The following is a 72,089-nucleotide window of genomic DNA, read 5'->3' as shown; positions in this document are numbered from 1 at the left end:
GCTTCCGCCACTATCAAGAAGGAAACAGATGCACTGTCTGCACTCTTCCAGTGGATGAAGTTAACGACATTCCTAATTCCCCTACAGAAAACCATTATTTGAGCACAATGACGGAGAAAGCGGTTCACACGAGTCCGTGTGAAAGATCCCCCAACACAAAAGGGAGGGGAGGAGGAAATGCTCAGCACCTTTGTCCTACGGCATCTCCCTGCAGCTCATCAATTATCTCCGTTCAGATTCACACGAGACTCGACAAAGTAATACAATCGACTAGACCCGAGAAGGGGGATTATTTCGTCATTTACATTCATGTTTATCTGTCGACAGTATCATCTTAAAGCGACAAATTAAAGCTCCGAGCGACCCACGCTGTTTACTCTCCGTAAACAGCGCTGTCTGTGAAGATTCAAAAGGCAATTTTTGGCGATGCATTTTTCCTTCTGTTTGGTTACAGGCGCTGCTGATAACACGGAAGGGGGTACTAATGGCGATAAAGCGGGTAATTACAGTGGCCATCCGCTGTGGGTGCGGAAATGCACGCTCGTGCGCCCTAAAAACTAAATGACACGCGCAGTTCTAATTCATTCTGTCGTGTTTAATGATTAACTATAAGCTGGCATGAAAATAGAAAGATTGGTTTCTCCTTTCACCCACCTGCAAAAAAAGGTCAAAGTTCAATTTACTTCATGACATTGTCTCGGATTCCTTCTAATATCGTTCGGTATAAAGCTTTTAGAACGGCTGGGTCAGTATTCCTGGCTGTAATCCGTGTGTCCTCGGACCGGTTTGAAAACCCAAGGATAAACTGATGGAAAAAACGCCGCTGTCCACCCCAAGACCGGCTAACCTGGCTATGGCTGAGGAAGATCCTTGAGCTCCTCACGTCTTCGACAGAAATCGAACCTAGGACACTCCTTCCCCAAGGCATATGATTGCGAAGCCCAAAGCCGCTAGGCTGACCGCGCGAACACATTCGTTATATATACACACACACACTGGTATCTCGCTAATCCGAATCTCTTTAGTCCAAACCCTCCAGTAATCCGAACTGCTGTTTGAAAGAGAAAAAAGACCCATTTATTACGTCCTATTATTTTGTCTCCAAACTGTACTCCATCGTTGCAACCAATGGATCAGAACATAATACAATCCATTAAATTAAAAGATCGTAAAGACCTGCTTTTAAATGCAAATTTCCCAAAATTATGACGTTACCACATCAATAAAAAATATAAATTTGAAGGATGTAGCATTCTCAATTGATGTTGCTTGGGAATCCTCAAACCTGAAGCAATTCGAGCGTCATGGAAAAAACTGGGGCCTTCTAGAATTTACGAAGATAATTACGGTGATAGACAAAAAGAGGTAATTCAAAACGTGCATAATTTGGTTAAAAATATAAATCCAGATGTTGAAATTTCACAAGCAGATGTTACAAATGGATTACATGTAAAACCGGAAGAAGTGAATTCGAAATCAAATCAGCTGCTGAAGTTATAAATAACGCTACAGAATAAATCAGAACTCGAAGAAAAATAAGTGAAACATGAAGAGGCAGTTGACAGTTTTAATGTGTGTATAGAATGGGCTAAGCAGAATGATACGCCATTCCACAAAATTTTATTGCTAATGCAGCTCCGAGAAGAAGCATTCGAAAAAGTTTAGCTTCCAAGAAGCAAAAGAAAATCGGCAACTTTTTTTTTTTTTTTTTTTTTTTTTTACAAAAAACTTTTGTTAACTTGTGTTGTGTACAAGAAAGTGGCTTTTTTTTTTTACGCAAATTAAAGTTATGTACTGAACTGTGCAGTTTTATTAAATCAGAATCCTCAACAATACAGATAATACAAACTACATTTTTTACTAAAATAAACTTTTATTATTTTTTTAAGTTTTACATTACAGTACGGTAGCTTTTTTCTATCAGTTACTTGATTTATTTACAGAATTAAATTGATTTTCCATTAGAATCTGATTATTTTTGTCTTAAACGCTAGTTGTCTCTTGGGGAAAATTCGCTAATCCGAACGATCACGGATTTTATTAGTTCGGATTAGCCAGATACTACTGTGTGTATATACACACTATTATTATTATTTAACAGGATATGTTACTGTCTGAAATAATCTGGGTTCTACGGTCGATTTTCTTCAGTTTATTTACGGGAGAGAAAATCCGCTTGCCCATGCCAGAGTTCGCTAACTGGTTAGGTTAGTCTAACTCACTCGATAGAGAAACTATATACAGGAGAGAGATCTGCTGTAAGCTCTGAGGCTTTTTGTGTATGGTAGAAGGTGACAAAAATAATTAACTACTTAAGTAACATTTGTTATATAACAAACTTAGCGCCCATATGTGCATGTATGACTAATGCTTGATAGCCGCATCAGTAAGGTCTAATGAACTAGACATTAAAATCATAAATACTCGATGATAAATCATCAGCAAATATTTTTAAAAAATTGAAATAATTTAACTATGTCAGTAATTTTTTAGTTTTTAAATTACATTTAATTATATAAAACTAAGATATTAAAATAAAATCCCCGCGAATATGCGTATAGAGTCCAGACCCACTGTGACGTCTCAACAAAATCGGACCTGGACGAGTGGAGACTAAATTTTTTTTTATTTCGGTTCTTGCAGGTCTGTAAAGCAGACCCTTTTTTTATTGGAAACTTCAATCCAATTTCACTACAGAAATTAACTCCTCACCATTTTCCATTTGTTTTTTTACGTTAATGTCGCAGTTTTCTTAAAACTCCTCCAGCATTCCTACTAATATTAGAAGTTTTTTTTCCTTTATTTCGTTCGTATACCAATCAAGTTTACGTGAACCACAAAAGCCTTCCAATACCTTCTTAAAACCTTTGGAGTATGGCCTATAGGTTAGGATTCGGATTAAGAAATTCATTTGCAACAAAGCTTTTGTTTCGTTTACGTATTGATAGCTAAACAGCCTTGAAGCAAATGCATTGTACGAGTTAAACAGTAAATCTATTCTCTGCATAGATGGCCTATTTCGCGAGAATTCATTTGAAATTGTGGCTAATAATGTCGCGAGCCAAATGCATATCTTTTAAATGCGACTGTGTGTTAAACTCAATATGAAAAGTCTGAATTTTCGGGAGGATATAAACTCGATTTTTAAGATATTGACTATCCCTCTGTCATTTTTGTTGGAACTTCACGCTGTTTGCGCTAAATAAAGCCACGGCAACATATGCACACAGCAAAGCAACTGGCGTTCCTTTGATAATCAAGAAACTTTTTAAGTAGGAGTACATGCGGTGAGTGTTTTGAAAAAAGTACGAAGCCAGAAAAAATATTTCTGCCGATTTATTGCGATATGCTTGCGAGAAACTGGTCTTAGATGGGCAAATCCGGTTAATGCATAATGCAGTGGCATCCTCAGTAGAGTTCGATGGGAAACCTTTTCGAAGAAATCATCACAAAAAAAAAACGCAGTTGTAAAAAGAAACTCAAATAGAAAATTATTGGTAGAAATTGAGCTGCCATTCATGGCAGGATTTGAAAATCAGAAATATTGTTGTGGAAGTACAGCAGCAGACTTCTCAACAATGAAAATTAACGTAACAAGAACGAAGAGGAAGATTAAATGACATAAAATTGAAAAGGAAAAACTGCTCTTATTTGAAGACCAACACCAAAAGTCAACGCAAAAGACTACTAAACGATCTGCAAGCAAAATAGACCGTGAATCTCCAACAGAAATATGAAACATATTCGGAAAATGGGCAAGCAATGGGAGATTATAACCGGGCTGAAACTCAAAATTCGAGGTTTTTTTTTTTTATTGGCAACGCACCAATGGAAACGAGGTTTTTTTTTTTTTTTTTTTAAAGTTTTATTAATTAATTGCTTCGACTGTCTTTACAATAACCATTCGCAAACTGACAAAATAAAATAATACCCGTTACTGGAAACATTCAAACTTGAAAAATCATATTCCAAGTATCGTTAATGGTTAATCTATTAAGTCATGGGCCACTGTTATATCGATGATACTATGATTTATATACTTAATTGTTTACTTAAATCTATCCTTTTGCTTACTTAAAACCTTATTCAATCAAAATCCTACCGGCTGCTCGATTGTTATAGATTTACCTTTCATTTATTCTTTCTTCTCTTACTTCAATCTTATATCTAGGATTGTTTCCTCTTCGGATACTGGCGAATTTATATTTTGCTGCGCCAGCCAGTATCCTATAGTAGGAAAAGATCCTTACTCAGGGAGACAATACTAGATTCTTAGCTTTCTAACACAATCTTATTTAAACTGCCGTATAGATTTAGATTATTGCACTCGTGACCTAAATCTATATTCACTCTCTAAATCCTTCCCGCCAAAATAGGTTCTAATTTTATAAGTGGAATTTTAATCGGACATGAGTCAGGTTCAGGGAAATATGACATGTTTATTGGAATATCTAGAGCACAATACAAAATTCATACACTCAATACTAAATAAAACTCGAATTAAGAGTTTAACACTTTCTAAATTAATTAAATCTTATAAAGTATGCTAAACACAGCAACTGCATATCCGGATAGATAGCAAATGATATGAAGTTAAGCTAAATACCTTAACTTCATATTCAGTAGTATTACTCGCAAGAGAAAACTAACAAACATTCTAATGTCACTGAAGATACTAAAAATTCTACTATTCTTATTGCATCAAGTTAATCCTATCACATACAAATTTACAAAAGATCTCTTCCAAAGAATTCTTACTCTCAAAAGGATGTAACTTTCTAAATAGAGACTGTCCACAGAGTTCTTTAGAATAGTTCTTAATTTCACATTCGTAAACAATCTTCTCACTTCTAATGAAATTTCACACAAAATTTGAGTAATTGCACCTTGCCGAGTTTTTTCCGCGTCGTCCTGCACCACGTGTATATCTGGATACTTCTCATCTATTGGTTGTCCATACGCCAATAGATGAGAATACCTAGGGGTTACTATCTTCATTCCTTCTGCCGAAAACGGACTCAAATCTTTGAGTTTCAGGAACAACTCGATGGGACTTCTCAGCGACGGCTTGATTCTGCTAGGACTGGAATTTTTACATTCAGCTTTGCATAGAATCCTACTTCATTTTAAGAACGCTCGCAGTCCGACATCTTATCACAGACTCCCCCCCCCTTACGCGAAACTTCCGAACCACCAAAACAGGAAAACGTTACGACCCGAGAGTCTTCCGATACTGGCTCAACCCTTTATATTCTTCTATAGAGGGTCCTCTTTTCTCAGAGGACCCTTATCTTTTCACTCCTTTGGGTTCATCCTTGGTTTTTTTACGACGGTGTTATACTTGTATTCACAGAATACATGGCAACATAATTTTCCAAGTAAGCTATAGCTGCTAGCGTTACGCTGTACACGTGTAGCTTTATGCCTTCCAGGAATTATTACTCTTATTATTATTATTAACTTATAGAGGGTCCTCTTTTCTCAGAGGACCCTTATCTTTTCACTCCTTTGGGTTCATCCTTGGTTTTTTACGACGGTGTTATACTTGTATTCACAGAATACATGGCAACATAATTTTCCAAGTAAGCTATAGCTGCTAGCGTTACGCTGTACACGTGTAGCTTTATGCCTTCCAGGAATTATTACTCTTATTATTATTATTAACTTAGCAACTTTTTAGATGTAAATTTTGCATAGCGTAAGTGAGGCTTAAATTTAAGTCAGATTATCTCTCTTTTTCGACATACTTAAAAATGAAATCTTAATAAGACACTTGAAATAAAAAATACAAATTTTACATTAAGTGAAGAAGTTTCACTTTTAATTACAGCTGATGTGCAGGTATTTCTCTTTGTCAGCAAGTTTTATATGTTAGATTCCAAATGAATGATTTCTCTCCAAGATTCCTTCATTTAGGATCTAACACCACTCCCTGAGCACGAGTTTAAAATGGCACGTATGGGTTCTGAATAGCGAATCAGATTGCTGATGGAACAAGAAGGAAAATCAATACTCTTTTGAATATCTTCATAAAGCCAGTAACCAAAAACAGGACAGCGCTTTTAAAGCTGTAGATGTTTTCAATCACCGTGTGATTAATATAATTATAGTCGGCACTTCGGAGAGAGCAAAAATTAAATTTATATAGATTTGAGCTTGCCAATCAGATTCCCATCTAAATTAGCGCGCGCAGATAATTAAAAAAAAAAGCCTCCACAGAGAGAAAAATTCCCCGGAGTAAACATGGTGCTCCATTTCGATGTAGGTGTGTCCATCGAACAGAAGACGAAGATCGCTAGAAGCAAGATTTTGTAGAGAAGCACATTAGATAAAAATATTGGCTTACAAAAGTCAAAGGATGAGATTGCCGGGGGTGGGGGATAAATGAATGCGTGTGGCCGAGATGTGCTGAAATTTAAAGAAACAAAAGAATTGAAGGAATAAAAATAAAAAGAAACTGAAATCCGATTCGAGCATCACTAGCGTTGATGGGCTTTGCAGATTTCAATATTTAGGGAAAGAAAGGGAAAAAAAAAATACTGCCATTCAACGCACTGCAATAGAAATTATGCTGATCGCTCTTTGTAGTGGGAAGGGATGTCGCGACACAAAATCGGCGCGATCATTTAATGAAAGAAGAAAGCTTTCAAATTTGGATGGAATATCTCCGCGGATTTCCGTAATTCTCTGTCGGGTATCGAATGCCGTGTTTCGGCAAAATAATGAGAAAGGGGTTTTTTTGTTGTTGTTCATTTCTGCTTCTCCACCGACTGTAATTTGATTTTAGATTCGGAAGAAGTAGACGTGCAGCCACCCCAGAGAAGCGTGTTCGGATAAATATTGAAAATCAACAACCTAAAAAGACTCTTTCAATTAGTTTAGAAACACATCACTCATAATGAAGCAATGTTACTGACGTGCTTTCGGATTCGTATGGAAAAGAACCATTTAAAGAGTAAATCGGTAGAACTGCTTGAAAGTGCTAGCACGGATTGGCTTTTGATTGATGCGCTTCGTCTCGCTTCAGGTTCCGTCGCTCTTACTCCGTACCGTCATCACTCGATCCTCTACGGTTTCACATCTACAGAGAAGGTGTATTTAATCTTTTTGGGTGAAAATTGAAACGTATCCACTAAGAGTATTATTGCTGTGTTTAAAATACGCGTATCTTTGTATGCAAATTGAACATCGCGCACCCTACCGATAGTTTCATGAATTAAAGATCCGTGATCTTTATACTATGAAATATTTATTGAAAAATGCCTTCTAACTTAGATCACAACATTTTCCGGCAGTGTTCAAAGTAGTTAAGTCGTAACATCGTTTCCTTCAGGTTCCAAGCACCAAAACCTCTCTCGATATGTAAATAACATTATTTTTTTTTTTTTTTATTTACGTAAATCCATGATGCAGTGAAGAAGTCGAACTTCGGTGTTAAGATTAGTTGCGAATGCAAAGTCTACATGACTACGAACCCTGCTCTTCTGCTGCGTGTGTTTGTCAGAAATCAAAACGTTTTTGGATGCGTTTTATTTCAATGACAAAACGCATGATCGAACAACAAAATTTTTATGCAGTTTATTGAAGAACTGAATAGATAAAATTATGTAATAGATATACAACAGTACGCAAAATATGTTGCGACTGTTTTACCCTTTCGCAACAGTTTGCTGCAAACTGGTCTACACGCTTATTCCACATCGAAACTTTCAAAATTATCTTCTGAACCGCTGAAACATGCTGGATTCAAGTAAACCCTTTTTAAACTGCTGTCGTTATTATACAGACTTGCTGCTTAGTGGTAAAAGTTGGGATACAATTCTCGTGGATGTTGTAAACACTTGGAGCTCTCCAAGTGGTCGAAGTTTTATTTCTATACGGCATTTTTTTTCTCCTAATAAATGTTTCAGAGTGTAGCATCGTTTACAATAGCCTATACTCATCGCTAGAAACAGTACATGTTGTCCTATGATTGTGTCTGGCCATTTCAAAGACTGAGATTTCTGTTTTGGAAAAATGTACAAGTGCACTAACTACAGATAGGTCGCAGCAGGAGATGAAAGATTACTGGAACTCCCTGCTGCAAAATAAGAAACATTCACTTCATGTCCCAGCCATTGGAAGTATCGTCCGCTGTACAATGAGCTTTCAGTAACTGAGCTCACTTTCTTTTTTTTGGGTTCATTTATCTCATAAGCTCAGCTCTTCAAATCGAAACAACTTTCAAAGCAAAAACAAGCAGACAATTTTTGTGGGAGTTTGGCCTCACTGAACAGCGGTTAGGCAAACGACTCGTTTTATTCCACTAGGGTGGATAATGCAGCATAAAATTGCTATTTTGGTAATTTCTCCATTCTCGAAGAATAAAAGTATGTCTATTCGAAAAAGAAAAAAATACAGTTACTGTAATCCCACGAAAGAAGTCAAACCTCCAACAATAACAACACACGATTAATAAAGAATACTCGGACCTTGCAGCCAGTATGTCTGTTAACTGCATATATTTCCGATAATTATCGGAATTAGGGCCTCGCCAAAATGATCCCAAATGGCCACTGCATTTGATATGCCCCAGACTACACTGTCTTGTCGGGTATGTCACCAAATATCACCCCACGCAATATTCTGGAACAGTGCAAAATTCAGGAATCGTGTCGAAATTGCAAAACTCTTCGCTTTCACGGCAAAATTGGAAAGATGTTTGAAGCCATTTTATCTTTCATTAGTATATTAAAAATCTTCATAGTACGAAGCTGACTAAATAAATATAGGAGAACTATATTTTTATTTAGTTCTAATAGGAGGAAAATACGAGAAAAAATAGGAGTTAAATAAAAATATAGGAGAACTGGGATTTATTCTTTTTTTTTTCCTGCATGCGTGTAGAAGACAACCCCTCAGTGGTCAAAGTTTTTGCATATATCTAAAGAATGGTATGTGATCATCTCACATCCTAGGTTTCGGGGCTACGATCGTAAGAAAAACAATCAGCACGAAGGTGTTTTCTTCGTATTTCTCAAGAAAAACCAGCCTATGAACACATAAAAAAGGCATGCATAATACATCTGCCTCATACTCGGCAATCTCTTAATTTTTTAAAGAACCTAATATCCTTTAATAAGGAATGTTTTTCTACGTAGAATACTTTAAAAAGACCTGAATTAACACACTTCATTTTAAAAATGATAGGATTTTTTTTTAAATTTAAGTTTTTATTGTTTTCGGATAAGTTCAGCTCTCTGCAACAAAGTAAACGCCTTTTTGAAGGCCCGACCTCGTATATTTGAATAGAAATCAATATCTACAAATAGAGAGAGAGAGAGAGAGAAAAATGAAAATGTAGAATGAACAAGCAATATGAATGTAAATAGATACAGATAAAGAAAGGCAAGTTTTAGCAAACGAATTTCCCTCGGGGGTCTCCACCTGAATTCGTTAACAATCAACCGTGTAGCTCAGTGGATGTGGCGTTTGCCAACCACGGCGCTTGGCCGCACGAAGGAAGACTTGGTTTCGAGTCTAGTCGGCGACTAGAGGAAATTTTTCTAAGCCTTTTTTCGACCGGTTCCCGAGTTAGTCGATCTCTGGCACGGGCAAGCAGGTTTTTCCTCCCAGAAACTCGGGGTTTCGTCCTGTAAACTCAAGAAAATCGACCGTAGAACCCACATTATTTCAGACATTAAATATATTGTGTTAGGGACCACGAGATGGCGGCACATTTGAGCCGTCTCTCTTCACTGAGTACCGCTTAATTAGTCATAGCCTTGTACCATCTATCTCTGATTGGGTACCAGTGGAGATTGAACTGCCCACTCAGTCTCCAAAAGTTAGATAGGGCTAAATGGCCTCGCCTACTCCCTGTATACGGGAATAAAAAAGGCGTTAGCTGATTTAGCTCAACCAATGATTGATGACGTAACAAACGTTAGTAACGAGCGTGGCGGTGGAAGCCAAACAGACAGGAAACGTGCAAGTCACGTTCAAGCGGGTGACAATTCATTAGAAAAATATGACAACATAAAAAATTATGGCGTGTTTGAGGATTAAAGGGATTTAATACGATTTGTTCATTAGTTTAATGGCTCAAGTGAATTAAGTCGCGGGAAGATCGAAATTCAAATAAATATGCGACGGGGAGAGTTTTAAACGATCCCTCGCAATGCTTTTGTGTCTCAATGCGAGAAACAATGAAAATTAACAGCGGGCATCAAATAAAAGTGCACAGCGGCATTCTTTCGGACTTTATCATATTTTGAACGGAATGATTTATTGCCCCTTCTTCCGATAATGAATCCACTTGTTTAACGGTTCTTAATTAAGAAAGCTCGACATTAATTGTATTAACGTGTGGCTTCGATGATGGAGCGGACGGCGCTTCCACACTCTGCCCGGAACTGTCTGTGGTTTCGAATCCGACTACGGCACGGAAAGCTGCCTTTTTACATGGCAGATGATTTTCATTGCCCGGTGTGGCGCAATGTTGCTTCTGCGGAAACAAAAGCTTACAAAACGACGACTTTTCGGTCATCTTTACGACACTCCCTTGACCTCCAATTCCATGCTTAGAAATCAAGGAAGTGATTTAATGCAATATAATGATTAGTATCCTCCGGCTTTGAAGCGAACCCTCGATTGGTAAGAGTAGAAAACTGTCGCGAGCGGAGATATAGCCATTTAAGAGTAGTGGTATCCCTTGAGGTCAAATGCAGATCGACCTCATTATAAACGTGTTTTCAATTTTGTTAGAAATGAGTACAGACTTTTTTCCCCGCCCGGAAACGCAGGTTATGTCCCCCAGGATAGGCAAACCGGCCCCGTGAACACACATTGATTAAAATCATGAATATATTCCACCCATATGCCATCCCGGGCCTAGAAAAAGTTGTCGGGGGAAGGAGTAATGGTGAGCCTGTAAAAAATGTTACCAAGAACACTTTGTGGACAATCCCTACAAAGTCACCTACGGTCGGAAACGACTCAAAAAGGAAAACCCACCACCACATATGCATTTTTGCCATTTTCTTCCGATGTGTTGTTGCATTCCAAACATGGCGTCGATGGTGACCGTCACTACAAGGAGAATCCACTTTTTTAAAGACCCTTTTGTATTTATCAGAAACGTCTGTCGTGGTAGTTCATGCAACTTGTGCACAAGGCTGTAATTAAAGTACAGCACTTGGTAAGGAATCAAGTGATTTCTCAAACTGTATTTAAGTATTTTAGTTCATACCAAGACAACATTGGAACAAAGTTTCTTCTTCAGTGAGAATTACTCCACTTCCCCGCTCTCCACGATCTAATGGTGTTCTGCTAGCCAAGGTTTAAAAAAGTGTGGCAACCGTTTTGCTTTAGTGGCTGCCAATAAAAAATCTTGATGGCGTGAAAACAAGCCAGCCACTCGAGATGTCATGATGCTGGCCACAAACGAAACTACTTACAAGAGAACTTAAGTTCACACTTGAAGACAATGAAGCCTCTGAAATAAGGACGGATTATTAGCTAAAATAAATCTTGCGGAAACGAGATTTGTTTCCGTAAGTGATCTTTCTATATCAACTAAGTGTTTCATCGAGGTGGTCTATTAACTCACGTGATCTTGCAGATTTATTCGGAAAAGAAGGAAATGCACAAAGCATGGTGGATGGGTGGGGGAGATAAGCAGTTGCAATTTTTCTTTCCATTCGGGCTCCTTCAATGACCGATGGCCTTCACGTATAAGTTTCTTGTCGAAGGAGGAGCAGCCTCCAATTGCTCAGATGGTTTCATCTGTTCTTTGCACCAAGTACACGAGGCTGCAACCCGAAATTTCAAAGGTCTCTCACAAGCAGACTGTTTTATGATTTACCGGGGGGGGGGGATGAATCAAGTAAAACGATCTCATGGGTAAATGAACGAGCCGAGTGGAATTTTCTAATTCCTGACTATTGACGATTTTAACTTTCACAAAGACGTTTAATTGCCAAAGTAAAGCTACGACTTGAGCTTCTTAATCTTAAAAAAAAATAAATTAACGATTGAACTGCAGTGGTCTTTGTTTTCTTAGATATTTCAATAAAAAATTTTTAGACGGCATTCCAGGTGTGTCATAAGATTCCTGGCTGTAAAGAAATAGTAACGACGATATTACGAGAAAAAAAATACATCAGAACGAATAAATTACTGAGAGATGACAAGTAAAATATATCTGTCTATTGTATTGTACTGTACGAGGAATATAATGGTTAAAAAACAAACTTTGTTGCTAGGCAACCAGGAAGGAGTAGAAACATCCAGTTACAGCTTCATCATATTTATGTCGAATTTAACAAGATTTACTAGCAGATCCCTTTTGTCGAATATCGTTACCTAGCAACTGAGAACTGTGGATTTCATTAAGTATTCAAGGCCGTAGACGAAAGAAACTGAAGAAGAAAACGAAATAAATCCTCTAAGTACATCTTTTCTTCACATAAAAAAAAAATTAGATTCTCTTATCGTGGGATAAATCACGCAATACGACAAGAAAACGTACATACGGTCAGCAGGATAAAAAGCCGCGGGCTCACTATGCAAAGTACTTTATAATAATGGCAACATGCATGCGGAGAAATGTTCTCTTATAGTCGGAGAGAAATCCTCAAGTTGTAAGATGCCAATCGGTTCATAGCCCTAATCTGACGTTACGCAAAAATTATGATGCTCGGAGATACTCCATTACCTGGGTGATTATGTTCTGCGGAAGATTCTGTGTACTCCCAATTCATGCAAAGAAATATGCAAAACACATTTGGCAGTATCGTCTTACGGACCAAATGTTAAGATTGCAGGGATTCGAGCCTTCTACAATGCAAAAAGTTTTTTTATTTGAGATAAGCTATGCATAAATGATTATGCATGCATTGTTTATTATCATTATACGCGAGTAGTGTCTCCCCAATAGGGCACCTGGTCCTTCGGCAACAATTCACCTTTAATTGAGAGGAAGAAAGTATTAAAACACCCGTGTAACAGCAGCGAAGTGAATTTCAAAATGCCATTCGCTGTCCATGAACGTGCAAACGTCGAATAGGAATTGTAAAGTAAAGGAAGCCGAAAAGGCATTCTATCCCTTAGTAAAGCTTCATTCAATCTATTTCTTAGTCTTCGTACTCAAGGAAGGTCATGTTTTAGCAATTTGCTCATATTTTATAAGAATGTTACGGCCGCGTTGGATAAAGGATACACTATGATAATGTTGGATTTTTTTAAGGCATTTGATAGGATACCACACGAAAGCCTTTTACATAAACTGCAGAATATGGGATTGGAATATAAATGTTTTACTTGAATCAGTGGATGGTTGACAGTCAGGTATCAGAAAGTGGTATACGGTGGTTGTGAATCTGTCTGATTTAAGGTAACCAGTGGTGTATCTCAGGGTTCAGTCCTTAGGCCATTGTTTAATCTATACATTAATGACATGAGGCATGGTCTAACAGGAGATGTGCAATTGTTTGCCGAACAATTCGCATCATTCCAAAGATAGGCAGGGTAATCAGGGATGCTATTGATATCCAGCACTCCCAAAATGATTTAAATAGCCTAGAAAGTTGAGTAAAACAAAATGGCTATCAGTTATGTTAGTAAGTGTAAAGTTATGCACGATTATAGTTCCAGTGGCATATTATATTATGCCGCTGGAACTGTAAGCATTGCGTAATCATAACGGGGGTTATGCTACAAAAAACTAATAACTAGGGATCTTGGCATAATAGTGGAATTTGATGTTCAAAGGTCACACAAAAGTGGCAACTACAACTCATAGGATAACTGCGATGTTGAAGCGAACCTTGACATTAAGGCAATCATTTTAACTCTATAATGCCTTGATAAGACCGCATCTGGATTATCATGCGAATTTGGTCTCCTGGGTTCCAAGGGGATAAAGAAGTTTTGGAAAGGGTACAAAGAAGAGGTACAAAGAGTATATCTGAATTTATAGGATTTAGATTATGAGGACAGATTGCGAGTATGTGGATATAAAAACCCATATCTCCCCTCTTTCTCCTGTTAAACTCCGGTTAACAGGAGAAAGAGGGGAGATATGATAGAGGTCTATGAACTTTTGAATAGGTGATATAGGATTCCCGTGCATGATGCAGTGAAGATATCCACCAATACAATTTTGCTTCACGCCACAGAAATAGGGGAGCAAAATTATGTTTACTTGAACACAAAAACTGCCAGAAACGACGAGGTTTTTTTGCTTACTTTCTTGGTTACCGAAAGAAACAATTTCTTTACTTTCTGAATCCATTGTCATGTGAATACATTTAATAATACAATCCCCACATAAAGTGATGATTCTATTATTAAAATAGAATTGACTGCATTTCAAAACGAGCTGTTCTTATTTAACCCCAAAATCATCGCCAATTAGGATATTTTGAACTCCTGCCATTTTTTTTTATCGAGACAAAGACAGAAGAATCTTAAATTTTATTCAAAATTTAAGATCCTTCCTTGTCTCAATAAAAAGACGAATTCTACTTTGAATTCTAAGGTTTCTTCAGTCTAAACGTCCCTTTTCAAATTTATATTAAAAAGTTATTCCTCGTATAATTTTAATTCACCATGGATAAACTATTTCTGGAAAATATTTTACTAGTTAATAAACATGTGATTCTTAAGTAGTGTTGAGGGGCTATAAAGTTAAAAACCCGAAAAATTTTAAGCACTTTCAGTTTAAGGAGGATGGTAATTTTCCATTGGGTAATGATATCATTTACCATCTGAAGGCATTCGCAAACATTCAGGTCCACCCTAGGATTCGAACCGACAACGTGTTGGCGAGTGGACATACCTGTCTGACCAGGTCAGCCTTATTAGCATGCAAAAAAGTGCACTGGATAATTTTTCTCAACTACATTTCAACTATTGCTTACGACATTAATTCGATATCGCTGACCTCAGCAAATTCTCCCCCCCCACACACACACTTTAAAAACCCAAATAATCAAAAATCCAGATTAGTTTGGACAAAATTCCTTCTAGCCAAATTTTAACACTTCACTGGAGACAAATTTCGAATTGGGCCCACTTTTCTCTCTTTTTCGAACTGGTCGAAAGTCAGCCGATACCGAACCTGTTTCTGAAATGCAAACAAATTATCATAAAGCACCTCCAGCATGCGATGAATCCCAGGCCTCTCACTGCAGAAGGCCACTGCATCACTCCACTCATCTACCACCCTAACGTATTTTTGTCTGACAATTTGCGCGCATGCGTTCTCTAGTCAATTTTTTTTGTGGAAAGCAAAACCCGAGTTTACAGGAGGGAAGGTATCCTGCAACCATCGCATGAGGTGGGCTAACTCACCTTCAACTGAAGTCCCCACAAAGATACGAACCAGTCTTTCCAACCAAAGAGCGCCGTTGTTAATGAGATACAGGGGTTAAAATTATCATCCAACCAAGCTTTATTCTTAACTGCTTTTCCCACCGCACAAGTTTGTTTTCAAATTTCTGCATCAGATTGCAAAGTATCAGTAACATTAAAGCCCTCAAAGAAGCTGACAAGAAAGAAAGCTAACGACGAAAGTACGATAAATTTATTATTGTACTTATTCGTTTATAAGTGTGTACAAAAATGCTGGATGGTGGTCTCGTGCAAAAATTCATATACCACTGAAAGACGATCAAAAACACCCTTGTCCGTCACAGATTAACATTTTCAATGGTTCTTCGGAATGTGCAAGCACTATTTGCTTGGATAACCAGGTCGCCTGGATTTCGGACAGCCCGTTAATATCTGTGTACCCAGTTTCGGTCGTAGGCTGGCCATTTTATTAGTAAAATTAGACGACACAAAATTTATATTTTTATGTTTGATTTTGCCAATTGCGCCTAAATATTTTTTTCTAATTCTACCGTTTATAATCCAAAAATTGGATCCCAGTTCCGCCGTTGTTCTAATGAAAAAAATTGCATGGATTTTGGATTATCGTGGAAGCAAACATCGATGATATTATGGCATCGATAGAAATGCACTGGGTTCTCCTGGCACGTACACCTCTTTTTCCAGGAGAAAAACTGCTCCGAGGCATTTATTTTACAATTAGCTTTTTCCTTAATGTTTTTCTAGTTACATGTTCACGCTAATCGCCATTTTATCGTCAGATGCCCGTTCAGTTCTTTCACTGCAAGATTTGAAAAAGGAAAAAATATATAAAATCTTCATCTTTCAACAGATGCTGTCAGTAGCATCTCCAGCTTTGATATCTCAATGACATATCAAGAAAAAAGAAACGAAAGACATGACAGCAAGTAGGATTGTAAAACCCACCTCAGACAAAGTTATGCTACCCTCTCTCTCACACACAATGTTATAAACAGCGATGTCGGTGAGCCGCCGAAATATTTGGAATTGGACTCAATTTGCATGTCGCCATTTAAATATTTCAGCAAAAGGCCCTTTCTCAAAGCAAGGGCCATCTTCTATTTATTGTGAGCTGGTGTTTCATCTTTGGAATTCCCGTTTTTTTTTTTTGTTTGTTTTTAATTATGCACGTGTATCGATGACTATTTTGTGTAATGCAATGTCAGTGCAAAAAAAAAAAAAAAAAGTTTAATTTCGAATCAATCCCAGGATTTCCTTTTAACGTGCGTTTACGCATTTCACTCCCACTTTTCTTTGGCACCCCCCCGCCATTTTCCCCTCATTTCAGGATACACATTCTTTTGACTGGATTTTAAATCCAGTCCTTAACCCACAAATGTTGCGCGCGCGCACACACACACACACACCACTGTCTTAAACGCTGTTCTTTCCAACATTTGGAATGACGAGGAAATCGATGTAAGCATCACTTTCCTTGACTTTGTTTAGATGAGACGGGGGCATTCGTATTGTCTCTCATTTTATCACAGATGATTTATTTCTTTCCCTAATCCTTACTAAACCGATCAAATATTTTTTTTACTACGTCATTGAAGGGGGAAACTGTCCACGGTTCTCGAATCCAGGATGAAGTAGGAGTAACTGCTTGTAATCCGTATCCATTCAATTCAAGTTCACCGAACGAGCGTTCTTCTCGTTTCTTCTCCTCTTTGGAGTAGCCTTCTCATACAACTTGAGATCCAATACTTTCTTACCCTCAACCAACGGCGAAATAAATTAAAAAAAAGGTAATTTAAAAATAATAATACAAAAAAGCTTTCATTTCCAGTTTGTTTTAGAAAATGGATGAGATTGGTCAGTAAATGCTTTAAGATTATAATCAGAAACCTTTCCTGTTTGCAAGGAGTCATTTTTCTTAAAAATAAAACCCACACCTCTTCAATACACTATACATTAGCTTTCATAATCTTTAGAAAAGCGATGCCAAACACTAAGCGGAAATTCGTGGAATCAAAGAATAAAAAATCGATGAAGTAATTCAGCTGGATATTCAGGAAATTAAAAGTGACAGAAGGATGAGTTCGCATGAACTCATGCGGAAGTGGTTGTCGAACAGAAGCGAGTCAAAGTCCACGTGTACTTAAGATAAGTGCGGGTAATTCTTTAACTTGGCAGCCCATAATTTACGGTGTATTGCGCCCTTAGATTGGCAAAGACCCGAGTTCGGTTCTCATCGTAAGGAAAGGAATTTTTATATGGGCTCTTTCCAATTGGAGGTGGGTTAGCCAATCTCATACAGAGATTGTAAGGTTTTTTCCCTCCCGGAAAATGGGGTTTTTCTTTACGCGTACAAATAAATCGGCAATGAGAACACACGCAATTTACAGACCAAAAATACTGTTGGTGATGGACGGTAGAAGTGTTCGTGGGGTGTAGTTAAATAATTTAATAGTAGGGAAGACGGCGAGATTTCTGCAGTGGGGCAGAGTAGAGTGTCTCCCCTCACGATGAGCCCTTGGGCTGCTTGGAGGTGTCACGTTGTAATAATAAGACATTATATAAGTACTTGGTCAACGCATCATTTCCGGTAAAGAAAATATAATACATCTTCTAATATAAAAAGAATTAGTAAAATAAACTTGAATTTTTGACTTTTCTGTTTAAATGAGCACTTACTGCAAGGTGAAACTCAAATATTTTGAACTGAACTGTGGCTGTTCTGCAAACTTCCTTCGTGCTAAATCTTTCCACCACTCGAGCGAAAAAATCGGTATCATCAAAACTGCATCGGACTTGGCTTCCTAAATCAATTTTTCAATCGTGCTTTAACTGTTTGCAAATAATGATGCACAGAAATCATCATGCCGGAACAAAAATAAAACGAGTTTCTTTTTTGTCTTTATCAAACAATGATGTTCACTAGCGACACCTTTTGTTAAAAGAATTAACAATAAGCCTGCACATTAACCAGATTAACGAAATTATTCATTGAACAAATATATCTGCGATCCATTTCAACGCAATAGAAGAAAAATATTCACAGGGATAAAATTAATCTTATTCAGTTTAATAATAATGCAGTATTCTTTGTTCCATGAGAAAAATCAAAGAAATAAGCGCACTTCTTTCAATCTGTTATCCGAGATAAATCCTCAAGCAGGTTTCATTTCCAAATAACCCTGTTTCGAAAGTTGTTCCGAAGAAATTCCTTCTTTCTGATGAGTCATCTGCGATTTTGGTGTTGAACGTTCTATTTGAAGAAACTCACGAACGCATCTACAATTACGTTGGGGGGGGGGGATCTCTTCCTCCCGCAAATGAAGCCAAGCATTTAGTCCGATTTGGACATTTATTCCTAGACGGTTTCACCTAAAAAGTAAGCGACATCTCAAAAAAAAAATAAATAAAGCAATTTAAGTATTAAGCGAAGTCGCAGTTTAGCTGCAATTTAGTGGAAGCAGCTGCTTAACTTGTCGATGCTTGTTTAATTCTATGGCTGTTCGACTTTCAGAGAGGAATTTTCATTCTCGGCAATTAAAACAATCTTAGAAAAACAAAATCTTTCAAAACTGCATCCAACGATTTAGTGCTTATCTCATTTTTTTATTTACATATCAATCTGTTTAAATAAGATTGATATTTGCACTTTCAATCCGAAATCGCGTGTTCTGTATCTCCATTTCTCTTCCCACAGTTTTCGGTGGGAAGTACTTTGTTTTCAATTACATGGAGCACTTTGAAAACAAAGTACTTACCACAGCTACATACAAGCCACAAGTGTGGTTGCGCTATGTAGATGATGTGTTTGCCATCTGGCCCCATGGACAGGACACTTTGGATGCTTTTGTCACCTACCTAAACAGCCAACACCCCAAAATTCACTTCACAGTAGAAAAAGAATCAAATAACTATTTAACATTTCTTGACACATTAGTCACCCGCCTTTCAGATGGATCACTATCTTTTTCTATTTACAGAAAGCCTACACACACAGGAAGATACCTACATAAACAAATCACATCATCATCCAGTCCAACAGTACGGCATTTTAAAAACACTTTCACACAGAGCCTAGCCATTTGTTCTAACGATACAGCTCTGACCACTGAACTCCAATACCTGCGCCATACGTTCTTAGCCAACGGCTACAATCCCTACAAAACAGATAAAATACTACATAGGCCCATTACTCTGCCCTCCCCTAATACACAAGAATACATCGGAAAAGATAACCAAAGTATTGTTGAAACATGGGCTTCGCACCACTTTCAAACCTCATGTCAAGCTGGCAACTCTGATCCGCTCGCCTAAGGTTAAACTTCACCCTTTGGCAGGAGTGTATGAAGTTCCGTGCGACTGACTTGGCCTATTATGGGCAAACAGGAAGATCAGTGAACATCCGCCTGGAAGAACATGAAAGATACATTCGCTACTATTACTATGGCAAGTCGGGACTGGCAGACCACGCTTTGGACACTCCTTCGCACAGGATTAGATGGAAAACGAATGTGCTATTTAGGAGTCGTTATAGTTCTGAAAGATTATTTTTTGAGGCAGCAATGGCTTTGAAGAATTCTCCCAACCTTAACAAATATGGTTGCATTTTGCCAAAAATTTGGAGACGGTTATCCTAAGAAAAACTCTTGGATAACTGCTGTTTTTTTTCTCGTTAGAGGGCGCCAAAAATGGGACTTTAGATCTTTTGCAATTATATTGTTTCACTCATTCACTGTTGCGTTTACATGTGTGTTATGCTCTCTGATGATGCTGAGTTGAAAATCAGCAAAATATAAGCGTTAATAAAACATCTTTGTTGTTAAAAGTGTGTGGTGTTGTTAATACCGTGAAAAGTAAGTCATGAATAACCATCAACACCTAAGCTTATCTGTTAGATTCAAAGCCAGTCTGTTTATAAAACTTCGCTTTGGATCAATCAGTTCAGTTTATAACAATAGGAAAGGTATCAACTAAACCAGAGAATCTTATAAATACACCTATCGATAGGGGAGCGCTCAGTTTAATTCATTCAAAATATTAAATGATTTCTAAACCAGCGAATTTCACCACACTAAAATCAAACCACATCCGTACAGGATTTCAGTTGGATGGCAAGAAACAGTCGAGTGTCGATCTGCTAACCTTGTCGCAAATGACCTCTGAATGAAAAATCAGACACGGACAGGAACATACGTTTTTCCTTAACATGCCCTGCACACCTCTTCTGCTGAATGTAAGAAATACTTCAGACAATCGTTCTGTCAAATGCCTCGTGCACTCATTTTTGTGTCACTAATTAAACATAATGATTGAAGCATTATGCTATTTCGATGCATTCTTCAGCCCAACTCACCACTTAAAACGAACAGAAAATAAGCTACCCCACAAAACTGACACATGCAGGGGGGGGGGGATACGAATTTCCTCGTCCAGCGTAAGACTGTTGGAGGCCTGAAGTGCCATCTTTTGTCTTTAAAGGATAGTTTCCGAATTATGTAAGTAGAAGATTATACAACCCTTATCTTATCCGACAAGTTCATGGCCTCCGGCCATAAGCTTGTCGGATAAGATAAGGAAATGCTGATCATAAGTCGGATCCAATTAGCTGAATGGAAACAAGTTTATTCCGGATTAAAAATGAGATTGAGATATTGCAATTAACATTCCAGATTTCCATGCGAATCTGCCATTTATTCCCATTTTTATTCCTCTTAAGGGAATAGCCGACTCCTGTTTTAGGCCTGGCGTATAGGGAATGGGTCGCCAATTCTCTACTTTCACTGCCAAAGTGCATTCCCACATTCTAAGATGAAATCCGATATTCGCAGTTGAATGCATTGGAATTATTTGAATTTATTTGAATGCATTGGCTTGCCGTCCAGGCTTGATTTTGTTGCGGGATTAAAAATGCTGTTCTCTGAAAGAAAAAAAAATCACTTGCGTGCATTGAAGAATTCATTTTACACGTGGATGACTCATTAATACAGCAAATTATTTGCCGCTGTTTTCTAAGTTCTAATTAAAGAGATTTTTCTTGCTGTTTATTAATTTTCTTTGACTCGATAAACATCTTGGGAACAAAAAACTAAATTTACCTAAAAAATTTAACTAAAAAAACATTACGACCCTTTATGCCGACGACACCGCTATTCTACCAAGATCTCTCAGCCCTCGCCTGGCAATCTCTGGACTCCAAGGAAGTATCAACGCGCTGGAAAACTGGTTCACCAACTGGGGGATTCAAGTAACCACCTCAAAAGCTCAGCCATGCTGTTTTCTAGAAAAAATGTCTGCATCAAAGAGGACATCTTGTTTTCTGGTCAAGGTGATGTACACCATCACCTTGCCTCCATATAAGAAAATTAAAATCCTCGCCGTCATCCTTCAAACTTTTCCTAATCAAGAATCGAAAATGTTTGGTAAAATGACAAGGAACATTGCAAACTTATCGGATCGATATTAATTTGAAGGATTTCAATTTTACATCCACGTTTTAAATTGATGTGGAATGAACCGGAAACTGTTTTCTCCATCGAAGTCAGGAAGATGAAACAGTTTCATGGCGGATTACAAATCTCATACTTTGTTAATATCACATCTTGTACGAATACTGTTCTCCATCACAGAACATGCAGATTGTTTAAGAAAATCGATTTATGAAAAAAACTAGAAACTTAATAAAAATGTTCATTAACCACAAAGTATGGATTATTACGCAATGAGCTGTGAACGTCACGACCAGTTTCGTTCTTCTGCAGTCATTGCAAGAAGAAATTCCATCATACATGACTTACATTGAAATTTTTATTACCACCAGTTTCTTAATTTAAGAAGAGTTCGACATAACGAATTCAAACTTCAATCATTTAAGGAAAATACACCGTTCTCTCATCAAAATCGTTTATGTACTTTGGTGTTATAGTGGATCCAGCAAAATACATTTCCCTCTTAACTCAAGAACCATTACGACCCTTTATGCCGACGACACCACTATTCTACCAAGATCTCTCGGCCCTCGCCTGGCAATCTCTGGACTCCAAGGAAGTATCAACGCGCTGGAAAACTGGTTCACCAACTGGGGGATTCAAGTAACCACCTCAAAAGCTCAGCCATGCTGTTTTCTAGAAAAAATGTCTGCATCAAAGAGGACATCTTGTTTTCTGGTCAAACGATCCCATGGCAACGAGAGACCAAATATCTCGAGGTAATACTGGACAAGAGACTTTTTTTTAATAAGCACAATCTCATTTGCTCCAAGACATCTAAAGTAACAGCTCAGCTCTACCCAGTGATCAACGGTAAGAGCAAACCGAACTTACAAAATAAATTACTTTACCGGATGGTCATACGTCCAGTTATAACTTACGCCTCACCAACATGGAGTCACACGTCACGATCAAACATTTTAAAATTACACAGAATCCAAAATAAATGCCTAAGGATGATCCTGGATGCACCGTGGTTCATCAGAAATTCACAGATTCATCGAGAAACCGGCATTCCATACATCTCCTTTCTTTGTGATCTCGGAGAAAAATTCTTCGGCAATCAAGTTCGCATTCAAACCCACTGATCGTACAAGCTGTCAATTACAATGAAACAGACTACTACAAGTACAAAAGCCCGAAGGCTATTCTACTCCAAATGTTCATAGCTAACACAATTGCCCCAGTGGACGAGCTTAATTGCTCACAAAACTCCCTTTCCCAAACAACTTCCAGCACAGACAAAGGGGAATATGAAAAGCACATTCGCTTCACCCATCCTGACAGTAGCGTTACGTTATAGCGAAATACGTTAAATCTTTGTGCTGTTAGCGTAGTTGCTTGACATACAAATGCCACATATTTACTTATTTCATTACATGGTAAAATACCTCCGTTTGCATAGGGCATGTTTCACATATCCACGCAACTAAATACGCGTGTTTCTCTGTATGAAAAATGCACATAAACACGGTTACGTTGGCTGCATGTTCTTGGCGCGTGCAACAAATGGCATATGACAGGAATTCAGAAGTTCCACAGCTAGCTTGTTTTCAATTTCTCCGAATGTTTCGCCAAGACATTCTATGGTTGACGATCCAAGATATAAAACGGAATGTCAGAAATTCTGCCTATCGGTAAACAAGCAACTATCAGACCTGTTAACTTGGTCTATGTGTTTGATAGCAAAGAAATCGTATCCAAATTCTGCCTTACTCGATCGATACTTGTGTGATCGGCTTGTCAGCAGTTTTTTTTTTTTTTTTTTGCCGGTGAAAGAAGTTGCCTACAGCACACACAAACAAATATCCAGGCTCGACATAACAGCCGATGCTGACGCGAGTTCCAAGAACATTCAAGGCATGTTATATTCTCCAAGCACAACACACAAGTTTTGAATTCCTGCATAGTGAAATAAAAAAGGGAGAAACGTATTTCGAGGAAATCAATATTCAACAGCGTTCAAAAGGACATATTTAGTTTTATTATACATGTACTTTACGCAATATATTAATATTATATTTCATTAAATTCACTCAGTTGACTTTAAAAAGAAAACATTTTTAATTTCTGTTCCCTTTAATATTAAACAGGTTCAGGTTTTGAATGAAAAACGCATTTGCTAAATGAAAAACGCATTTCGACACTTAATCTCGTGCACAAAAGGGAAAAAAATTGCTATTATGAGCAAGTATGAAAGAATCAACTCTCGTCATGTTCCTTTCCTACATTTCAAAGAACACTCAAACGATCACAACGCCACCTAAAGGACTTTATTCTTTCATCAGAAAAATGTTTTTCACGGTTTTCAGAAACCCCTCAGTTGCTTTAAGGCATACACAATCCGTTTTGTTTTGTTTTTCATAAACCAGAGGATATTTATATGAAAAAGTGAGACTCCTGTCAACGAAATCAAAAAAGGATGAGAAAATGTTAATGGTGTACATCGTTTCTTAAGGTCAAATACTAATGTATTTCAATATTTCTTCCTGCAAAGAGAACGGCGTTCAAAAGAAATGCGGAATTTAATTCGTTGCTTCGGTAGCTCTCCTGACATCAAAGCAAACAAATAAACAAAACGCAATAACCACACTAAGGAGAGGGAAAGTATGCAAATTCTATTCCATGTGAAAGACTCGTATAGCGATGATCGATGCTTCTAATGAAAGAATTAAATACCTTTCGCAATTTCTTCTTTTCAAGAGTCCTCATCGTTTCCGTCCTGTTCCCAATCAGCTTGCGCAGTGGAAAATCAGCGAAATTCAAAACGCGTAAGCTCTTTGGTCTTCATTATTATATTTTTTATTGCACGTTCATAATTCTGAGTAAAAATAAAAATGAATAGATATGGCGATCCGAACACGAAGTCAAAAGTAGAGGATGTGCTCTGGTTAACCCCTATTTTACTTACACCCACGTGACCAGAATTTCTATAGCATTTAAGAAAATAATTAACCTTTTTTTCTGAATTAGGCTTTCAATTTTGAATCCTGAAGATATTTTAAATGACGTCTTAGACAGTCACGAGGTGTATACCAAGAGCGGTTTGGGCAGGTTCTATCTCCCGTAGATTTTTCAATAAATTGGATCCCTAATCGTATCGAAATAAACAAATATAATTTCGACGAATGCAGGAATGGATTCCAGTGGTATAGAATCACTAGAAGAATATCATATATTTCCCATCAATTATCAACTTCATTTTCGTTTTTCATTTCAACTATTTTCCATCATCGTACTGAATTCTTGATCATAGTTGACAAAATCAGTAAATAGCAGAAAGGAACTAGTTAAAGAAAGTTAAATCCCCGTTAAGAAAAATCAAAGCCAGTTTGCAGTCCTTAGGAAAACGAAATTCAGAGCTTTGTTAACAGGCAAAAAAGGAGAAAATAACCAAACTGAGACCACTAATTTTTCACTTAGAAAGAACACGCTCCTTTGAGATTAAGTTATTAATGCCAAAACGGAACCGTCGACCCAAGAAACCATCAGTGGATGGCTGATTATACTTAGTTGTGGCTAAGTTGTAAAATCTTGGCCACTCGGATCCTTCTACAACGGCCTAAACGGATGGACGTCGCTGGAAGCGAGCTAATAAAGTATAGAAAACAGTGTTAGTTGGACCAGATTAGCCATTCATGCCAGGCTGTTCGTAAAGGAGAACCTAAGAACACATCAAATATTGCATTCTAAGTGAACTCTTCACAGTGCTTTCAGTTGCCTTTATTTACGCTACTTGAGTCCTATACAGCGCATTCCAAGACTCTTATTTATTAATTATTGACATAAGCCCTCTGATAAATTTTAAGTTTCTTACTAGATCTGCCTATAAAATACGGCTGTACTCATGATATTATCCATTTTAATATCTCATCTACCTTCAATTGAAGCCTTTTGGCTCTATAGTTTAATAGCACTGTGCGTCGCATTTCTTCCTTACAATTTGGCTTTGACAGTGCAGTCTGCAATTTCGCGATGACAGGCTTGTGAGGAAATTATACACTGAGTATACGCGGGAGGGGGGGGGGGGAAAGAGATTCCCACGCGCCTCTGAATATTCCTTTCCTGAGTATAATGGCAGCTCAGCATTCATCTTTACTGGCGGGGCAATGTAAAATTCATCCTTATCACAGGATGTTCCAGACGAAATGCAGCAAGCAATAACTACTTTACTCTCAGTGAGACTATCCAACATCCACCGAGCCGCAACCTTTTTCCAGTGCAGCCATTCCCATGAATAATACCGCAAACATCACAAAAAGTGACGGTGACTAACAATTTTTTTTTTTATTCTCATAATGCTTTTGACTGGTACTTACTGCAGCAACAATGTTTGTCCGGAGTGGTTTAAGTTCACCGTCGAGCAGAACTTGAAACATCGATGATGCCGATATACTTTCTATTTTTAGCAATACAAATCGTTTATGTATTCATCGTCGATTGGAATAAGGGAAGATTATTTTAAAAAAAAATAACAATTACCTTTTAGTTAGTGAGACTAGGAAATTTTAAACCTCAGCGTGAGAATAGAGAGTGGTTTCCAGTTCGTAATCTCCATCTTTCGGCGAAATAAGCATTTATTCCTACACATTATTTTCTGCCCAAAATACATTCATAAGGGGTAATAACCTTTTTAAAACTTTCTTTTAGAAATAAAAAGAGGTAGAAGATTTAATTGGTTCAAAGTGCACTTCTTTACCCACATATTAAATAATAAAATTTTAAAACAAACCACAGGAAGTACTGGACTGTACGATAAAAGAGAACACTCTTAATCATCTTCACCCAAATATGGAAAAGGAACCATTTACGGAAGATGACGATCTCCCCGCTCACTGTTAATCAATTTCCTTAGTCCTTCCTTTTTTTAATTCCAGTTTAAGCTTTCTCTTTTAGTTTTCTCTGCAGTGCGAGTGAATTCTGAAGGTCATTTCTAAGAATCTCCTCCACTTCGATAACCATTCGCATCGCAAACGGAGTGCATTCAAATATTAATGAACACCAAATGCGTTTTCTTTTTCTTCATTTTGCTCACATTAGTACAGTAATTTAAAAAATTTTTTTAGTTCGTTCTTGCTAGATTTAATAGTCAGTAAAGCTTGCAGATCTAGTTGAAGAATATTTCCGCTTCCACTGCAGTTCTACAGAACTATCTAATGCATTCATTACCATAACTGCAGCTTAATATTTAATGTTTTTCTCAGATTCCATTAACGACAGGATTTTTGTCATTTCTGAATAGTTCAGTTTGGTTCCGAAATGCCTCTCCCATAATAATGCTTACTATAAAAGGGAGACTTCAACAAGCATGCTGCATTCTCAATTCTTTAAACTAATGAAGTTATGGTTTAGGATCATAATATAATATTTCTCTGCTGTAAATTTTTTTCGAGGACGTCCAAAGTCATCGTGGCCATTAATTCGACTACACCCTCTATCCAAAAAGAAACCGAAATTTTCGAAAAATAGAAACCAGTGGTGCCACCTGTTGTATCTTTTTGTTGTCAAAAGCGGACCTTCATTAGTGTTGTGTCAACTGTTTATGTCATTTGTTTCATTAGAAGTCGAGTTAGTGCCAAGAGTGACTGTTTTGACGAACGGTCGGTCGTCACGATATTCATGCCGTACGCGACGAATTCTCGCTATCAATCGCTTCAAAAGTTTGAGATAAAACTCGCCATTGACGGTTTGGCCAGGTGGAACGAAGTCTTTGTGGATAATGCCCTTGGAATCGTAGAAACAAATCAGCATTGTCTTTACTTTTGACCTCCAAGCGACTTTTCGGATGCCCCTCTTCTGTTGGTCTCCACTTAGCACTCTGGCGCTTGGTTTCGGGTTCATACTCAAAATACCACGTTTCATCACCAGTAACGATCGTTTCAAGGAAATTTCAGTCCTTACGAGCGGTTTTAATGAGGTCCTTCTAGTATTCAATTCGATACATTTTTTGGTTGTCGGTCAACTTGCGGGGAACAAATCGCGAATTCAATTTACGAAAGCCCAAACTCTCGGTCAAAATGTTGTGCGTAGTTCATTTTGGAATCCCCACTTCATCTTCAATCCCACGTACGATTTCGGGTTTTCTTTGATGAAATCACGTATTATTTGGTTTCTAACTTCGCTCAGTCCAGTTTTTGGACGGCCCGGCTTTTTCTTGTCCTCAAGCGTCCCACGACCACTTTGAAATCGCTTAAACGACTCGTAAACTTGAGCATGGGATAAGCATTCATGACCGTATGCTTTTTGAAGCATTTGATGCGTTTCGGTTAAACTTTTACCAAGTTTAACACAAAAGTCATTCGCAGCTCTGTTTGAAACTTATTTTCCGACCGCTCGTCAAAACACACTCACTCTTGGCGCTAACTCGGCTTCTAATGAAACAAATGCCATAAACAGTTGACGCCATACTAATGAAGGTTGCCGCTGTCGACAACAAAAATACAACAGGTGGCGCCACTAGTTTCTTCTATGTTCGAAAAGTTCGGTTTCTTTTTGGACAAAGGGTGTATTAGTGATGACCAAGACTGGGCTCCAACTGTCTAACAACATCTCACCCCCACCTTAAAGGTTACGACCAAAAAAGATCTGTCTACTCCTTTAAGAAATAAAAGGCGTTAAGATTTATTTTTGGTATAAAATACATTCAAACTAAATATTTTGGCAAATTAAAAACCACAACATGGTGCACACACAAAAATTAATAATACACTGTAATTAACGATTAAAGTGGCTTTTGGAAGTTAAACACTTAAAATTCAATAAGTTATATAAGTCTGTGTCGCACAAAAAAGCAAACTTGTTCTACACTAAGCTGTATACGCATTGCTCAATGGATATTTTTCAATTCAATACGGTTGAAGGTCCATTTTACATTCAGAAGTCTCATAAAATCAAGTGTTTTTCAAATGCTCATTTTTTATCTGCAGAATCCTAGATCTCCGTGTATGTGGGGGGGGGGGAGCAACGTCTTACATTAATGCTTAAGTCATTCATTAGGTGAAACTAATTGGAAAAGAGAAAGTAATGAATCGTACAAGAAACCAAACATGCAAAGACAAATACCAAACAGATGCGCTTTGTGCGAAATTTCTGTCACTGATTTACAGCTTCCACTTAGAGAAATGAGAACAATTAAATTACTTGAATTTCTTTTTACAAACATTAACGTAGAGGATTGCATCTAAATTACTGAGTGCAAGTGCCCGCTGTAACAACTACCGGATATATCAAAATGTTTGCAACCTTTAAATGAACTGGTCAATGGTGCGGACTCTTCTAGAATATCATTCTTTCATTATAGCATCGAAAAACTTAAGATTAAAAATAAAACCAACAACAATTAAAAAAAAAAAAAGACTTAAATATGAGACGTATGCGACCCACAGTGTCCAGTGTATTGAGACAAAGACGACTCGTGCATTTAAAATCCATGCATTACGTCAACACGCATGTTATAGATTATCCGAGTTTCCTGTTAAATTGTATACAACCGAGCTTAACTACCATACCAAAAAGAATCTGCAGTGTGGGGTGAGAAGAGAAACTGAGGGGAGCAAAGGAGGCCACACAACGAGAAGCAAGTTTCCATTAGCAATGGAAGTGTTTCAGTCTCCGCACTTTCTGAGCATTTCCAGTTGAAGCAGTTTTTCAGACAGAAAGAAAAAAAAAAATCATAAATCGGCACCGTTTCGGATTAGAAAATGAAATATTATTCCTTAAACGGGTTAGATGCAGTAGCAGGGTGGCAAGCGTGATTGCCACCTGACTGCCACCACTTAAACGTTAAATCGAATTTCATTGCCAACCAGAACTTAATGAAAAAAAGTTGAAGCTCCTTTAAGGTGGTAAAAAGTGCATCGCGTTTAGTATTCTGCCTGAAAACCCACAATCTGCGAACACATTGATCGTCATCACCGATGCCTGAACTGCCAGCAGGGCTGCTCACAACCAGCGAAGTGAACGGTAATCCCTTGTCACATGACACAGTTCAGACAGATGGACGCAAACATCTTAGCTCGATGCTCACTTCAGAAATCAGCAAAGAGAATGAAATAAAAAGACAACTTGAAATACAGACAAACACTCCAATAAATGAAACGGAACCCTTCAAATTCCATTTCGTCCCCCGACTTCCAGTTTTAAATATTACAAACATAACCGAATACAGAAGCGGAAATTCTAGCGCAGTATTTGGCGATTCGTTTCCTTAGACTGATGCGCTAAAATCAAAATATTAATAGAAAAAGGAATTCAAAAATAGGGGGTTTTCTAACAGGGAAAATATTCATCCGTTTGTGATAGTCTTGTACAAATTGTTACTAATACACGGATTAATCTCAGTACTTCAGTTTCTTTATAAACAGAACTTCGCCTCTCCCTCCCTCGAATAGCTCGATTGTGTTTGGTCAGGGTCAGTGGCGGACTCAGGATTTAATTTGGGGGAGGGGGGGGACGAGTTGAGTAGACGATTTGAGAATACACACTACGTATTGCATATCACCTGTGATTGAGCAACTGCAGTGATTGCCAATACATGAAACCCGTGATCTCCTCTGGCCTGGCTGGGGCAAACAAAGTAGCTCTCGGTCCGCAAGAGCACTACTTCGCCTTGTGTTCACAGCGGTCGTGACTCCCGAGGACTACAGGGTATTCCCACCTTATGTCACAGCATACAAAGTCGTAAGTAGTACAGATATAGAAGAATAGAAGACACGACACAACATAAATAAAAAAAAAAAAATTAATTAGGAAAAAGATTTCTGGAAATTTTTCAAGTCTTCTTCCATTTTGGGGGAGCTGGAGCCCCTTGTCACCCCCTATGTGCGCCACTGGTCAGAGTATCCTAATAAAATCTAACTTAATCGGCAGTGATGCGATCGATCCTTCGACAACATTTTTAATTCTGTTAGTTTTAATTTCTTTGTTATCTTCCAAACGGAACGTTACCATGGCAGCAATAAGTCGCATTAAAATATTAAATATTTCCTTCCCTATGTTGTCGATTTTAATAAAATCGAAACTTTAGGTAAAACTCCGTGCCTTGGTTGACAATGACTGAACACTAACTATTAATTCTATCGCACGAACAAAAATGGAACGAACAATCAGGTGTTCGATGTGGCAAAGTAATCTTTAAAACGAAAATGCAGAAATTTTTTATACATTAACTTCTCGCTTAATAATGTAACAGTTAAAAGCTGTTGCTAAGATTAGAGATGCACGAAGGAGGTGATAATTGTTTAAAAATTCCGTGCTAATCGCATGTTCTCTCGTTCCATTTTCAACAGTTGAAAGTACGGCAGTAAACGACGCCAAATCCAACGTTATCATCTGTCAATTCAACACCAACGAGATCAAAACATGTTCCGACAGAAAGCCACCTCTTAATTCGTGCCTTGTCTTCATTACGACCACTGGATAATGTCATCGCGAGCATCCATCTGACACCTCAGGTTACTTCTCACAGGGTTTAATTAATCGTCATTCGAGCCAGAAAAGAAAGAAAGTATTTCTACCATCGCAGTGGGATGGGAGAAAGTTACTTAAGAACGTGATGATTCAGGTGAATCACTGACATCACCTAACAATAATTGCCGAGCACATTCGCAGAATGACGTACAGGACAGCGGAAATGACGTCAAGATCACTAACAAATAATTGTATCTTGTCTGTAATGAAGTGCACTCTTAGTTAATTTGCATTCATTCAATATATACTTTTTACTCTTTTTGAGTGAAGTTCTCCAAATGCTTTCAGGACAAATGTGTTATCCAATTCTAGATTTTAAACACGTTGTCATAATTTTATGCGACAACCTAAATATCAATTTGTAAGGTTGTTGCATAAAATCAGCTCCAGAAATTGTAAAATCTTTTTGGAATTAAAAAGAATCGATTGAATTACTCGGCATTGCTTAAAATTAGACTTCATAAAAAATAAACTTAATCGCTATGCGTGTGTGAACACGCACTTCCTCCCCAAAGGTGTTAAACTGTACTAGGACTATGCAGAATGATCGAATTCTGCCACATCATTTAGCTCAAAGGAAGTCTCAACAGCCCGTGCAACATGATATGGTGCATGGTCGTATTGAAAGAGGCTGTTCGTGCAACTTGCACAACGTTGGAAATATTGCATTAACCAGAAGGGTTGTGCATCAAACGCAGTTCACCTACGCCAACTACAAATCTAAGGACATAAAGAGAAACAGCTGCACTGCGATGAGCTCGAACACGCAGTATTATTCACACATTTCTTCCCACCCGAATCGGAAGGGCGTTAATGACATTTCTTAATGCACAGGAAATCTCTGAAGTCAGTCGTAATACACGCATTCAGGATAAGAGCCACCCAAATATATTGGGGAGGGGGTATTTAGTGTGGCCAAACTTTAAATCGTAAATAACAAAGCCGTTTCTTTGCTAATGAATGAAAAATGTGACGAGTTTCGCTTGTATTCAAAACATGACTACGAAATGTTTTATGTCTTAACAGCAATAACACAGCGTATAATAAACGACGCGTCATCTTCGATAACCTGTTTCAAATAAAATGAATGTTTCCTATTCAACCTACAGATGAGGAATTCTCTTAAAAGCAAATAACCTACCGCATTTCTTTTCGATTTCTGACGGGCAATAAAGCAGGCTTGGACACAACGCATGACAGGAATACGTTTGTGAGTAGTCATTAGTTTTTATTGAAGTCGTCCTAAAGAAGCACATTTTGAGAACAATTTAAGAAGAAATCGCCAAACATTCCTCTCACGTCAAATGAAACTGAACTCGCCGCAAAAATCATTTCACATTCACGAAACTACAGAGTGCTGCTCTGAAGCCTATTTATATGGAAATCGGGTGTGGTGAGCATACCACGTGATACGCATGGCTAAGAGGTTCCCTCCTCCAGATTGTCTCGATAATCATAAAATATTGCAAACGCTTACAACAGTACATTTTTGTACTGTGTACGTCCGTTCTTATTTCTACATTATTTAGGTTTAAACCTCCCTCCCACAACCATTTCATTTATTCTCGTTCCCACCCCCACGCCTTTCTTATAGCTGAAACTTCGTCATCCCCATTCGGAATGCAGCAAGTTAGGAACTGTTGAATGAGCTTCACAGCGTAGAATGGGACTTGAAAACATTTTCAAATTAGATTCTCTTAAGAATCTAATTTGAAAATGTTAGAAAATGAAAATGTAAGAAAAAGAAAAACACGGTCTCTGTATTGGAGGTGTGGAATTCCCTATTTCCTCAGTTTACTAATAATGCGATGCTGACGAAGAAACACACACTTGAATATGAGAAAGAGGAGAACATACAGCAGCGAACAATAAACCGGAACATTCATATTTTAAAGAAAAATTTTAATTTCGCAAAAAATAAAAATAATAAAATGAAATAAACTACAACTTTACCTAATAATTTATATGCGCTCCTCTGTTCTTAATAAGGTCATTAATTCGCTGAAGAATGGAATCTACCAATGTAGAACACGTTTTTCTCATATCTGCATCTCGAAACCACACTTTTATAAGCTATTGCATTAAGTTATCCTTTGTGTCAAAATTTAATTTTCCAAGTCTCTTTTTCACCACATCCCACGAAGTTTCTTTCGGGTTAATGCCAGGAGAGTTACCTCACCACTGAAGCAATTGGATGTTGTGATTTCTGAGAAACATTTTCACTTTTTTTTTTTTTGAAGTGTAACATGGAGCGAGATCCTGTTCGGAGATGGGTTTCTGGATCTGTGGGACCACTCTTTTCTCCAATATTTTTATTTATTGGTCACGTTTCATTATAACGTCAAGAGACAAGAGATTCTGAACCATCATGTGTAAAACAACCCCAGAACATCTTTTTAGCTGGGTGTTTAGGAGCTTGCTGAAGATGGGCGAGAGAAGTCTTCTCAGCCGCTGATTTGCGAACATAGGGTACTCGCTTTCCTTGGACAAAAAAATGGCTTTCATCTGAGAATATGACCTTCTTCCACTTCTCAACAGTGCAATCTTTGTACACTTTTTTCCCACCGGGGCTTCTTTTTCCGCATAGCTTTCGTCAACAGTTGTTTCTTTTTTTGGTCTGTGGGGAGTCCTCCCTGCTTCCAACAATCTGTGACGGACTCTCATGTCAGAAACTTTAGTCTCACTAGCCGCAGAGTCTCTGTTTAAATCTACAACAGACAATCTTGGTTTCATTTTGCTTTCCTAACTAGTAGAAGATTCTTGAGTTAATGTAGTTTTCCATTTCATACACATTTTCCTTTTCCGTCTAGAGAAAAGGTAGCTGTCTCCTTACACTTCTTTAAAATTGCATTAACAGTACCCAAACCAACAGCACACTCATCGATAATTTGTCTTTGAGTGATGGATTTGTGCTGAGAAAGATTACATATTTTCGAACACTTTCTTAGAGATGTATCCATTTTATATTTAATAAAAATGAATAAAACACTACGAATATAATTTGTTTACATTACCAAGCGGGCTCTCTCTCTCGGGAATTTTTCTTTAGCTAATTATGAGTACTTAGGAAATGCAATAAACCAAACATGGAAATCATCCAAGAAATACAAAGACGGTGCATTCCACGCAAGCATTCTTATACAGCAAAATCATTCATTACAAGAGCATCCTGAAGAACCAATTAAAACCGCACAACACTATCGATGAACATCGTAAAGATAGTTAAAATTTCGTTGAGCAGCACTCGACAAAAATAGTGGACTAAAACCGAAATAGTAAACCAAAACCAAACGTATGGTGAACTGAAACAAAAACCAAAAGTGAGACAAAAATTCGGATTAGTTTGTTCGCTACTGTGCTAATAACATGGGAGAAAACATCAGGAAAAAGACTTGATTATCGCTCTACTGATCCAGTGTAAAATATTCCCATTCATTTCTTTTTTTTTTTTTCAATAAAGAAATGCCTATTAAACCCAACGAGCTATACAAGCTCGTCCAGAGCAGGATTTTACAAATACTCATGCCATTCGTGGGATTCGAACCCACGACTTGTTGGTTGGGTGCGCTAATCATTCTGCCAACTAGGAAGGTTTTTGTTTTGTTTGTTTGTTTGTTTTGAGGAATTTTTCTTTAGCTGATTATGAGTACGTGCGAATTGCAATAAACCAAACATGGAAATCACAATAATCCAAGACAATACTAAGAAGGTGCATTTCACGCGAACATTCTTATACAGCAAAGTCATTCTTTAGAAGGGTATCCTATAGAGTAATTCCTGGCTAACTACGAGTAGGTGGTTTATTTATTTAGCCATTAAATTGTGAATTGAATTGTGAATGAAGCTATGTTATGTAATTTATTATTTTTCATTCACATTTAACATGGCTTATTAAATATTAATCATGGTTTATATAAAATTGTTTATTATTCCTTAATTAAGAATTACTAATTAAATATTTACTGAAAATCTGACCTGCTATTAACTTATAAAATAATAATATGTTTAGAATTTTGTGTAACTAAATATATATGGTGTAACGTAAAGTGTTAATTTATATTTAACTGTATACGTAATCAAAAAGTTAAAGAAGTAGCTTAAATATTCTGTTGTTCTTATTTGTCAAATATTTAATGTTATGTAATCATTCATGTAAGAGTAGTAACAGAGCATACATTACATTAGCGAAATGTTTACGTTTAGTCTGTTGTCATGGAGACGCACGCGTAAACAACCACGAGTGAAGAGAGCGTGGCGTTCGAACGTAAGGTGGGAGTGAAGGTCATAGAGAATATAGAGAAAAAGGGTAAAGAAGAAGTAAGGTCATAGATAGAAGTATAGAGAAGAATTATTATTAAGGAGTGAGGAGAGAGTTTTGCGGAATCAAGATTATATAATCCTCAGGGCAGAGATTTATGAGTATAGTGTTCGGAAGTGAACCTATAAGTAGTGAAACATAAAGTTTAATGTTATAAGCGAAAACTGCTGTTGTTATGAAGAAAGGTTGATGCCGTAATCAGATAAAAGGAAACTGGACAGTCAATGCGAAAATTCTGATTAGTTCTAGTTAATCTGGATTACGATTAAATTCTATGTTGCCCTAGGAAAAGGTTATATTGATTACTTGGAGAAAAGTGAACAGGAAAGGATATTAGTACCTGATTACCGTTGTTTGGAATAGTGAAGTGCGACTTACAGTAATATAGTTTAAACTATGGAGAATATTTGTTATGTGTGTTCCGCTAATGTTAATTAAGTTAATTCATAAGTGCTCTCTCAATAATTTGATGTATTGAAGAATTTGTCTGGTAAGAGTAGTTGTATAAGTTTCTCTATTCTAGCATTAACTGTAATATACCTCCGATGCTCAAGGTCCGGGAATATATTTGCTTGGAATAGAGCTTACGTAGTTTATTGCCTGCTGTGGATATAAACATTGAGCTGATAGATTTGTGAAGACTGAATAAGATGTGAAATTGTTATATTAACTTGAGATAAGAAGATTTGTGTTTTTTAGACTGTGAATAGTATATTAAAGTTAGAACATTGAATTAGCATCAGTGACCTAAGAAGATGTGTTAAGTTAATTGTATAGTTCCATTTTAAAATAGAGTTCTTGTATTTGTTAACCATATCATATATTAAATGTTTTATTTTGTTAATCTAAAAGTTGTGTTTGCCTGAATTCCTTTTTATTGCACCGTTCATAAATATTCGAATCTTGCGGGAACCCCAAGTAAAAATGATAATAAATAATTCGGCCTAATGAGATGACTGCTAACCTAATTTAGAATTGATCCCACTATTTATATAGACTAATCTAAGAATAGGGTGGCGCAGTATAAATATAAATTTCCCTACTTTTGGATCGGTGATCACTTCGTAATTAGTTATTTTATTCATAAAAGTGACTTAAGACAAGATGGATTTAGAACACGACAGAAAAGAGTCGTCACGACAGTACGTGCGAATTGCAATAAACCAAACATGGAAATCACAATAATCCAAGACAATACTAAGAAGGTGCATTTCACGCGAACATTCTTATACAGCAAAGTCATTCTTTAGAAGGGTATCCTATAGAGTAATTCCTGGCTAACTACGAGTAGGTGGTTTATTTATTTAGCCATTTATAAGATATGATTTTTTAATTTAGTTTCGAATCAATTTGCCACAACGAATAATCCCATTAAACGCATTGCGAAACAAGAAATTTGAGCAAAGATACAAAACAGCAAACCTCATTAAATTCTGTCAAGGCAGAGCAGAATTATTACTTTTCATTATTTCAAATTATTTTGTTTTTCACTAAAAACAGCGTGAGCGAAATGAAAATTAAGAAGATTCCACAAAATTCACAGATGGTCCGAAATGTGATATCTTCCTACAATTCGCTAGCCAAAGCAGAGTTGCTGCAAGCAGTGCGAATAGAGAGATAGAAGGAGAAAATTAATCTAAAAGTAGCTTAAGTGTCTTTTAGATTAACTGATTGTTTTAAGGATGAGTAATCCCTAAATGAATAGAGAACTGATTTAATGAAATCAAAATTTATAAAAAAAGGTACAAAAAGTATTTTTTGTTCTCTGGTGGGGGAAAATCTTTATATCATGGGTCCACAAAAGGATTCTCAAGGCGCGAGCAAGTAATAGTATTTAATGAAAAAGATATACACGCGCGCACACACACACACACACACACACACACACACACACACACACACACACACACACACACACACACACACACGCCTGTTTTTCAAATATCTACAGGGTATTATATTAGGCTAGAATACGACAAGGCAGATGAAGTCGTGAACAATGTGTTTACCAGCCTAAATGCCGATTTGGCAGGAGGAACTACTCTATCTCAGTATGAGACCGGCTAACTCAGTTTCAGTTAAAAATGCCTAAATGTTCCTCCCGTCCTTGACACGTTCTTCTGATTGAGTTTTCAGCACAATTTCTTTTTATTTATTTATTTTTCTGAGCCTCCGATGCATTTTGATTGTAAACATGGGTTTGAACATCATACAGAAAACAACGTAAAAAACCTTTTTTTATATATATATAAGAGTTGGTCGGGATCATACAGATGAAGCAGGGTTTGTCCTCAAAAGGCAAAATCCGTAGTTAATTTTCATATTTTAGTTCGAAATTGAGAACAATAAGCAGGTAAAAAGCAGGCAGAGTTGAGGCCAAAAAGAAATTTATTACTAATAGCGCAGAAAGTTATTAGTATTCATTCAGAGCAGTGTATTATCGGATGTTTTACCGCATTAAGGAATAATTTTTTTTAAAAAAAAAACGAGATTTTCGTTAAGGAAATATAATGACGAAGTTCGGTGTAAATCTATCTTTTTTCGCTAATAAAACGCGGTGAGCGCCTAATTAAATTATTTCCAACTAACTACGAAGAGAAATTTTGTCGAAAGGTTTTCGTCTTGTCGAGTTTCATTATTACGTGGTAGGAGCTTTTTTGCGTGTTAAAAGCTATGCGCATAAATAGCACGGGGAGTGCTACCTGTTTGCACGCGGCGCCTATAAAAAATTAAGTTACCAACTTTGTCGCTGGTTGCGGCGAAGTGATCAATTGACGGAGTTAGAAGTGACATCTTCGTAAATTGACTTTATTAATTACATTATTTTATAAGAAAGAGGTGCATGCATAACTTCTACAACACCTTAGACGGGTTGCATCAAAGAAAGTGTGTGTGTGTACAACATGTCATGTTTTATGACAATGCACTCGAAGAAACTCCACTATTAGAAATCACAAAATTTGAATTCTTATTTAGTTCAGAGGGAGGGAGCGTTAAGAAGTAGCAAAAGATCAAACAAGATCACATCACAGAGGTGAGTTGATAAAAATCACCTCGTACGAGAACTCCGAAAACCATGCGAATTCCAACTTTATGTAACACTTAAATGCTGTCAATTCTACAGAACTGGAATAAACAGGATTTCTTTCATATAAATAACAGCGGCAGGTTATTAATATTTAGAAAAAAGTATTAAGACTCATGGTGATTTCCAAGATGTTTGATCAACGGACGCGAACTTACGGGTTTAATTTCTGATCACGGAGGGACCAGTGCAACTTTTTTGTTGGTAACATTGTTAGTGTCAAAAGTTGATAAAACATTTTATTTTATCAATCTCTTTCTCAGAAATTAAGCTCACGTGTTTAATCACCAAATTTCGTGATTAAAAACGCGAGCTTAATTTATGAGAAAAATTCCATTTCCAAAAATATGCACTCAAAAAGAATGATCGAAAGCACAGGTTATCAAACCTTCTGCCCTCACGTCTCCCTTTAGTGTAATCATAATGCACACGCCTCCCCTAAATTCCAAAAACATATGAATATTTTTGGACATAAGCGAAAGCAATGTTCGTGGTTCTTCCACCACCCTGGTACCCACTTGCTATTTTAAGAAAGGTGGGTTTATTGTAATAATGTACAACTTCACCCCCCCCCCCGTACTCTTACAGGGAATATTCAGGCAAAAGCTCTCAATATTTTTAGCTGATTGAAAGAAACCAAACTTCAAGAGGAATGCGAAAACTTTACTGCGAGTTTAGGATGGTTTGACAGTTTTCAAAATCGAGCTGGACTGCATAACTTAAGAATAACTGGGGAATCTGTAGTGCTGATAAAGGTTCTGCAGCCAAGTTTCCTGAAGAATTGGATAGGGTAATTCAGGAGGGCGATTGTGACGATCGGCAAATATTCAACGTCGACGAAATTGGTCTCTTTTGGAAGCGTATGCCAACAAAATCTTTCCCAGCTAAAACTGAAATATCTCAACCAGGATACAAAGTATCTAAAGATCGCTTTTATTTTTATTTTGACGCTTTTATTAGAAGGCAATGCATAGGCTAAACTCAAGCCTGTGTTAGTTTATTGAGCAACTTAAAAAAAATCATTTTTTAAGTAGCTCAATCAAATGTTTAGACATTAAGCAAAGATTTAAGCAATTGATTTTTATTAACTTTAATGATTTAATCCTCTAATAGCTTATACTGTAATTTTTTTTCTAAATTTATGCTAACTGATGGATGAATTATAATTATTCCTATTGTTTATTGTATTCGCTTAACGCGATTTCGCTTAACGCGCATTAATTGATGGATTAATTAATCGTGTTAAGCGAGTATGAGAGCAAGGACAGCAGGCTCGGCTTTTCCTGCTGCAGTAGATGCTAGATAAGGGGGGGGAGGGGATGCAGCGGGCACGAGGCCAGAGCTTTGCGAAACACATTCGTTCCAATCGAAAATTTCATCGCTCCTTCAAAGTGGATTGATATTGAAACGAGGTGTAATTTGTTTTTAATTGGATTCGAAGTTCAGCTGCTGTCAAACAGTAGATAATGGGGTGACGATTGCTTAATAGAAATGTGGCGAAACTTCGATTCGTGCAAGGTGCGAAAAACCAATTCTCTTTGAAATAAACCAACGCCAGCTTTTTTTTTTTTCTGCTAACACATGTCAGCTCGTGGCTATTTTATTTATTTATTTTTTTCCAATGGGACCGAACAGCTGTTACGCGTCTTCAAAATAATATCGACGAAATTTTCAAGAGCTGGTTTGGAAAAAAGGTAAACTCCTTTGCATCCATATTAGAATGGTGAACTCCCCTTCATTTGAAAAGCATTATAAATGTTATATTACGTTATATTATACTATAATGCATATTATATAATGCAACCAGGCCGGCATATTATAATATAATATGCCGGCTTGGTTGGCCAACTTTAGCGTATCCGCTCTCCAGCCAAAAAGCTGCGGGTTCGAATTGAAGCCTTTGGCTCTTCATATATCTAATGAATATTTGTGATTGTCTGTGAAAATACTGGTGGTGGTCGGCGGTAGATGGCGTTAGTGTAGATGATGAAAGTAGTTGCGGTGTTGGTGGAGACGGAGAGTTGTAGAGTAGATGCCCTCCCTCGATGAGCCTTCCCTGGAGATGTTACGTAATAATAATATTATTATTATACTATTCACTTCTTTTAGCTCTACAACCCTTTATAGGCTTTAGCTAACTTCGCAATATTTTTTCATTCTGCGCTATTCAGTGCAGTACTTTTCCAATTCTAAACTTTAAGAATTGCAAGATCTTTCTCAACCTCGTCTAACCCTCTCTTTTTAGGTCTTCCTTTCTTTGTCCAATTATTTTCCATTTATATATTTTTTTAACTCCTCTAATTTCTTCCATCCTTTCTCAATGGCCTATCCTTAATAAATCTGGCAATGTCTTCTCCATTTATTAATTTGTTCGTTAATTTCACTATTTGTTCTTATTCTCCAATTGTATTTCTTCTCTTTAATTGGTCCATAAATTTTTCTCATTATTTTCGTTTCAAAAATCCTTAACCTATTCTCTTCTTTTTGAGGTAGAGTCCATGATTCACATATATGTTATTACTGGCCTAATAATCGATTTATAAATTTTCATTTTAGAATTCTTACCTACAGCTTTGATACCCAATAATCCTTTATGCATGCGAGAGCATTCATTTCCGGTTATTATTCTCTTATTTGTTTCTTCTGCTGTGTTATTCGTTATTGCTGTTAGGGATCCTAGATGTTTAAAATGGTTTACTGATTCAAAATTATAGCCATTTATACTACATTTATAGATTGGGAATCTCACAAAAATTGGTTAGAATGACTGAAATCACACAAGAAGGATCTAAAGCAAGGGTTAAAATACAAGGTGAGTTAAGAGAAGCATTCGAAATAAGTTCCGGAGTAAGACGGGGAGACGGGATGTCTGCAAGTCTGTTTAATGTGACACTTGAATATATAATAAGAAAACTCAATACAAGAGAGTATATTAATAATAAATCTATACAGATTTATGCATATGATATTTAAACGCATTCCTAATCTTTTAAGACTATTGATCATTTTTGTCTATTTATTCTAGCTAAAGCCTGTTTAAATTCAATATGTAAATTATATAATTCTATACTATATCTCATCTTCCTTTCCTTCTTTTTACCTTGCGGTGTCGAGGGTTTATTAATCATTGGACTTCAAACCGTTCACAGGATAAGGTGGTTAATTGGTGGTCAGTCTTACGCCCCGGTTTTTCTTATGTCGGTAGTATTGAGTTCTCAAGACCGGTTTGCCTGCTTTGCGGGATGAAAACTCCCAGGATAAACTGCGGAAAAAACCCCGCTGTCCACGCCCAAGAAGACTGGCTAACTTGGCTATGGCAAAGGAAGATCCTTCAGCTCCTCACGCCACCCACGAGAATCGAACCTAGGACACTCCTTCCCCAGGCATATGGTTGCGAAGCGCACAGTCACTAGGCTAACCGTGCGGACTCAATATTATATTCATACGCTTTTCGTGTATTTTTCCTTAACATAAATATATCAGTGGTAAATCTCTTTGATCTAAAACCGTATTGGAAATCTTCTAAAATGTCTTCAGTATATAGTTCTAATCTACTATTTATTAAACTTAATAAAATGTTATGTTTCATTTAAAAATGTAATTCGTCTATAATTACTAGAGGTCACTTTATCTCTCTTTTTATATATTAGTTGAATTACCCCTATTTTCCACTCCTCTGGTAATTTTTCTTCATTCGACATTTCAATTATTAATTGCCAGATTTTCCCATAATGGTTTTCCAGCATTCCTGATAAGCTCCCCTGGTATTCCATCTCTACCGGGTGCTTTAAAGATTTTTATCTGTTTTATAACTTTAACTACATCTTCATAATTTAGTTCTTTTATTCGTTTATTCTGAATTCACTCAAATTCCTATCTTCATCTTCATTAATTTCTTCTTCTGATAACAATTCTTCAAAATACTCTTTCCCTCTCTTCATGACTTCTTTTTTCAGTTATTATTTCTCCTTTATTCCTGCATCCTGCTATTTGAGGATTAAAATTCTGTATTAGTGAGAGAAATATTTTCTTATTTCTCTTTTTTTTTTGTTATATTCATTTATTAACTTTATTTTCCTCTTCATCATCTCCTTTTTCTTTTGATTGGATCCCTCATCCTTTCAAAAAGACATGATTTTTCTATTGTTCCTAATAAGATACCATATCTAGATTTCCTAGTTAATATTGAACGGAACCCCAGTCATCTAACTAGTGATAAAGCTAATACTCGTCGCCTAGACGTCGCTTCTTCTCTACTTAAGGCCAAACTTCCCCCTTCCAACATATCTCTTTCTGAAATGAAATCTTTACAATTCTTGAGAAAAAACAATGACCTCATTATCACCAAAGCTGACAAGGGGAAAGTAACAGTAGTTATGGACTCTGCAAATTACAGAAGAAAACTTTCTCTTTTACTTCGAGATCGCTCCACATATCAAGAACTTGATTATAATCCAACCAACAGACAACTAAAGAAATTAAATTCTCTCTTAGATGAAGTCATCAGTTTAGATAGAGACACAATTAAAAGACTTAAAACTCATTTTGCAAGACCTCCTAGATTTTATGGTCTTTCTAAAATATATAAAATTGACTTTCCTCTTCGTCCAATTCTCCTACGTACCGTATAGCCAAATATCTAGCTAAATTATTGAAATCTCACATAGGCAACTCTAGTTCCTTTCTTAAAAACTCCTCAGATTTCTTAGAGAAATTGAAAAATATCTCATTGCAATCTACAGATCTTATGGTGAGCTTTGATATAAAATCTTTATATAAAAATGTACTTCTCAAGGAGACTTTAAAATTACTGGCTGACATCTTTTCAGAAGACACTATAAAACTATTCGATTTCGTAATACACTCTGATATTGCTTATGTCAAAACAAATTTTACAGCCAAGTAGAAGGAACGGCCATGGGAAGTCCTCTCTCTCCTGCTTTAGCCAACTTTTATTTAGAACATCCAGAAAAAGTCCTCTTCTCATCTATTTTCCCTCAACCATCCTTTTGGGTAAGATATATAGATGATATCTTTACTGTATGGCCTCACAACAAAGACTCCTTACCTTCTTTTTTAAACAGTATCAATCCTTACGCCATCGTATAAAGTTTACTATGGAAATGGAAAAAAACAACCAGTTATCATTTTAGACGTTCTCCTCATCCGGTCACATCCCTCTATAAATTTGAACGTTTATTCAAAGAAAGCGTAGAGGCCTTGCTCCATCGTCCTAACCTGAATCGGAATGACTGTATATCTATATCAAAAATCTAGGAAAGTCTAATCAGGATAACTCATTAATTCATATTAATTTTATGTTATTTAAAATTATTGAAATTATTAATTAATATCTTTATTTCAATCATGTCTCTTGCTTATAAATATTCCCTTTAATACTTGGTGATATAACATCACGCGGCTTGTTCTATTTTTAAATGATCTATTGTTAGTATTCCACCTTGTATTTTTTCCAAAACGTTTCTTGTAGTGCCACTGAAGATGGTCTGCTATTTCCAGACCGAAATATTTGGTTAATTAAATATCTTTCTTGTGTTTACGTGCTTATATTATACCAACTCCATATTCTTCTTGTTTTATAGGACCACTAAAGTATAATCTATTTATTAATTCCTCCCTGTCCTTTTCATCTTATTTCCTGCAAGGCTGTGATATCCATACCGTATTTCAATAATTCTTCTGCTACATTTCGTTTTACCGGCCTGTAATAACGTCCTGACATTTCATATTCTGAATTTCATAATATTTCTCGTTAACCTTTTCCTTTGCGTACGTCGTTTCCGTAGAGTCTTTCAAATTGTTTAGCCTTCTCAACAAAATATTTTTTCTAGGAATGGGTTGTTAGCCCCATTGCCAAACCCTCCTTTATCCGTGCTTGGGACCGGCAACAGTATCGATGAGCTACTCGATCCACCCATCGAATACTGCGGGGGGAGTTATTATAATATAAATTCATGCGAAAACATAAATGTTTTCGCATGCTAGACTGAATTCAAATTCAGATTTTCTCAACAAATCGGTAAATTGTTCTTCCGACTGCACTACAAATCAGTTGACATAAAGGCACTCTCTTATGTGAGGTTAAATTCAAGTCGTTCAAGGACATTTATTCGGAGAAAATATCCTCCGAATTGTTACTTTTCTTGGACGATGGCAAATGAGTGTGAAATTCTTGGTAATTATCAAGAGTTTTTATCGGCCACTCACTCACTTGTAAAAGTGTCGCTTTTAATCATCTTAAGAGAAAAGAAAAGAAAAGCCATCAAGAATATCGGGAGTGCAAATTATCGAGCGAGTCCTTCAGTGAAAACGAGAACTATCACCAACCAACCCTCGCTTGATTTATCGCCTTATTTCTTTAAAAAGGACTTGCTCGTTCAGCACCTCTTTTTCATATTAAATTTGTCAAAATGATTTCTTGCTTCTTTCATTACAAAATTTCTTTCTTTTTATCTCTCTTTCTCATATAAATGTGTTTTTCTGGTTAAACGAAAATTAGGCCTTTCTTATTATCCAAATATCTTGCAATGCAGAAGAAAACGAAGAGAGAGAGAGAAAGCATTCATTCCCAAATATAGCTGGAAGTTAATTAGACTCAATGATTTAACTTCTCGTGTGCTGCTATTTAACATACGGAACATTAGGAAGTTAATAGCTCGAACTCAGGACGAACATACTTTTTATTCTTTAATCCTTTTTTTTTTCTTTTAATCTTCCCGCGCGTGTATTTCTGATGAGAGAGTCATTTCAGGAAGGGATTTGAGTAAAATTACATTCATTATGCAAATCCCGGTGGCTTCGTTTACGGCCAGAAAGACTGATGAGAATGCACTTCTCAGATAGCGTTTCTCAATTAAGAAAATAAAAGACGGGAGATTATATTTAAGCCGCACACTACTCCACACAGAGTTGTGGTGTTAGATTATAGTAGTCTCTGTGTGTGCAGGTGAGTTTAGCGCTTTCGAATTGAGAAACATTAAACTGCGGGTGATTAGTAAGTGTAATAGAAATTTGAATACATTCGCGAGAATGGGGTCGAATGCAAACAAGACTTCTAAATATCCTATGAGAATTATAATAGTCACGACTTGTGAGCGTCTACCCACGTGGGACCAGAGACAGTGCGGATTTCATTCATTTATTTCCACCGTGTTTTGCTGATCTTTGGTTTCTAGCGAAGGACCGCAGCCACATAATGAAGATTAGCAGAGCGCTTTACGAGTGAAAATGAACACTGATCGATAGAATTTAGTACAGTAAGCCGAAAGAATAAATTAAATGAATTCCAGAGTCTAGGAATTCCCAGAACGCAGCTCAGTACTCGCATTTCATGGCCATTTGCTGACTATCATGTTCTATCCAAGAAATAACTTTAATCATAATCAGTAAGAAAATTATCAACTTTACAAACATAAAGCGTTATACAGTGCATCTGGGACTCATTTTTACAAATGATCCGTGGCTTACGTCGAACCGCCAATATTTACGGTAAAGCAGCGGTGGGTTTTATCAACGAAGCTAACTACTATAAGTTACGTCGAAATAGGTTACTCATAACAATTCTCGGGGTAGGGGGGGGGTCTGTGAATTTGTATCCAATCCTGACATGCAATTCTTTGACGAGATGGGTTTTAATAGTTTGAACCTGATAACTCATCTTACACCTCGTATAGGATCGGATATCTCACCTTCAGTTGAAAAGCCCTCATAAGGGTTCTTCGCGTCCTATTCAGAATTAAAACCGAGGTCTTTTTCATCCGAAAAGGATTTCCTTTAAATACTGAGCTACGAAAGCATTTTCTTCAAGAAAAAAGTCTTCAAAGTGTGGTATAAGTTCGCCCACCGTTTGTAGATCTCTCCTTGGCATTTTGCCAAGAATAGTCGATTCATGCTGAAGGGGAGAGAGAAATGATGGATGCACGAATTGGTCGCCAACATGCGAAATCACGTGCTTTCTTGTCTGTCGCTGTACTAGTACTAGCTTGATTTTTGTTGTTGCTTTTTTGCATTATTTTTTTATTATTAATTTGTGTGATGGATTCAGTACAGTCAACAAGTTCTGTTGTTAAACGTTTCAGTAGCTCTTGCAAAAGAATATTGAATAATGTGCTGACATTCTGGAAAAATAATCGTCTTATTGTTCCCCTTTCTCAAGTCATAAAATTTGCAAGTGCAATTGCGGGCGTATCGGGGTCGACTGTTAAAAGAATTCGTAGGGAATCAAAAGGTGAAGGTAAGCCACAATTTAAATCTCCTAAAAAAAAGCACCAGAGCACCATCGAAACCGTAGCTTTGAATGATTTTGATGGTGACGTTATAAGAACTATTCACGAATTTTACGTGGTCGAGAAAAGAGTGCCAACTGTTCCGAAATTGATTCCTGTGCTTAAAGAAAAAATTAATTTTCTTTGGAAAAGAAAAACTTTAAGGAAAATACTTCATGAAATCGGATTTTGTTTTAAAAGGTCCCAGAATAAAAGGAAACTTATCATGGAGCGAAGTGACATTGTTTTATCTAGAACGCAGTATTTGAGAGCAATAAGACGTTTCAGGGAGGCGAAATGACCGATTGTGTATCTAGATGAAACTTGGATTGATAGTAATTTAACTTATGGAAAATGTTGGCAGTCTATAGAAGAATGTGGAGTGCTACAAACCGGAAATGCCTCGCGGCGCATAATAATTTTGTGTGCGGTTGGAGAAATGGGTTTTTTACCGAATTCAAACTTACTATACAAAGCCAATTACCATAGGCAAATGAATTCTACGATCTTCGAAAAGTGGGCAGAAGAAAAACTGATTCCAAACCTTCCTAAAAATGCTGTTGTTATAATTGATTATGCTTCATATCACTCTATTCGATCAAACAAAGTTCCAAATTGTCTAATAAGAAGCAAGTTCTTATGGATTGGCTCTCTGCAAATAACATTTCTCATTCCCCAGATATGCAAAAAATTGAATTGCTTAATTTGGTCAAAAGAAACTCGCCCACAACTAAACTATTTAAATTCGACATGATGCTCAAAGAGCATGGATTTCTAGCTTTGAGGCTACCACCATATCATTGCGATATTAATGCTATTGAGTATGTTTGGGCAGAAGTGAAAGTTTCATTCGCCATCCAACGTAACTGGAGATATTGACATGTCGAAGCTTTTTAAGCTTTCAGAACAGGCGACTGAAAGTATTACAGTTCAAAACTGGGGAAAATATTGCTCTTATGTCACCTAATTGGAAAATATGTATTGGGGCAGAGACGGAATTATCGAAGAATTATGCGAACCTTTGTGATTAGTTTAAGTGAAAGTGATGGCGATTCGGACACCGATTCAGATGACTCTGAAGATTAAAAGGATTTAATAATGGTATTTTTTCCCAACCTTTTTTGCATGGGTTTGTTAAAAGAGTCACAACAAGTCAGAAATAATTAATCGGTTAAGGACATATTAAAGTGTCTCAGTTCTCTGAACTGTAAGTTTAGAATATCTAAGTTCATTTGAAAAAATTTCTGTTTTTCTGTATAATTATTTTTATTTTATAGAAAACGTTCTTAAAAATGAGCTTAGTTAAATTTTTGTTTTATGCTACACCTTTTTTAATTTTGTTATTACTCTATGTGCATTTTTACAACTGTTATAAAAGCAAAATAGTTACACTTTAAAAACAACAATGTTCGTAAAAGAAAAGCTAAATTTTCCGACCTGTAATAATAAACAAACACATCCCAGAAGACAGATTGATTTCCCTATTGAATGGATTCTCCTTTTTCTGACATGCGCAGAAGTGTCGAGGGACCCTCTAATCGGTGGTCAAACTAGAAGAAGGAAAAACAACTGTTAAAAGTGAATGCATCTATCTTTTAAGGTCGTGCATAACTTAAGATCTAAGTATTAAAAACATTGCACTTCTGAGAATGAAAGAAAGAACAACAACGTAGTTTAGTGACCATGAAATGAATAATAAATGAAAAGAAAAAAAAGGAAACTTTTGAGACAAAGAGTACATGAAAGACGACATTATTCTGATATGGAAAATATAGCACGTAAATAAATGCAATAACAGTAAAAAAAAAAAAAAAACTAATAATACATAAAAATGGACTCTAAATAAAATATTTATCTTTCAAGCTTGTACCCAAAAATGTTTAATATTTGCTGTAAAAGTGACTTGAAATAAAATGATCGTTCAGTATCGAGTTTTGAAACTCTACAAACACACTTTAAACAATTTTAAGTCATTTCTTCTTAAAAACGCCTTTTGTGCTCTTTGTTTATGATTATCTTCTATTTTGGGGACAGCATTAGATGCAACCATCAGTTCATAAATTATACGGACCCCTGGACCTCTCCTGGCCAACTTGCCTGTTTAATCAGAGTGTGGAAAGCCATGCTTCGTCTGATTTTTTTTTTTTTTTATGTTGAGCTCATAAAGGAGAAGCTGGTTGACCAATATATAATATGTTGGTACCGTGTATTGGTAATCAGTCCGATTGAAGGGCTAACTATCATTAGTTAAAAATCATTTATAAATTCCTCTCTTTCTACAGGAATCGAACCCAGGTGTTTTCCAGATTTTTATGAAAATATGCAACTATTAAGTACGTGAGTTTTGCAACTAGGATGAATCTTCTCATTCAAAAAGTATCCTCCTCTCCAGCGTGTAACCACTGGCTGAAATAATGATTAAAAAAGAACCCGATTTTGCAATGACTGCAATAATGATTGAAAAAAAAAAAAGAATTCGATCCTATCTGATGAAATAATATCATGCATAGCACTTTTTTCGTCCACCTTTTCAGTCCAATACTGTGCACTCATAATGTCTTGTCTTCAGCTGGGCGCATGTTTTCTTTTGGCGGGTGTATTCACTGGAAAATGGAAATATGTTTTCGTCATACAAATAAGAAAAGACGTATCACAATCCCCAGTTATGTTTTTTTTTTTTTTTGTTAGGAAAAAAGAAAGTCAGCCCTCATACTCTGAACTAAATGTTAATTGGAAGCAAATATCATCCCATCTACCAAAGGCTTCAAAGGATGTAATTAAAATAGCAACAGAGGCTTGCTCATCGATTAACTAATATCAGTAAAGAGAGAAAGAGGGATGAAGATGATACCGCACATGTCTTTTATTGCTTTTTAAATACCATTAAAATGTAAAAAGTGTACCTGATTACTTTTAAACTAATAAAAGAGGCAGTGACAAGTAATTTCCCCATGGTAACGAAATATCACTTCTTTATGTATGAGAAGATTTCTTCGGCCACATTCTTATTAGCTCACGTGAATCTTGATGCGGGACCAGCTTTTCGTGACAGAGACATGGACTCACAGTAATTTATTATTAAATTGCTTTGCTTTCAGAATAATAAAAGGTTATAAAAGGCCAATAGCAAAGGGAAGTCATCCCTCAATATCAAAATTGCTTTTGTAACTTAATCAAACGCTCCTTAAGTCACCCCGCCGTTTCATCGCAGGCGAATTTCCTTGTTACTTCTTCATTCCATCTTGGTTGATCGTAAGATGGAAATCGCCTGCAATCAAACGGCGGGGTGAGTTATAAACTTGATACAAACTGAAATATATTGGGAGGGGAGGGGGGGGGCGGGAAGAGTTCGTGAGATAATCACAAAACACGTACAGGAACGTAGTAAGACGGCATCTCTTGTCTTGACAAGCGTTTGTATCTTTTGTTGCTCAGAAGGCAGCCGGAAAGATCGACTATTGTGATGTCTTAAAGAAAACAAAACGGAGCAAAAGTGAGAGAAGGAGAAAGAGCGAGTTAGAATTGCATAGAAATAAAGCGAATAAAAAATTAACTTGGACCCAGAAGTCATCAAAAGGGCACCAATGCTGGAACACAACCGGGCGATCAAACTCGAAAAACAGAAGACAAACAGCTGACTGCATGTCGTCTGCTAGTTCCTCGTGCTACAAGAATATTTCCGACAGTAGCGGCAGGATATTATAGCCGTCTTTGTGACCTCATTTCGGCGAAAACACTCAACCAAGATTCAAGTACACGCAGTATTTCGAAGCTAAGGAGGGGATTGAACTGTGGAGTATTCTTAGCGATGATAGTTGTTTTAGAAGGATTGCAATCCGAAGTAAGCCTTCTTTAAGAAAGTTCTTTCTTTCTTCTGATTTCTTTCTTACTTTTCCGTGGGGATTTTTAAACGGAATTCTCCTTTTTTTTACCCCGCAATTTAAACTTTTTCGTTTTACTTTAGTTACTTGCTAGGAAATATGTTTTATGCTATTTCCTGCCCAGTGGAATGACAAATGCAGGAAATAGAGTAAATATAATAATAATAATAATAATAATTATAATATAAATGAAGTGGATATTAAATCCAACATTATTTCACAGCCGAATACAGAAACTATAAAAGTTTGGGCGAAGTTTGACCAGAGAGCGGGGAGTGTATTCCCGTTAAGCTAGGAAGCACGATCGCTAGTTTCACCTCCTATTGTTTGTTTGTTTGATAAGGTTTCACTAGAATGAGAGCTGTTTCAAACTGATTGGTTTTCGTCAGAGACTACGCAGAAACCTAAGACAGCAAAAACTCAGTACTAATGAACTCGAAGCGTGGGAGAGAAGTGTTTTCCGTAAGCGAACTCTCGGTCGGAAACTTTTATAGTTTCTGTATTCGGCTATGAAATAATGTCGGATTTAATATCCACTTCATTTATAGAATTTTGCATCACCGAAGTGAAGCCTTTTGGCTCTTTATTTTAGTAAATAGGTTACGCACCGACCGCGAGTTCGCTGACGGAAAATACATCTCTCCCACGCTTCGAGTTCATTAGTAATCGTTCCACCGGTCACCAGTGCAACGATTATGCAATCCTGCTTTAAAACTGTTCTAATTCTTTCATTTAATAATAAATTTAGTTTAATCCTTTATCCAAGTGTAAGCAAACAAAGTTTGCCCCTGAAGTATCTTCAGGACTGAGGCAACTCATGGTAAAGGTGGATCAAGCTCTCATCACTCCGTGTCTTAGTATCTCCTATAATGCAAAGCACATCTCCTTGCAGATATGTATAATGCTATGCATTAAGAGAAGTGCCACTACTCAGATCGGTTTCAACCTTTATTGAGGTTTCGTGAGTGGTAGCCAGACCCACTCACGAAATATATACCACTTAGTATCACGGTGGTGATACTAAGGTGGAAGCACTGGAGAAGTTATATTTACCTACACGAGTTGCCAAAAGGTGTCTCACCTTATTATTAAATTACTTTGGATTAAGAGAAAGATGTTCGAAGTTTTTTTCCCACTTGGATAGACTATAATTTACCACGAGTTGCCTCAGTCCCGAAGATACTTCAGGTGCAAACTTTGTTTGCTCACACTTGGATAAAGGATTAAACTAAATTTATTATAGTCTAACCAAGTGGGGAAAAAACCTTCCAAATTCTTTGAGTTCTTTTATAAAACAGCAGAAACTGAGTGCTAGAAATAGGAGATATTAAAGATCCATCCTTATTTCATAGCCAAAGTTTTATTTTTATTTAAACAAAAAAGGATAGATCTTTAATATCCTCCATTTCTGTCTATTTAACAACGTAGAAACGATTCGCTTCGTCTTTGATTTACAAATCGAATTATAATGAATGAGGTAAATGGAACGTGAATCCGAATGCCTCCGATCAAAATAAAATAAAATAAAATAAAATAAAATAAAATAAAATAAAATAGTAGATGGAAGTGAAAGGTTGGAAACTCTTGAATTTAGGTTTTTATTCTCTCAGAATAGCAGCTCACTCACCCGCGCAAACATTTGCAAATTTGTGATAGACAGAGAGTATAAATGCTCAAAGCACTAACATTAGAATCTATGGTGTTTATCATCAAAGCAGTGCGATAAATGTCCAATTAGCTCGTTTTATTTTTAAAAGTTAGGACTCTGTAACTTAAATAGGCTTCTTTCTTCTAACTATTTCGGATGGATCTTTAATATTTTGTGATTCGGAAATCTTTTCGATAAGAGGATTTTCCACTTATGTGATTGCCAACAGAAGATTCATCTTTGCCTTGTGTGTGTCACGATAATGCTGATATCACAGAGAAAGGCAACAGGAAGGGGGAGGCTTCTTTCAATGTCATCTTCTTATAAGGAGTTCAATCAAAGCCTTTTAATTCTCGATGACTAACTCTTCTTTTAGTTCTCAAGGTCGGATGCATTTTATTTGTAAACCCAACAGGACAAAATTGTTTATTCTGGCACCCGTTCGGATGCCAGAATAAATCGGCACCAAATGATGCAAAGGCCATTTTTTTCTGTGTCTCCCACCCACGAAAGGTTGGTTTGTAAACCTACATTCGTAAAGTGGATTGGCTAAGGATTTTTTTTATTTTTATTGTTCTCTATATTTTTCGTACTTTTATTTATTTTTAATACCGGAAACCCTACTCCAGAGACCCAACATGGAACTTTTTCAAGCTAATACTCAGAGATTATTCAAACGATACCCTTTCCTGTAATGTAATTTTGATCTTAGCGATTGCTGTAATAAGGGTAGTGGGTGATTCGCAACTGGACCTGCGGTCATTGTAGTGAATTTTAATAGACATCTTATTTATTGAATCCTGATATGAAAATATTAAAAATGAAAAAATAAATTGAAATTTTTCTGAATATGTTTGGAAGAAAGAAAGAACTTGATGCAGAAGTCATCATTTAATTTTATTACTGAGGAACGTGATTATATTTATTCGCCCATAATGCATTTGACCTTTTTTAAAGAATTCAATGCTAGAATTAATCACTTCCATTTTCCTCTTCGCTGCGCAGTGCAATCGTGGGAGTATTGCCAGAATATATTTTGCTTCCTTAATTATGGAAGAATAATTTTCCGCCAGATTCCAACGAAGTGGTAGTTTTTTAAAAAAAGATTCTCTATTTTTCCCTTAAGAAACGCAAATAGAAACGTTTGTCAAGTGATCTTCCTCAGATGACAGAAACATTCAAGAACAGCAGTTTGTAGGGAGTATGAAGAGGAATCATCATTAACTGTGCAGGTGTGAATGAGGGTAAGTAACGAAGAAAGTATCCACAGAGTTTAAATTTTTCTTTCTTTCATTCTTACTTTCCATCCCTCCCCCTCCCCTTTTTTTTTGTAAATGGGATCCGCTGCTGTATGCGCGAGAAACCGTAGAAATGAAATCTGAAAGTTATAATGAACTTTAATCGCTTAAATAAATAAATAAATAAATAAAAACTCCGCTCACTTTAACAGAAAGGTGACATCGGTGAACGGTAAGCCAACTGTAAATCAATCATAGCTCTCTCCAGTCAATTCATCCACAACAGGTCTTCACTTCGACGAGTTTGCGCAATGTGCGTACCAATCAACCCAAGGACCAACAGGAACAAATCGAACAAATCTGTAACATTGACGATGATGAGCTACTCGTGCCTTTCCAGATAATTCAGAAATACATTTTCTCTTCTCTATGTAATGAAAACCAATCGATTATAAAGAGCTAATAATGTGTTAAGAATAGCAACAATGTCAACTATAATGTAATTTCATCTGGACAGTGCCGGACTGGTTTGCAGAGTAGTTGGCGTATCCGCTCTTCTGCCTAAAGGCCGCCTTGAGGGTGAATGTTTGGTTTTTATTCATTCATACAACTTCGTGCATCCACTATATACACAATCCCAAGTTGAAATTGGTCATCCTAGGTCCTAGGAGAAGTAAACTCAGCGTTCTCCCACATTAGGGTGTGGGGTGGAGAATTCCTTAGACGTCACCGCATGACATAAGATAATGAAAACGCGCTTTTGGTGCAGTTCAAGAAGTGCCCACTGTTGGTTTGCCACTTTTTTTTTTTTTATCTCTTTTGTGTATTGCAAGAAGAAAAACGGTGCATTTTCTTTTGTTCATAGAATTTTTTAAGCAACTTTTTTCTTTTGGATTTTATAAATGCCCACCGAAACGTCTGGTGTTTGTGAGGTAGATCAAACTGATTTAACACTGTTGTATTTCCTGGTCAGTGTGGACAGAAGTGACCAATGATCCATCTTTGAAACTATCTTCTTGAAACACATTTTCACTGATAACAAAACGTGAATCTAAAAGCAAACTGTGAAACAAGGAGAAACGACAGAGCGCGGAAAACACGACATGTTCTACTTAGGAAAAAAAATTATATTCAAATCACAATATTCAGCATCCAACTAATCCTTGAAGTCTTCAGGACAGCAGAAGGATAGGATGATAATCAATGCACGTTACAGCGAGAATTTTCTGCAATAATCTAAATTTAATCATTTGGAGAACATCAAGACCTCTGTCACAGGCTCTTATATGGTACGACTATGGTGACCCCTCACAGTGTGGTTAACTTGTAGAAATTCAATGGATTATACTTAAAGTCCTAAAGTGCTCTTCAGGTCTCACTTCATCGTTCTATCATAGATGGTCATCCAGAGGTGCTTTGAAATGCCTTCATTTATCTAGCGGTAGATATCTGACTTGCCAAGAGACGAAAATATTTTCCCCTAGGGCACGGAAAACCTGCGAGATCCACGACGAAATACCGGATGGTCAATCTAGAGAAATGACAATCGAAGTGACATGTTGTTGTTCTAATTTGAGTAAATGCATTCAGGACTCTCACGATCTTCTTATATTACGCTAATTTAAGGAAATTGTGAAGGTTAACATTTCGTTTTGAAGGATACGTTTTTGATTTTTTTTCTGAGAAAAGCCTTATGAAATCAAAGGAGCTACACAAGCTCATCTAGAACAGACTTTTACAATCATCCATGCCTCAACGGGATTTCGAACCCTCAGCGTCTGCAGTAAACAAGCAAGCAAGTTGAAAATACTAAAACATAATCATTTTATTTAATTTCTATCATTGGAGATGAGCTTCATTAAAAAAAAAAATTATCATTAGTCATTGGATAATAATAATAATTATTATTATTATTCATAAAAAACTTCAAAATTAAAGTTCACAAAAAGCAAACTGAATCCGGAAATTCTTCAGCGTATCTTTATGATAACATCAAATGGATAAACAGATAAAAAACAGTCGTATAATCTGTCTGTCTGTAATGACAGTTTAGTAATGCCATTACAAAGAATATAGCTGAAGGATGCAGTCTCTTTCCTTCAGTTCTTCAGTCATTTCCTTCCCATAAACTGTCTGAACCTCCCTCTCAGCAGCATGAAAAGTAAATCTGATGGGAACATCATTATCAAATATTCAACATATGCCAGTAGTCCGGCCCTAAAACTCGTAATAACAGCACAGAAGAATGGCACTCACACAAGAAAACAAAACACTCCAATTGTATTGTTGTGATGTAAGCCTACAAAAACCAACATATCTCTTCAGATATGTTGGTTTTTGTTAGTTTAGTTTTCAAAGCACTCCTATCGCATTCCATTTATTTTCCACTTACTCTTCCTTACTTTGTAGCGAGCCTTCACGTATATTAGCAACAGAGAAAAAATGATCTCGGAATGACCAGAGAGGATAATTGCCTCCCTCACCTTTGAAAATAAACAGCTGGTTTTTACAAATGAACTCAAAAAATGGAATCAATAATACGTGCTGAATAATATCTATCGACGCAAGTACAAATTACAAATGGTAATGTTACATTGAAAATTTTGTTTCGTTTCTTAATCATCTGACGCATTCCAATTTTAAGTAATTTCCAACCTTGTACCTTCTTTTCATCAATAATTCGTCACTGTCTTTTCAAAATTAAAACGCTGATAACAGAAGAGACAGATAACATCTTGAAGTTATCTGTCGAAGCACAGACAGCAGCCTGTGTCTGCATCGCTCCCAGTTATCAGCGCGGAAATACCTGGGGGGAAAAAAGGAAGTGAAAACAAAGAAATCCTGGTTTCTGCGATACTGTTTTGTTTTTTTTTCTTCTTCGGTGGGCCAACAAATTGCATTCACGCCCGCTGAGAACATTTTTAAAGTGCAACAGAACTACTGTTAAATCAATGCAAAATATTTTTTATCGGGAATAAAGCGAGAGGTGGTTTGTATGCTACCTCTAGTCTGTCTGTCTGGAGTGTTTACGAAGAACTGTAGTCCTAATAAATGTCCAACTGTTTTTTTTTTTTTTTTTTCTCTCTCTCTGAAATCTTGCCAGTATCTTAAGGATGTTAAGAAAAATAAAACAGAACACTTAGGTTAGTGGCAAAGATTGCCAGAACTTAAATTAGCTAACAAGAAGTTTTTTTTTAATCCCTTCGCCTGTTAACTTTTTTTTAAAATAGCATTTTTTAGATGATCTGTATTAGAAAAGTAAGGATTTCAACAAGAGAAAAGTAACACGTCTAAAATAACGCGGAGCAATAACACATTTTCATTCTATACCTTACCTAAAATTTGCTCCGGAAATTAGATGTAGATGCTTTAAATAGATTTCCGATATTTCATTCTTAAACTTGTTTCTTTTAATAATAACAAACTCATGAAATTAGGCAAATTTCATATTTCGACTAACAACTGCAAACATTGGAAGTTTGTTGTTTACGATAATGTAAGGGCAAGAAAAACATTATGTCTGTAAGTGTGTTCTAAGAATTGTTTGGTCTGAGAGGGGGAAGAATGAATGTACGAAAGGGGAATTCCTTGCATCTGCGTATGAGACAGAGAAGGTAGCATCCCTTCAGTTGAAAAGTCCTTATTTCGTTTCTTAATCACGTGACTCATTCCAAATTGCAGTAATTTCCAACACCTGGTAATTCTTTTCGATACCAATTCATCACTGCCATTTTAAACTTAAAATATGTTCGACGCTTAGAAACTGGATTCGAACCTGCATCTTTTCGTCCAAACGGCAGGCGCTGTCTATTCCTTACCAGTAAAAGTTTGCATGATAGCCTTACTATGTTTCATCTGTAAATGTAAACATCAAAATGTAGAGGGATGAAAATATACTTAATTATGTATCCACTTACTTGTTTAAATTAAAACTCTTCTCAACAATTCTGGGAAATTTCGTATTGCATTCGTGTAGAAGCTCAGAAAACTATTGCTGATTAAAGTGTGTGTGTGTGTGTGTGTGTGTGTGTGTAAAACATGAAGGAGGAGGACTACCTATGCAAATATATGTGTTACGGACGAGTTTTTAATCTTTCCATTCCACGTGCTCACTGGGCGTGTGGTTGACGGGTGGGGATGGGGCAGGCTGGAAATAGAAAGCTGCAAATAAAATTGGATCCCGAGTAGGGTTGGAAGTGTTTGAGAGATAAAATGAAGGTTTTGTTTGTTCTAGGATAAGGAGGCGAACTCTTGTTTTTGCACTATGATCTTACCTCCTTTCTCCCCATCTCCTTAACTCCCTTGAAGAAAATTTATCTTTGCTACCGAGTGGCGGGGTGCTTGTTGATTAAATGAAATTTCTTTTTCACGCAGATAAAAGCCATCGTTTCTAAAAGCTAGTCGCATTCAAGATAACATTTCCCTCCCAGTGGCCAGTTTTCAATCCCCAAGGCAGAAAGTTCAATTTTTAAATAAAAATAAAACTCGGGAAAATGCAAAGTCAATAGTTTACATTGAAACAGAAACAAATTCTTCAATAAAAAAATAAATAAAAACAACTAGCCGCTAACGCCTTTTATTCCACAAAGGGAGTAGATTAGGCCATTCAGCCCTCACTATAAACTTTTATAAACTGGGGAAAGCAGTCTCCACCCTTAGCCAATCACAGATAGCTGGTCCAAGGCTACCATTAACATCAATGGCATCCGGAGAAGCTGGCAGAAAACTACCACAGTCGTGATACCTAACACCGTTATGTTATTGCCTGAAATAGTGTGAGTTCTGCGGTCGATTTTCTTGAGTTACGGAATAAAGCAGCCGAGTTTCCCCAAACTAAAAACCCCTACTTGCCAGTGTCACGATTAACTCGGAAATCGTTCAAAGAAAGGTTTGGTAAAAGTTCAACCACTAAAATTGAGCTTAGATTGGTCTTTCTTCAGTCGGTTTAGCGCTATGGATGCAACTCCTTTTCCACAACGCTAAAAATCGCTTTAAAGCACAAAGAGTTTTGGGCTGATATTAATAACATTCTTCTTTTCTGATGTACGCATGTTTGTGATTTTATAAATCACATACCGGAAGTATGAAGATCTCCAGTGCTTTCACTCCAAAAATCGAAATTTAAAACTGTTTACGAAAAACAAAGAAACTTACTGTTTAATTGAATAAAACAAAATAGCATAAATATTAAATATTTGCACAATATATACAAGTAGAAAAAAGTGCATCAACGTATTATTGAAATACTGTAGAAAGATTTTCATAAATTTGCAAAGTAAATTATACTTGCTAAGAATTCGAGAAATTATATTCTATTTCAATCCTTTATCCAAGTGTAAAGGAACAGGGTTTACATTTGAATATCTTGAGGAGTAGGCTATTTAAATTACACATTACATTTAATATCCCTTCGCCGGAAGTCACACCAACAAAAGATTAACAAATATACATGGAAGTAGATTGTGAACATTAAAGTTCCCATGAAATTTTTAATGACGTCAGATGACCAAAAACGCACAGAACCAAGTAATAATAAACACAGAAACGAAGAGAAAAAAAGAGCTGTAATATACGACAGTTCCAACAGGAAGCCCACGTGACTGATAATTGATCTACAAACACCACTAGATTGTCTCTCTTCTGCCAAGGGAACACGTGTTCCTGACGGAATTTAAACTCCTTGCCGAACACTAACTGCGGGCAAATAAAGCAGTGGCACGCACGGTGCAGCTGCGACTTAAAAATCGATGGCGTCTCTTAACATGTTAAACACATTTTTTTCTGAACCATCCGGAGAATGTTTTATTTCCTTCGGGAGTTTTTTTGAGTGAGAAAAAAGAGAGAAGGGTTTCCATCTTAATCGGAATGGAGTGAGACAATGATCAGTTGAATGTATTACTTGCGTCGTCCTCCCTGGTTTTAGCAATAAAAAAAAAATTTTAAAAATGCAGGAGGAGGTAATGGTAATTCAATGCTACCAATAATGGATCTTATTGGTAGCATTGAACGTCCTAATTAATGCATCCTTCCCTGCAGCCAGTCTTGGATAATAAAGTACAAATATAAGAAGGTACAAATTGGCTCCTGAAAGAAATTATTTAAGTCTAAATAATACTTAGAAATTAGAAAAAAAACCTTCATACTCGACACCCTCCCGCTGTAATTATACGCTCGAACACGGATCTACTGATGGGATATTGATTTCCGCTAATTCTGTCCGAACTCTCTCTTAATGACGGTCGAGATTAAAAACTCTTCCCTTTAATACCACGGGGTGAGAAGAGATGGGGGAGCACAAGATTATTACGGAACACGGTGGAGGTGGCAGAAGCTCTTTTCTTTATAGTAATAACAGAAACCGTTCGTAAAATTGTACGAACCCTGATTTTCTTTAAGAAATGGGAGAGCTTCCGAAACAAGATTTTATTGCACGTGATTTCCATCGCGCGTGTCTGTCGTACAGCAGAACAGCACTGGATAACAATTTGAATTTTACCTTACTTACTTTTCCCGATAATGTCAATTTTCAATCTGGGGGAAAGGATAAAATAAATTCACGTTTGTAAATGTTAATTTTAATCATATCAACATAAGCATACTTAGCTGGATCTCCTTAGGCTGAAGAAATTGTGAGGGGGGAACACAGCAGTGCACGCACCAGTCACTCCTGTCAGCAACTTGAACAAGCAAGTGCATGTCTAAGATGCTCTGTCACTTAACATTGACCTGGTCCTACTGTTATTCTACTTATGGGGAGACCGATATTTTCATAGCTGGATTTATAAGATGTTTTTGAGGTCGTAAGCAGTCACTAACTAGTCAATATTTGAAAGGCTTTCGTATTTAGACAACCAACTGATACTGACAACATGGAAATTAATATTGCATACTGTTTCAAAGAGTCAACTAACTGCAAATGCAAAGTCGGTGTTTGTTTTGTTTTTTTTAATCTCGATGGTAAATGTGAATGTAATTTATACAATATACACAAAGATCCTCACAAAAATAAAGTGAATGAAGAATGCCAAATAAAAACGGGACCAAACAGCTGAGCTATTAGATGAGTGGTGTGTTATTGAGCAGGCAGATGAAGTAATGATCAATGTCTTGCATTCCGAGGAAAAAAGCAGCCGGAATTGAAAGACAGAAAAAAAAGGGGGGGAGAGCGGAAGAGAGGACTGTGATTTTTCAATTGATGTGTAAATGGTAGGACGCCTTTATGTTCAAATTATAGCGAGGAATAAAATCGGAACTGATTCAGCTGGATGTCAAAAAAGATACCGTGCACCTTTCCACAAACACATACACACACTCAGGTGTGAGAGTGAGTGCCAGATAAGAACTTCATGGTTCGACTCCGGCGCCAACAGGCATTTATGTGTTCAACTGTAGGAATGAATTTTTTTCTAACTCAAAATGAGGTAGCAGTGGATGCGTCATTATTATGAGAATGACGGAGAACTGCTGTCCCTCGTTTTTGATTAGTAACGCAATACAGAAATGGAGAATTATCAGATAAGCATAAATGGGGAAAGGGGGGTACATGCAGGGGAGAATGCTGGTCTTGAAATTCACGTTTGCTCTTGTTATCATTCTAGGAGTGAGAGGTGTGACTGAAGTCTGATTAGCGGAATTATGAATTACTGACCATTTAAAACTATATTTTTAGAAATTTATGTACATTTGATCATACAAATACAACATGTATTTTACAAATGATATTCTACCTTTTTTCAATTTACCTACTTGAATACAAATTCTACCCTACGGTTCTTCTTTATGAACTGGTCAATAACATCTTCATAAAAAGTTGGTTGTAACTTAATTTTCCCAAGCAACACGCACACTCGTAAAGGCTGGCTGAAGCTCACTAGCTTGAGCTACTTTTACTGCGTATGGCATGTGTTTAAGACGACGTAAAGGGAGCGGATATGGCTATGCGCGCGCATGAAATCACAGTGCTGCTGAGAGGACCTGAAGCTCCCACAACCGAGCAAGCCAAGGTAGCTTTGACTAGACGAGCAAGCATCGGCCTTCGATACACAACCCAAAGCTCAATTATTGCCGCGCAAGCTTAAGACGTCTTTTGTCTACAAAAATAAAAGCTTTATAAATGCATGCATTTATTAACAAATAAATATTACTTCTTTCTCAAGTAATGAGCTTGAGCAGCAAGCATAGCAAGCATGGAGAATTCGTCCCTGGGTACATGAAGAACAGTGAAATGAAAGCAAGATGGACACAAGGGATGAACTTCTAGTTGCATTAATTTTTGTTCTTTACATAGCCTTTCCTAATCAGGATACGGATCCGAACCTAAGGGGGACATTTTAAAGGGCATTTATGAAACCGAACCAGTTTTGTTTCTTGCAATAAATAATTATTGTTTGCTCAAATAAAGTCAAGAAAAATTATAATTTTCGTAGCTCCCCAATCCATTTTCACAGGACATTGCGGAGGAATAACAATCGTTCAAGTATCAACGTAAAATCACCGAACATCCTCCGTACTAACCCCACAATGTAAAACAACGCTGCTCCCAATGGGGAGACCGGTTGATTCACCTTCAAATGAAAAGTCCTTTCAAAGTTTCTACACGTCCTGGATTTGAACTGAGGTCTTTCTTTTCAAACCGAATGGAAAATCTCGCTACTCTGACAAACACAAGAAGACAACAGACAACAAACATTGAATAGTCGGCATGGAAACTCGTAAATATTAATCTTTAAAATTTTTCGAAATTTAAGTATTGTTGCGAAAATAATAGGCGGGAAAAAAAAAGGGGGGGTAGCCTTTTAATAAAGATATAGCCAACACAAATCTACTGATTTTTTTAATTAAAAACTCCCTTTTTTTGGGGGGGGGGTTATATGGGTATGTGTAGATTTTCTTTCCTCAGTGGTCAATTGAGGTGAATTCTAATTGCATCACGTGTAGAATTACTTCATCAGCACGCATCTGTAAACATACACCAAACTTTGCTAAAGATTATATTATGAAACGCCGCAAAAATTCGTTTGTGGTTTATCGGAGAATTGAACAATCCCACGAGGACGAAAATAAAATAAAAAAAAAGTCCCTGAAGTGGTTAAAAAACACCTGACTTTGAAGAAATCGCTCATGTGGATATAAAGGAAGCCACAGAAGAGTTAACACTTCGGTGAATTTTTCATTTTTCCCTTTTTTTTATTTTTTATGTAATTTAATTTTTAGAAAAAGAAACTTTGCCGAAAGGCAGTCGATGGAGTTGACCGTAAAAGAATCAACGGGTACGCACATCCCTGGAGGGCATTTCACAAGTTCGACAGCCAAGTATTGGAAAAAATCTTTAAAATAATCAAAAATTTTATTTGTAGCGTAAACTTAGCCTTGTCATTGTTATTTAGTGGATATTTCCTTTAAAACGTTGGAAGCAAGAAAAAAATCATCAGCTTAGCCATCATCAAAGAATAACAAGGATTACATGGGGGAACTGCACAATTTTAGGACAGCTGGGCTGCAGAGATATCTCACCAGAATATTCGCTGACAGTCGAGTCAATGGTGCGGTTAACTGACAATTCAGAACGAGTCTTCTTCTTGAAGACCCACTGGGGTTTATCAATTTCATCTTTAAAGAGAAAAGGAAGAAACAAAAAATCGATCAAGTGTGAGGTGCGAAAGATTCACTTTGAAACGGGGGTTTGTTGGTCAGTTTATGAAAGAAACATATCCAAAGATGGCGCCACGATCGGTGTTGGAAAAGACTAAAAAATAAATGTAGCATTTAATTAGGGCATTAGTATTTTAAAATAAATAAAAAAGATAATAAAAATTAGCTAACATCTTTTATTCCCTTATTGGGAGTAGCCGAAGCCTTTTTAATCCTATCCAGCTTTTAGAGAGTGAGTAGTTCAATCTCCACCGGTAGCCAATCAGAGATAACTGGCCCATGTCTATCACTAATTATACGCGGCACCGATGAAGAGACGGGCAAACAAGTGCTGCCATCTCTTGGTACCTAATCCTAATAGGATATTGCTGTCTGAAATAACTGTTAATGTCTGAAATAATGTGGGTTCTACAGCCAATTTTCTTGTTTACTGGACGAAAAACCCGAGTTCCCAGGAGAAAAAACCCGCTTGCGTTTAATATTATTTTTTCAAAATTTAATAAATAAAAAAATATTTAGATGAATAATTAATAGTTCAGAAGTATACTTTTTATTTATTCATATTAATATAACCAGTAGGTAAAAATATTTCGAAGACATATATTTGTGATATTTTGACTTTGGCATGATGACCGTGATTTACCTTCGTGGAACGATGAGTACTGCGTAAAGTGTCAGCTGCTTCTCTCTTACACGTGTGTTTAATGGATGATACACGGCAGATTCTAATCTTTCTGTACTGTCCGTGTTGATGGGAGGGAGTGGCGACTGTCTTTGCTCATTTGGGCAGTTCTCATGTGCGTTTTCATTCAAAGAGGTGCGCTGTTTCTAAAAGCAAACAGCTGTGTTGTGAAAATCTTTCAGACCAATTCCCAGGTCAGAGGATAAGTCTCAATAGATCGCAGTACGGTGGCTGCTCTTCTAAGTACGACACCTAGACCAGTACCTAGGTCGTCTGCGGACGATTTGGTGCCTGCACGTCACCTGAATGGTGAGGCGTCGGGAGCAGCTGCCACAGTCTCAACGGCTGCCTTGATGCTTTCATTCTCACCAGTGGGAGTCAGAACTCTATCCTAACAGATTCAAGCAAAAAGAGATCGTGAACTCTCATCATTCTCATAGAGTGGTTACCATTTAGCCAAACTGTTCGCCCCATTACAAATGGGAAAGGGAAGAGGAAAACAGAGAGTACACCAATGGAAAATCACATTACAACAGTTTTGGAGACAAGAGTAGGAAAATCGAGCATTGTCACTAGACTGGACTTTGAGAAAATTCTAAGCCAATCAGACCGCATTTCAGAACTTACTTTTTACAGCAACAGGAATCAAAAATATAAAGCTAAAAACATATCAATGATCTGATAGAATTTCTGTTGAGTTTTATAGACATAGGTTAACTTATGTCTATATAAGCCAGAGCTGAGAATTCATTGTGAGTGGCTTGGGTTATCTCTCCATTTAAAAGGGAATGACTTCGCTGAAACAGTTGATCCCTATATCACGGAGTACCTTTCATGAGCATTGATTTCAACGTTTGCAATGAAAACAGAAATTGCAGAAAGCTTGAGCAAAGGACCATTGGTCAAATCTTTCTGTTGCCCAGACAACCATCCTCAAGATGGCCATTATCACAATGCTCACAGATGTCCTAAATGCAACAGGGTTTTATAGGAAGGAGACCAGAACAAATATTTCATAATCTCCTGCCTGACTGTTTTTTGAGGATCATCACTGACAATAAAGTAAGAAACGATATTCCATTCCCATGAGGGAATGTATTTATCTGACTCCGGGAAAAAACAGAAATGACATTCAGAGGCCACTTAGATGGAATTCGGTGAACACATGAAAGGAAGGGTGGTTGAATATATTAAGCACAATTAATTAAACTCTGGTTTTAGTTATTGTAATCGTTTTTTATTTATTTTTTATCCGTGAACATACCATTGAACTTGTGACTAGTGTAATATGATTACACCTGTAAGAAAATTATTGTAGGACGTTTGAACAACTGCTAGACAAGTTCATTTCTATTCAATAATTCTGGGAGGTGATTAGTCCTAGGTCTAAATATATGCGTCTGTTCTGCTGGCTGCTTGAGGAATAAAAAAATTCCTGCCACCCTATGAGACTGACGAACTTATCATCACTATCCTTTATCCAAGTGTTAACAGAGCACATCTCCTTGCAGACATGTATAATGCTATGCATTAAGGGAAGGGTCACTACTCAGACCGGTTTCGACCATTACTGAGGTCTCATCAGTGGGAGCCAGATCCAGAGATGGTGATACTAAGGTGGAAGTAATGGAGAAGTCATATTTACCTATACGAGTTGCCAAAGAGTGTTACACCCTGTTATTAAAATTCGCTGTTTTCTAACACTTGGATAAAGGATAAAACCCAATATATAATTATTAGCATAGCCAAGTGACAAAACTTCCATAAACGTATCTGTAATCTAGAGAATTTTAATAATAGGGTGTGATATCCTTTGGCAACTCGTATAGATAAATATGACTTCTCCATTACTTCCACCTTAGTATCACGACCACTGTGTCTGCTCCCACTGACGAGTACCCTAAGAGTCGAAACCGGTTGGAAGCTTGAGTGATGGATGGCAATGCCGTAGCCAATGAACTTCTAACTGAAACTCGGCTGTTGCTGTTACCCAGGTAGAGGGGTAATGGATGACAATGCTGTAGCCCATGAAGTTAACTGAGGCACGGCTGTTGTTGTTACCCCCTCAGATGACATATGAACTGTTCTGCTCGGTGGTAGGATGAGCCTGCCACTGGGTGGAGCCAAAAAAACGCTGAGAGTTCTTCTCAGTGACATGGTGAGAGGGGAACAACGCTGAGTTTTGATCCTTCGGCTTGCTCATTGTTGGGTGATCGGGAGGATCTCACGAGTTTTTGGAGAGGTAACCTCGCACTTAATACAGGTAAACCGGTCTGGATAGTGGCCCTTCCCTTAATGCATAGCATCATACATGTCCGCAAGGAGATGTGCTTTGCATTATGGAAGACACTAAGTCAAGTGATGAGAACTTATGTCACCTTTACCACGAGTTGCTCCAGTCCTGAAAGTACTTCAGGCGCAAACTTTGTTAACACTTGTACGATAAAACTCAATATTTAATTAGTAACATAGCCAAGCAAAAAAACTTCCATCACTTGAAAGTTCTTATAAAGGTTCTTCGCGTACCAGACGGGATTCAAATCCAGATGTTTCCCACCGAAGAGCATCATCGAAATCATTTGAATTGCCGATGTTCTCTCCATTTGAATGAAGCGTGTATTTTGTGGACAATGCCAATTACTACTGGAATAGAGAATGAGTTGCGTGTGTTGCGGAGAAGCTGTAATAATGTTTAGCGTTGTAATGGGTTACTGTGCCCGGTGTGCTTGTGAAGTGTTTTATTTGACAGTCTATCGATTCTTGAATCCACACCCCTGTTGATCCAGGAGTGATTTCCTCCTATGAATATCACTTTTTCTCTTGTATTTCGTTGGAATCTTAAGAGGTTCAAGTTTTTGTCACGAGTGCGAAAATTAAGAGAAGATTATCATTTGTGAATAATATTTTATGCTGTTCCCAACTACGAAAATTTATAAATCTAACAGTAATACCAGACAAATAGGTTTCCCATTATTATTATTTTACATAGTCTGGGTCCGTGCGGTTAGCCTAGTGGCTTTGCGCTTCGCAACCATATGCCTGGGGAAGGAGTGTCCCAGGTTCGATTCCCGTCGATGACGTGAGGAGATGAAGGATCTTCCTCAGCCATAGCCAAGTTAGCCGGTCTTGGGCGTGGACAGCAGGGTTTTTCTCCCCAGTTTCTCTGGGGTTTTTCATCTCTTAAGCAGGCAAACCGGACCCGTGAACACACAGGTTACAGCCATAGAAATACGACAAGGAAGGTAACGGGAAACCACCCTGCGTCATTATCTCCCTAGTAATCAGCTGCAACCCTCTCAAAGAAAGGAAGCCATAGGATCAGATCAGAAAGAGTTCGGAAATTCCACTCTAGTGACTAAAAATAGAACTTTGTCAAGCCACTTCAGGCTTCGAATTAGCCTTGATGACTTAATGACGAGGAAGGAAATAAAGATGGCGCTTGCGGCAAACATAACACGAAAAAGAAACAATTTGGTTACAGTTTGATTAATCTTTGACCAAGAGGTCGACCACCGGAATTTATAAAATAGTTGCAACTTACAAATCACCTTCTAGTGGGTTAAGGGGTTGAATTGGCAGCTAGATTGTGGAGGTCACTCAGTTTGAGGAAAATTGCTGCTTGTCGGAATAATATTTGTTCACTGAGAATAGAATGAAATGAAGAAAATAAAAATAAACAATCATCTTGATTAGAAAAACTGCTAATTAAAAGAATAAAGCAGTACAGAGGCTAAGACACTTGGACAAGAGGAAGAATTTATAATCCAACTGGCTTGCGCTGGTAACTTCTCATTTGATAAAACTGTGACAGCTCGGAGTGCGATTACACACTAATTTTCCATCGAGCCTCATTAGATTTTCTGTTCTTTCTATCCTCCCCCTCGTTTTCTCAAAACCCCTACTAATGATGCATGTCGGTGTCAAGTAGTCTTGGAAGCTTTTCTTTTATGCTTTTAATAGTTTGTAAAAACGACTCTTGTTCGCTTTTCTTTCATTTTCTTTACGACTTTGAAAGGGCAATTAACTGCCCAACCGTAAAAAACACCACTTTTGTGACTTGCTTCTTGAAAAAAAAGGAGGAAAAAAAAAAAAAACTAACAAACAAAATGCACTGAGTTTGGGGCTGAAGATACACAAGGTTCATTACACACTACTGCAAACTCAAACTACGAGCTTGCTAATGAGTATATTTAAATATTTTGTGTACTTTAAGTATACAATTTAAACCAGTAAGAACTAAACTTCCTATAAAACAGATGTCGTTTTTTTTTAATTTAAAAATTTTTAAATTTACTTTAAAAAAAAAGTCATTTGCATCCCAGTTCTGTTAAGATTATTGTCCTTTTAATTTTAATATTTGAAATTGTTCTTAAGACTAAATGGCACCTCTTGAAGGGAAACGTCTCCATCTATGTCTGAAGGTCCCATCTCCTTTTTCGAAAAATCAAAATATTGTGAAAAATATAATCCATCATTATTGTGACAAAGTAATCTAATATCTATTAATTAATATTTTGTATCATGAACAACTCTCCTATTTCAGTAAACGTTTCAAAAAATATTCCGGAAGTAACATTATAATAATGGTGTTTTTTACACTACCGGATATTTCCACGGATTACAAATCAATAAAGAAATTGACTCATTAATGAAATTTGAAGCGAAATTCGATGGTGTATTGGGGTCGAAGGAATTTAACGCCGGAAGTTATTCATTGGATAACAGTCGGAGTTGATTACAATTAAGCTTTCAGCATCGTTGTGTAGATATTATTCCTAGGAAAATGGCTCGCTTTTCCGTGATATTCATTCTAATTAAGGATATCTTTAAAATTAATGTGAAGGTTGTTAGTTTCTAAAACTATCTGGCGTTTGTCCATAATTTTTTTTTTCAGCCAGGAGAGCACCAAATGGATCATACGCAGGTCCAAGAATATCATTTAATTCATAGCATCGACGGAAAAACGTAATTAACGTTTATTCGTGTGGTTATAAATTGTAATTAAGTTCTCATCTCAACTTCATCAACATCACGCTGTGTTGAGGCGCAGAAAGAGAAGGAAATAAAGCAAGGAAGATGAGCTTCTGATGCAAGCTAATGTTAGTCACAGAGAAGAACACAATATTAACAATATAAACAATATTCTTTAGTATTACTAAATAGTCTTCATATTTTCGGAGCATCCCACTCACTATGCCAATCAAAGAGAATCCAGCTGGTTCGTTTTAATCAAGTCTTTTTATTGCTCACAAAGAAGTCACTTCTAAACCGACATAAACATTGGCAGATTATTAATAAAGAAGTCTTCTCCTGTGTGCAGTGGCCTTCCTAGAATAGTAACAAATGCTCAATGATGGGAAATATAACCGACTCCGGCTGTCATTTCAATCTATTTTGGTGTACTTATCACTTTGCATTCACTAATTGTGACGTCACATAATTGATGCAAGTGATACAAACCTCAATAATGTGACGGCGCAGTTCACCTACAGAATAGTGAAATGGTAATTCTGCTTTGTTTGTCATGTGGATTCCCATCCAAGTTTCCTCATCCGTGTCCATTAGGACCAGTTGAGGTGGTGCCATCCAATGAGGGATTTCTAAGTATGTATTTTTGACTGTAGATCTGTGTGTTTTCAAGGGGCCGGTTTGTTTGTTCTGAGGGACGAAAAACCCTCTGCCTCCATATGAGACTGGCTAACTCACCTTTAGTCGAAAATGACCACATAAAGGTTCCTCACGTCATAGAAGGGAATCAAACCCATGTCTTTCCGATCAAAGGGCTTCATCTATACTGATTGAGCTGAGGCTCAGTAATTCTGGTAAGAGAAGTGAAAGGCTATTCAGCTGTCTCGTTCTTCATCCACAAGTGCTTACAATTTAGAAGTCTGGAAATCGGATATTATCAATCAGTTTGATTTAACCCCATAATTTAATATAGCTTCTATTCACTCGACTTGTAGACATTTAAAAAATAATAATTATACTGACTAGGAACACCGAGAAAGGTATAATGAAAACTTTAATCAAACACGACTAGTTTCGTCGGAACGCCGACTTCTTCAGACGTGTAAATAACTACAAAAGAACTGGAAAAAATAACAAGTTAAAAAACATGGACTTCTCATATAAAACAAATTGAGAATAGTAACAATCAAATTTGAACTGGTGTCCGCGTGGCAGGTCTAGCGTGAGGCATATGTGAGTGGCTACTGACTCGAGAGCGCCAGAATTGAATCGCTGCGGTGTGAGAGTCAGGCAAGCTATAGCTTAAATTATTGTTCATGTGTGATGGGTCTAGTTACAATCAAAAGAACTATTTCTTTTGATTGTAAGATACGCCTCTCAAGTTCGTCACCGCATTTATGGATAGTGCACGTAAGGAACTTTACGTCCACTATTCATAATAACAGACGTGTCAGAACTTTGATGGCACGCTTCTAGATTGGAGTTAGCGGAGAAAAGAACATGACTGGAGAGGGCGCTCGCACGAGATGTCACGTTGATGCTCCTCAAGACGTAGTGAAACGGACTTATCTGTTTGTCCATAATAAGGTTTACCGCAGCTGTAGATCATTTTGTAAACTCCTACAAATTGAAATTGGTTGTGTTTTTGTTTGGGTTGACTCAGGAAAGAACGAAGTTTTGGTAGGGTGGTGAAGTAGGTTCTAATGTTGAATTTCTTCATAATTTTCGCCACTTTTGGTGATAGAGAGCTTACAAACGGCAATTGAATGTGTGTAATAGGATTGAAGTTATCTTCTTGCTGAGGTTGAGGACGTGGATATAGACGTTTAGTTATGCTTCGAGATGAATAGCCGTTGTTCAAGAATGTGCTTTTGAGGTGGTCAAGTTCCATTTGAAGATCTTCTTCTTCTGAAATAAAAAAAAACTACTCACGCAGACAGATACCTACATGCCTCCTCTCATCACTTCCCTCCACAGAAACTTGGTATTATTTCCAATCTGGCCCATCGGGCGAGATCTCTTATTTCAGAAGAAGAAGATCTTCGAATAGAACTTGACCACCTCAAAAGCACATTCTTAAACAACAGCTATTCATATATGAATATATATATATATATACAGGGTGTTCGGGATAAATTTGACATATTTATAATTAATTATATTTTTCCGTAAGTTACATGTATTAACACACACTTCTCTTCATTTAAAAGTTTGGACCCTTCTTCATTCATATACAAGATGTCAGAAAGGATGGATAGCTGGAACCCACCTGAATCATGGAAGAGAATAACTTGTATCATGATGATTCGTGCCCGCCATCAAAATAAGGATATTACGACTGCTGCCCAATGCTCCCTGAATACAGTAAAAACAATCAGGCATGAACTAGAGACTTGCAATGGTGACTACGAGGATGTAGCAAGAAGAAAGATCCCTAGCAGACGATCTGATTGCGTTCGTACAGCAGAATTCCTCGCAAATCTGCAGGTACAGGTGTTGAAGAACCCTGGCATTGGAATTCGGGCTTTGTTCGTGGAGTTGGTAACTGTAGTCAAGCCCTGGATAACAAGGGTAGCCAATGGTAGGCCGTATGTATGGCAGCAGGATTCGGCCCCTTGCCACACCTCTGGGAAAAGTCAAAAATGGTTGTCTGAAAATTTCTACGACTTCACCAGTCCAAATGTTTGGCCTCCAAACTCCCCAGACCTTAACCCCATGGATTATTTTGTATGGGGCGCAGTTGAAAAAGACACCAATCGCACTTCCAGTAATACAAAAGCCCAGTTAATGGATAAAATTAAAACAGTTTTTGCGGCCCTTCCCAGGGAGACTGTAGCATCAGCTTGTTCGAGGTTCCGAAGCAGAATTGAAGCTGTGATCGATGCTAATGGTGGTTATTTTGAGTAAATCTTGTTGATAGTATTGTAATTAACTCTGCCTGTAATGTTTTTTGTCAATTCATTAAATTTAATAGATACAAAGAAGATTTTCTTTTTCCTTACGAAACTGTCAAATTTATCCCGAAC

This window comes from Typopeltis vanoorti, chromosome 6 (assembly GCF_054136105.1).
Source record: "Typopeltis vanoorti isolate ZY-2024b chromosome 6, IOZ_Tvanoo_1.0, whole genome shotgun sequence".
NCBI classification, from domain to species: domain Eukaryota; kingdom Metazoa; phylum Arthropoda; class Arachnida; order Uropygi; family Thelyphonidae; genus Typopeltis; species Typopeltis vanoorti.
The sequence above is the reverse complement of the archived record's forward strand: the minus strand, read 5'-3'. Positions refer to the sequence as shown.